Source organism: Anser cygnoides, chromosome 2, assembly GCF_040182565.1.
Source record: "Anser cygnoides isolate HZ-2024a breed goose chromosome 2, Taihu_goose_T2T_genome, whole genome shotgun sequence".
NCBI lineage: Eukaryota > Metazoa > Chordata > Aves > Anseriformes > Anatidae > Anser > Anser cygnoides.
In genome coordinates, this window is record NC_089874.1 from 131849515 (window position 1) to 131921603 (window position 72089).

Here is a 72089-nt window from a genome sequence, read left to right on the forward strand (position 1 = left end):
ACCCCCCCCCACAGTTTTACATAGGCATACAGGACAAATTTTTGAGCTTTCTGAAGGAGTAAGAGACTAAATATGATTACAGCTTTAGTATGTACTCAAACTTTTATTTTTATAGCCTGAAAAGGACAAATACAGGTAGCTCAAGTGCACTGTCCTCTAGAAAGTATGCCACATTTCAACAGAGAGTCAATGTCTTGATTCTGTGTGATTTGGAGCCAGAAATAAAGTTGGAAAGAAAGAACGTAGGAGCTGGTCACACTTAAGACCAGTCTAGGTCTTGAGCAGGCCAGAACTCATGTCCCTATACTAACCAGTGTTTCAGGTTGGATAGGGATGGGCAGATGATTTCTGTAGCATTGTTCTTAGCAAGTCATATGGATTTTATCTTGGAAACATGGACAACTCTTCTGCTTATTCTTACAGTCACAGGGAAGCCACACAGGCATTCTGCCTTGGAAAAAAAGTGAACAGGAGAAGCAATAAGAAAGCAGAGCATATTTTCAGTTTCTTCTGCAGGATCAGAAATGCCAAAGTTGAAGCTGATGCTCCTTTTATGGCTCCCTAAGTTTTATGGAAGTCCATTGTTATGGGGGTTAGTATAAGAAGGCAGCATGTATCATCTCTCTACTTTTATCTATTATTGAGACCAGTTACAGTGCAAAATCTGTGATCATAGTTACAATACATGTAAAGTGTATACCTTGCCAAATATATTTGAAATTACTTAAAAATGAAGGGTCTGTGGTTGTTTCTATGTATATATGTAAACTTACAATGGGGAAAAATGATGAATTAACCAGCATAGATAGTGACTGTGCCATGCCACCTGGCCACAGCAACAAAAAAATGCAAGGTCCTGGCAGGTTCAGTTTAATAGCATAGACATAGTGTAACTGTTATATCTGCTGAAATCTTAAATCTGCTCAGGTCAACAAAACTCAGCTGGATCAGTATTTTGCTGTTTTCTCAGTCTTTTGAAAATTAGATTTCTCCCTTAGGACTTTCACCAATATTTTCAATATCAAATTATATATTATTTTTGTGAATACTGATGCATGACTGGATCTTGCTCTGCAGTTAGTTCTGTGAGTCACAATGTTTGGAGAAGTGTTCTTTCATGCTGTGTTAAGAATAGTAGCTATGGAGAAAACAAAATGGGAAATAGACAGCTGTGAAGGCTTACATAATTCTGCAGAACCACCTTGAAAGCAATAATGGCTTTCACTGATGAAGACAGCCAATTAATTTATATCTGTTGTTGTTTGTTTGTTTTTCTTTCCTTTGGTAAGCACTTGATTCCATATGAAACCAAATTGGTATGAAAGACATACCAAGATCAGCAGAACAAGTGGTGGTCAACGGCTCTGTGTCTGGGCGGAGGCCAGCGACCAGTGGAGTCCCTCAGGGGTCTGTTCTGGGACAGGTACTGTTTAATAATTGATAATCTTTATCAATGACATAGGCAATGGGATTGAGTGCACCCTCAGCAAGTTTTCAGATGACACCAACTTGAGCGGTGCAGTCGATACAACAAAAGAAAGGGATGCCATCCAAGGGGACCTGGACAAGCTTGAAAAGTGGGCCCACATGAACCTAATGAGGCTCAACAAGTCTAAGCACAAGGTGCTGCACCTGGGTCAGGGCAATCCCATACATGAGTATAGACTGGATGGAGAACTCATTGAATGAAGGCCTGCAGAGAAGAACTTGGGGCTTCTGGTAGACAAAAAGCTTGACGTGAGCCAGCAATGCATGTGTGCAACCCAGAAGGTCAACTACATCCTGGGCTGCATCAATAGAGGCATGGCCAGCAGGCTGAGGGAGATGATTGTCCCCCTATACTCTGCCCTTGTAAGGCTCCATTTGGAGTGCTTCATCCAGGTCTGGGACCCCCAGCACTAGAATCATGTGGATCTCTTACAACAGGTCCAGTGGAGGGCTATGAAGTTGATCAGAAGGCTGGAACACCTCTCCTATAAAGAAAGGGTGAGAGAGCTGGGGATGTTCATCCTGAAGAAGAAAAGGCTCCAGGGTGAGCTTATTGCAGCTTTTTGCTCAGGTGGACAATGACAGAACAAGGGAGAATGGTTTAAACCAAGAGGGGAGATTTAGATTGGAAGTTAGGAGAAAGTTCTTCACCCAGAGGGTGGTGAGGCACTGGAACAGGTTGCCCAGAGAAGTTATGGATACCCCAGACCTGGGGGTGTTCAAGATCAGGTTGAACAATGTCCTGATTCAACCCTTTATTGGACTTAAAGGTGAAATTCATTCTCCTTACTGGAAAATAATTATTTTTACTTCCTACTGTCCACCTGCCTGGTTTCTGTTTCAGACTTTCCCACCCCATTTTCATTTTCACCTGAATGTATTCTTTCCTTTATCTCCTTACCCTCCTCCAGCTATCAGAACTGAATTTGGTGTCAACATAATTTAATGTTATGGAAACACAGTAGGCTGGATCCTGTATGCCACACAGAATAGGATTAAATTCTGTATTGGTGCAGCCTCACCTTGAGTACTGTGGGTGATTTTGGGTACCACAGTGGCCAAGGACATAAGAAGGACATAAAACTATTACAGTGTCCCCAAAGGAGGTTTATGAAGATGTTGAAGGGTCTAGAGGGCAAGACGTATAAGGAGCAGCTGAGCTTTGTTCAGCCCAGAGCAGAGCAGGCTGAGGGGAGGCCTCATGGCGGCCTGCAGCTCCCTCACGAGGGGAGCGGAGGGGCAGGCGCTGAGCTCTGCTCTCTGGGGACAGCGACAGGACCCGAGGGAACGGCATGGAGCTGGGACAGAGGAGTGAGGGTCAGGCTGGGTGTTGGGGAAATGTTCTTCACCGAGAGGGTGCTTGGGCACTGGAACAGGCTACCCAGGGCAGTGGTCACAGCACTGAGCTTGATGGAGTTCAAGAAGTGTTTGGATAATGCTCTCAGACACATGGTTTGGTTTTGGGGTGGTCCAGTACAGAGCAAGGAGCTGGACTCAGTGATCCTTGTGAGTCCCTTCCAACTCAGGATATTCTATGATTCTATGATTCTACACTGAATTGCATGTGTTTGCAAAGAGTAGTTTTCAGGGTCATCCTTTATTTCTGGGATAAACCAGAATTGAACCAGTAGATAATTAACTATTTCTGTCTTTTGAAGTACTCTGTTGCTTTATTTAATACATTACTAGTCTCCTAATTACAGGTTTAAGAAAGAAGTGAAGGAGGGAAGGACAGAGGGAGGGAGGGAGGGAGGGAGGGACGGAGGGAGGGAGGGAGGAAGGAAAGAGACAACTTTGTAAGCCAGGTACATTTTGTTTAACCTCAAAGGAAGATTTTTCGCTTCTGCAAGTTATTCACTTATGTACTTGCTATGGAATCAGCATAGTGGGTAAGTTGATAGCCTGTATAGCAATGTAAAGAATGGCAAGCTGATTACTTTATGGTTATTTCACAAAACTGATGAGACAGCAAATGATATTCAATCCTATTAAAAAGACTAAGAACAGACTTTTTCCCCCTTCTCTTCTTTTCTTTCTTTAAAAAAAAAAAAAAGAAATAAATCCTGCATTCCTTGCACTAGGATTGAATGATATGATTCTACAATTCAGGGAGTCTGGAAATTACAGAACATCTGCAATGAAATTGGTTTTCTGTGGAAAACTGATGAATCACTTACTGCCAATGACTGGAAGGAAAAGTACTTGTTTATGCCCTTATGTAATGAATTTTTATGAGGTGAAGTTTGCTGTTTATAAAAAAAAATATTTTCAGTTGCTGTAGATGTGAAATAACAGAATTCAGAATTTAGACCAACATATTACTAAAATGACAGTCACTAGCAGAATATCATCTGCTTATAAAATGCCAAAAGAGAGCTTTTACTTCTGTAAAAGAATTAATATTTCCATCCATCCTCTAAAAGAAAAAATAACAGGGACTGTAATAACACTGTTGTCTCTGTTAACATACCTTTAAGTAGAATAACTTCTTCTTCTTAAGTAAAAAATTCTTCTGCTTCAAGAATTAGATCTGAAATACAGAAGAAAATTTGCTTGTGAGCAATATCTTGCTCACATTTCAAATTTCAAAACCAGGCAAGGTTTTCTGTCTTAATCATGGTCAGTCAAGTACCTGCTCTTCTTTGCATGCCCCTTCTCTTGTACTGTCTATCAGCTTACTGGGTTTGCATGTAAGATGTGTGTTGACTGTCAGAGTCTCACTTTCTTCTTTCTGTGAGTAATGTCTTGACTATGGGAGAAAATTGCAATTCTGAAGAAACTGTTCTGAGGATGATAAAAGATAAAGTACCGATCAATTCTAAAAAATAAATAACAACAAAACCAAAAATCACTAGGTCTCTTTTAAGCAAGAATTAAACTGATACCTGGGGGATTAGAACTGATCATTGTGAAAAATGCAAAAAATTACTTTTTACTGTCAAATGTGTCAAGACTGTTGTATATCTACCATTAGTGGCTCTATTTTTGATAAATTAACAGACTTTTAATTATTATTTTATTTTATTTTATTTATTTTATTTTATTTTTCGATAGCTTGAAATAATTTCAGTAAAAGATGTCACTGCTTGAATGTGATTTCTTTTTTGATCCTGCCAAATATTTCCAGGAATAGCTGTAGTGATTAGAAATTTACAGATACATATTTTTAATGATGAAAACACTTTACATTTCTTTAGCAAAATCTGTATTTGCTGTACAAGTGAAAAACTTCAAGTGCTATTTTCTTTAGAATTCTTCACTTGTTTGACATCTATATTGGTTTTCAAGTATTGCTAATGTACCACACTTTCTTGGATCTATTTATATTTTTATGAAGATGAGTCTTAGTGGCACTGAGTAATGGCACAATAAGTAACCTTCATTCCTTTGTGCCTTACCTTTCAAATCATTACACAGTGCCTGCTGTTGCTGCTATCAGTGACAGGGATTGTGAAAAGGGTGCAATTGAAAAGGCATGCTGCAGGTCCATCTATGCCTTACGCTAGCAAACCTTGAGACAGCTGGCCTGAGCATGGTTTAACTGTTACTCTGTTTTCCACAGTGCATGTAATAGAAGCTTTGTCACTTGGCTAATTGCCCATCTCATCCTTGTGTTTGCAGCATTCTCTGACCATTCAAAGATTGCTTTTGTAGGAGACATATTACTCACTGCATGGGACCATTATGTATATGGAATGAACAGCAGTGACTGCAAAAGCTCGCGCATGGAAAAGGCCGTCTTTGATATCCTCATGTCATTTATCCTGAAGCCATTGTTCTATATAGCTCTGATTCCTGTGTCCAATACCCCTCACTGCCTCTAGTCTGTCCCTGTTCTGATCTTCTGGGATAATATTGAACAAATCAGAGATGGTTCATTAGCATCATGAATACTACCCTGAAGTGATGGTAATTATTGACTTTCTGAATCTATCTTTGAAAAATGCTTTGAACTAATTGACTTTATTATGTGGGACAATCCACAGGATCCAGTCTTTGGTATAAGCCTTTATCGAAGGAGCCTGGAGTTACGAATTACCAATAAATATTTTGTCCACATTACACAGGCTTTTGCTAATTACAGAGACTGTTTTGTAGATAAAACTGGCTGTGGTGGTCACTAATATAAGAAACTTACCTAATTGAGTACAGAGACTGGCAACTTTTCATCAAATCAAAAGCATTTTCATAAAAGCTTAATCAGCTTCTGTGTCTGTGTCATGAACACTGCTTCTAATGCCTTTTAAAAAAGGGTCATGGGTCTTTATTCAGATGAATGGGTCTCACATTGTATGTTCAGTCAGATGTTCAATTCCTGTTGTAAGATCGAGATCTCCAGGAACAGATTGGGTACTGACATCCAGAATGCCAACCATGTTGTTGCATCATGCACAACCATGGCTAAGAAACTTTCAAGACTTGGTATGATAGGAGAAGATTCCTTCACAGTAATTATGTAACAGGCAGTAGACCTCTTTTAATGCACAGTGTGTTCTAAAAATTTTGGCAAGTATGTAGTGCTAATACAAAGTCTAATGTCAAGAGTCAACACTGCAACAAACTCTACTGTCTTTGTCTATTGTAATGGATACCCTCCTTGTCTCCTAGCCCTCATTTGCCCTGTCTCTTGGCATAGCAACTAGAACCTTTTTGCACCCTATCTTTAGGCCCCCAACATGAGAGCTAACTACAGAGGACAGACTAGCAATCTTGTTAGGGAATCAGGCATATTTACCTGAAGACCTCTACTGAACCATTAAGCCATCACTTTTTTGTCCTTTTGGACAGTGTATTTGTGGGGAAGATCTCTGTCACACTTATTGCTGCAGAGGAATCCTTCCCAACTGCATAGACAATTTGGAGATGCTAGGTTGGGCTATTTCCTTTGCTGACTGTGTTCTGGAAAATTACTTGGGTAAGATCTCTAAACAAGTTGGCAAGTGTCTAAAAGCTACAAGATGTGACAGAACAATTTAGTTAGTTCAATCAAACTTCTCAGTTTTGCAGCCAAAGGTTAGACAAACAGCTGTAGTGAATACGGATAATGGCAGAAGAAAGGAGAAGAGTCAGTGTGTCTCCTGGACTACTCCAATGTGCTGGTTAGTTTCTGTTACAGCTCCTCCAATGCAGCATGATGCAGAGTGCAGACCAACAACCTTCTCCTTGAAATACCTCCCTGAGATATTCCGAAGTTTTCTAAGTAGACCTTGGGTCAGAGAAATATGCAAATAGGGATTTTGTACTTACTAAAAACTACCTCTAATATCTACCTAAAATTACTGCTGCAGAACAAGTTTGTCCACACCTCCTACACAGAATAGGTCTGTAATCTGAATGCAGTTGACAGACAGTTTAAGCAGAGGTACAAAAACCAAGGTGGGTTCCAGAGAATGAAACAGATCACTGCTTGGCCCTGGCAGATGCCCTCTATCACTCACTATACATGTTTGTGTACTCCTCTGGTCCTGGATTGGACTGGGATCCCCTCACAAGTATCTTTTGTTTCAATGCCATCCATTTGGTGACATTGCCAGGCTTATGCTGGATCCTGCCATGGAAATGGGCTCCCTTGGAATGAGGGAACTATGCTATTAGGACTGCAGTAAGAATTTTAAGTGAATGTTTTGGTGGTGACAACATGGAAAAACCTTTTGAAGGAAGATGGTTGTGATCTACTTAATCAATTCTACCTGGGAATGAACAAGATATTGTCATTGAAAAGACATTAAGCACCATTTTTAAACTGCTTCTTGGTATTTTGGTTGCAAGTGCTGTGCTCAGGCTACAATAATTTTATTACTAGAAGTAAGTGACCATGAGCTTTACTACCTAACATGCCAGCAAGTAAATGGCTTTGTCCTGTACATGTAGCCACGCCACAGTATTTTCTTCTTAGTACAAGCCAAGACGGCTTCCTAGCAAGCACACAGTGAAGTGGAAAATACAACTAGTCTACTCAAAATGAGAGTTGTTTAAAAAAAATCAATTAAAAAATTGATTTGCAACCCAAAATTGTAGAAACTATTTTTAAATGAACTGTAACTATAAACTATTTTCCCTCCTGGCATTTTGGTCTCATAAATGCTAAAGTATGAAATGGTGTAACAGTCAAACCATCAAATAGGGATGATAACTATCTCTCTTAAAAAAAAAAAAAGCCAACTTGGTTTTCATAAGAATGATGCATCGCAGACAGCAACAGCAGTTATATCCTCAAATAAGGACATTCCTCAGTTTGGACCATACATTTCTTCCATCGTTTTTACTATCTTTCCACCATTTTGTCCAGATCACCCTCCTCTACATCTCATATGTATGGAAAGATAAATAGATGTTTTCAGGTAATGCAGAAATGGGATTCTATCCCTGTCATCTCTTTTACAGAATATTGAAACTCCTGATTTTAAGTCTTACATAATACTACTTATTGGAGATCTCTTTTACAGCATATGGAGTACATACAGTAGTGATTTGTGGAAGCAGGGAATCAGCATTCTCCAACTCCTTTCTTCTAAATACCTCCAAAAACATACCTTATGACAACTGGTATTTCTCATTCAAATCAAAACACATGAAGAATTTTCTAACATGTTTATTAAAGTAATTAGTCTTCTTCAAAAATGACTTTATTTATTTCTGATATATTGAAAATGTTCATGTAGCACACAAGACCTACAACAGAGCACAAATAAAACTGTTAATACAGGCTTGTAACTCATATCCAAGACTCAGTAAGCTCGGTAAGAGGTCTGGTCCTTTAGCTTTCTTAAATTCTAGGCATTGATCCTTTTCACTGTTGCGTATATAACTGTTCAGAAGTACACTCTCATAGTAGATGAACACTAAAAGCCTTTAGTTTAGAGAAGATGATTGAAAAGATTAACACTCCAAAATAAAATTTACTCTTTCTGTTACAGGAAGCATCAGTAGATTTATCTTGGTCCTTTGTTGCAGTATTTTTTTCCTGAAAATACAATGCTTATGAGGACAAATTATCCACGCAATTAGTATATAAAATTAATTATCCTTTGATTAGTCTATGAATTATTATTTTTTCCTGTCATCTCTTCAGTTAAGACTTTTCTGCAGCTTACACATCACAAGACACAAAACAGAACTGCAGTATATAAAAAAAAAGGTTAATTTTACTATGCTATAAGGAAGTTGCTGAGTATTGACTTTGTCATCCTAAAACTCTACCCTGAAAGCAAATGATTTTTGAATATGCAACTTGAAATTTTGGTCTCAGCAACTGGAGTTTTGACTACAACAGACCAAAGGTTTCACCAAATGGTGACAGTTGGGGGCGGGGAGCAGGGCAGAAAGGAAGATGTCGGTTAAAGAACAAAAACAAAACAAAAAACAACAACAACAAACCACCAAGAACCAACAACAAAATGAACCATCCTCTTCCTAAACATTCTAATTCGGTGAGATGTGTGGTACTTGCTTACTCACATCGAAAATATAAGAACTAAAGCCACTCTGAAGTTTGGACACACACTGCCATTAATATGTATAGAATATTTGCATCTCCAAATGCAAACAAAAATACCCTACAGTGCATGACATGCACTAAATACCCTAAGTCTTTTTGAGACAGCCAACTGGCTGAACACTGGACTAATTACACATAGTTCAAAAACAGTTTAAATGGCACATTTGAAATTTACAAACGTACAATAGAAGGGAATGTGGTTGAGATAACATTCTCCTGTATCACAGCTCTCCATTTTATTCAGGTGGAAGGTTAGCTTTATTATGATTACTAATCAGTCTCTTATTTTTAAAGTAGATTTAAGTGTTCTCCTATCTTCAATAAGGATTATGAAAACAGTTGACTAAATAAATCTGTAGCTTCCACAGAATATATTAAGTTCCCATCAGTGAAATTAAAATTATTCCTCTGTAATATTCTGCACTTATGAGGTTCTGAAATGGATGCATTTGGACTAAAAGTAAGGTTCTGGATTTTGCAAGGACAGTTCTAGAGGGAGCCAAGGACTAAGTTTCTGGCAGGTATCTGTACACTAAAACCAAATCTAAAATAATCTTAAAATATGAAAAATGGAGGTAGCCTTACTAATCCCTGGAAAAGCAGCTAAGAATCTGAAAATATTTCGATAGACTTCGGGTCCTCAGGAACCAGCGCAGAAGAAGCACTTAAGAAGAATGTTGAAGATACCAAACTGGAAGTCAAATTTGTTGGCCTTGTAGGAAAAGAATTTCAGACAGTTTGCATTACCTTATCCACACCATAAGAGACAGACTACAAACGTTATCAGTGCTGCAGGCTACAAAGCTAACACGCTGATGATGAGGTACTACAGAAGTAGGCCAATGCTTTGGTATGATAATCCATCATCAGTTAATTATCAAAGGTTCCACTCCATAAGAAAAACAGGGCAGACAACAGCAGTATACCAGAGCCAGCAGTGGTATAGTTCTGTACAACAGAAGTACAAAATTTCTAGGAAAAGGTATAGTACTGATACTGTAACAGGGATGAAAAACAGACTATACATGGTACTAGGATTTGCACCTGTGTGAAGTTGCAAGAGATAAAACAAAGCTTGGGAAACTTGTACAGCTTAGTTAAGTAAGTCAAAGCGCAGAAGGGACAGAGGTAGAGCGAATAAGGAAGAAAACATTATTTGAATATTCAGGAAAAGGAAACATTACTGAATAGGAAAGAAGTCAACTCTTAACTAAGAACATAACACTTAAAGGAGTCCAATATAGAAAATCTGGGCACTTTTGACACAATACTGCACTGTGACTTCAGAAAGATTGAAGAGTCCACAGAAAACAAAGGTCTGCTATGATTATAACCTGTGAACACTGGATTTTGGATGTGTATATATCTTAATTAATAAGGACAGTTGGGGGGAGAGGTAGCCAGAATACTGATAATCCTTTCTGGAGACCACCTTCAAGTCAAGGCTACTATTACATTTCTTTGGGAAGATCTACTAAGTAACGCACAGGGATAACTGATACAGAATCACTTCAGCACTAGCTAGTGACTCAAGGATATTCTCCAACAGACTTACTAGCTTTGATACTTCTAATAAGGACATACTTGTACCTCATGGTTCAAATAGCAACTGCGAATAGCAAAAATTTGGCAGGCTGCTGATACACACTGACAAATTATATATTACAGCACATGGTATCTGGAAGCGGTTGCTCTGAAGTCTCTGTTGACTCGGAGAATAGTAGCAAAATTAATGAATTTTTGGGCTGCCCAAAGATACTTATGATCCTACTAACTATATTTAATTGCATCAGATGAAAGCATTATGTGTCACTCTAAAGATCAAAAAACAGAATTTAAGATCTTCAAACAAATAGACTGGTGGGTTGTTTTAATCAGACACTGAAGAATGTAATAAACCATTTTGTAAAAGGAGATCAAAGGTACACATCAGTTGTTTCTATACTATTTTTGGGACTGATTATTGATGATAGCCAATCAAGAACCCAGTCACCATAAAGTGATTTACTTGGTTTAACTGTGTAAGATTTTGCAAATTTGATTTAAGAGCCAGAGCAGGATAAAATGTGTTTTTGTGTTAACAAGACACTTATGGGTAAGACTTTCTGTTTAAAAAAAAAAAAAAAAGATTGCAATTTTGAAAAAAAATAATATACCCTATAAAACCAAGTCAGAAACTAAATGGATGAAGCATTAAAGAAGGGAATAAAAACATCACAAAGCCAACAGAGAAAAACAAATAGTAATAGCCCCAAACAGAAACAATTACCACAATTACCTATTTTTTAGTACATCTACACACACATATCTGGGTTTGATCTGTTTTCTCTGTGGTAATAAGCCGTTAGTGAGGTTTGGAACCCACCATCACCACTCCAAAGAGTGGCAAGTCCCAAAGACAGCATCTTGAGAGCAAACTGTACTCTCCAAAGTATCTGACTTAGAATAATGCATGTTACCTCAGGTAGCTTCTGCATCCCAGTGGGTGATAGATTGTGTCCCTCAGCTTCATAGGGAAGCACCGGGAGGTGATCATACATACATCACTGAAGATCACAGACACACTGGTGGGTGAGAAAATGAGTTTTGTCATCTGATGAAGATCTAGAAAGTGTACTTTGACCAGGAGATGGTTATATCTCCTGCAGGCACAAGTTAACTTTTTGTCTGTTGACCATACAGATCACTTAAAAGGTTATTCTTCTCTTACAAATAGACCATACGTCCGGTTATGGTGGCTGAATCTGATGAAAACTATTAATAATCTGCTGAGATAAGACTTCGTCTTACACCTTTCCTTCTTTCAGCGGAGCATCACACTGAGAATTCAGATTTTAAATATTCAAAAATAAAACTATTCTTTAGGTGTAACTAGGACGACTTTCACATAAAATCTACTAGTTATGTTGGCAATGGAAGAAGCTTTTAAAAGGCTGAAAAAATCTACAAAGTGGCTAAAAGCTTATTCATCATCTTCTCATCTATCCCTAAGGGAAGAGTATAGCATGAAGTTAGGAAGTGGTGGGCTGCCAGACCATGGATCTAAGAAGATACTTGACAACACAGGGATACCAAACTGGGAACAAGTAGTCTGAGAGAACAGAAGAGCTGGTGAAGTCTGTTCTTTTCCTTCCTTCAGATGGGCAAATTGACACTGTTACTCAGTAAAAAAAAAAAAAAACATAATACCAGTAAAGACAAATGTTACAAGAAACTACAGAATCTCCAAAACTGTCTTTCAAGATGTTTATAGTCATTTCTGATTTTTTTCCATTGATCTCTACTATAGTATTTCATGTACAGTATAAAACCAAATCAACTCCCCTATCAGGCACGGAATTCTGTCATTTCAATTTTATATTTCAGTGGCTGAAGGCTGTGTACCTCTGAGCCACACTTAGGACACGTAAAATACATATCAAATAAATAGTTACTTTTAATACAATAGTAACAAAAAACATGCAAACAGCCTATGGTATGCGGCATGGTAGGCCATTCCCCACACAATGAACACTCCTTGCAGTGAACTGCTAATGTGTTTTCATTATTAGAAAGACTTGCAATAGGCAAACACCAAGAAGAAATTTTGAGTTTCAGTTTCTGTACATTAATGAGTGGTAGCAGGTAGATCAGAAACTCAGCAAAACCATGCCATAAGAGCTCCCTGTTCATGTATTCAAATCCTACCTGACGAACACTTTGTGGCTTGCAAAAAACTGACCTAATTCCTAGAATGCGTTCTGTAAGTGTTGCATATGTTCCTTTCTGAAGAAAAATCAGAAAATTTACAAGTCCACACAGTTTAAGAAGTCCAGCTCCAAAATTAAGGTAATGCTTGATTTTACAGAAGGACTGTAATTGACGATTGCTAAATAAATCATAACATCTTTCTTCCAACCATCTTCCACCAACAGTGAAAATAAGATACCATAACTTCTGGTGTTTGCTCAGAGGCTGGTATTTTTCTGTCTGAGATAAATTATTCTTGTACTGAATATTCAGAATAGCCTGTCCCACAGTTGCATTCTTAGAATAGATAGTGAATCTCCATAGTAAAAACCAAAGAAATGCTTTTAATTCTGGTTCAATATGAGCCAGCACTCCTGGTTTAAATCCATGAAAACAGCTGGTAAACTGGGACCACACTAGTTGTTCCAAGGCTTTGTTTAGTTCAAGAGCATCAAGTTGACTTATTCTAAGCACAGGATTCACACTCTTTTCATTTCCAACGCTGGAGGCCATTTCTTCACAAAAAAACCAACAACTTTCTAGGAAAAAACACAAATAGATTTTAGTGTAATAGAGCATTTCCTATGTTTATTCTTACTAGAGATAACAAAGTTGTAATATACCAGCAATAAACAATAAATAACAAATGCTTCTTTAGATATGGTTATGTTATCAGGAATTACTACGAGTCCCTTCAGCAAGCTTTACACTAACAGTATAAAATTACCTCTCAAAAGAGTTTGTATTGGACTATTTTTCAAAAATAGTAACACTTTTACTTGGTTAGATAGAAATATGTAACCTGTTTCAGATATTCACAAAATTTCACATATTTCACATTTCATTGTGTAAATTAAAAAAATAATAATAATCCTGGGCACAACTGTTACACTCAACTGGATCTTAAAATGGAAGAATCTTAAAATTAAGACGGTTTATGGAAAAATGGGGAAAATGAGCAGAAAAAAAAATCCAGAAGAGAACAGTGGGGTGGATAGAAAATACTGTTCCAATTATACTTCAGTAGCTGCAGCTGAAAGTAAAAATCTTAGCAATACAAAAAAAATGTACAGATTACATACAGAAAAATATAGAAGAAAATTAAGGCAGGAATGATAAAGCCTGCTAAATAAAGGCAGTTTAGTTTAGGGAAGAATCATTATAGAAGATTAAAGAAATATTCAGCCATCAATTATCATACAGAACATCACTAAAGCCAGAATATATTTTCCAGAGTCTTAGGTGCAGAATTGTACTATTTATATTCCTTATATATTAAATTTCCTAGCAAGATCCTAGCAAGACTAATGCATACTAGAAACTTCAACAAACATATACTCTTCCTGTCTGAGCGTTACAGAGAAAAACAAAAATATTTCAAAAAATTGTTTAGCTTAAATGTCATCATATCTGGAATTCTCTAACTAAGAAAATAAATGGAATAAATTGTAAGAGCAAAATATGGATAACATCTCCACAATGCAAAAACTGTGTGTTAGCTGATTTTTGGATTATTTTTTTTTTTTAAATTATTATTCAGAAAACAGACAGACAAAGGGGTTTAGGGAAAGGGGTGTATTTCAGGTAGTGTGCAACATTTTTCAACTTCTGAATCAGACTCTGTAACAGATGAGGGACAGCCTTTTGGAGAAGGTACAGAAAAAATACTTCAAATTTATAGGAGGAAAACCTGCTGTAAAACAAAATCACTTTGAATAAAAGGTGCTATATAGGACCCTATATATGAATGGTTGCTAATGATTTTAAGAATACTAAAAAAGTCCTCCAAATCAATAATGCCATCCTGAAACACTGTGCACCAAAAGTTTTCAAGCCCGGTATAAAATATTATTTATTTGTACCATTTGTACTGTTTTCTGTACCTACATAAATATGACCTGTAATTGGTCATGTCTGTAAGGAAAATACTGTGCAAAGCTCATAGGAAATATGATTTTGTTCTTAATGTATGCTAAGCAACGCTAATTTCCAATTAACCATGACTGACTACAAGGATAGGGCATGGAATAACTCCACTTTGTTTCCTTTAACTCTTCCTTCCTCATTAAGAAATAAAATATGAGTAAAGGTAGCATAAAGCCACCCCCACTGGGCAAACTGAGGTTCCCACCATCGACCCCCCACCAGCCTGACAAGCCAGTAAACAAGGGTATACCAAGCCTGTCTCACTTGCACTTCCACCTTTTCTGTAGTGAGCATTGAGGCGCAGGAAGTTTGTCTGGAAAGCACTACCCAATAACTTACCTCCTCCACTTTGTGATCACAAGATCAATATGGCCCCTACTGTATCTCCCTATATCTCTTCATTAACAGCAGCTCCAATGAATATCCATGCTCCCAGCCCTCATTTCTCACCCCACTACAATTTTAGGAACCCCAGTCTCTGCCAGCCTGCTCTGGAACCTGTCATTCCAGCCTCATGATACTCATTCGTAGCCCCTAATCTAGTTCCTTCTTCATTTCTAGTAACATCTCAGTGACTCCTACTCATTTCACTCTCACCCACCCATTTCGGTTACCCTCTCGTACGCATTCTGTACAGCTTCCAATACATATTATCTCCCTTCAAAACCCTAATTTTATTTTAATGGCCATCTCACCAAACTTCTATACCCACAGAAAAAAGTCTTAGTGGATCATCTATCAACTCGATCATTTTTTCCAGCTGTCTTCCAGCACCATCCCAGGGGCTGAGATCCTGTTCTTGTAGATTTCGTGTAAATAAGGTAAGTAGGCTAACTCTTTGCAGATTTTTTTTTCCTCCAGTATGGCTAGATTATTTAAAGAAACCTCAGCAAGTGAGATATGGGTCAACAGGAACCTCTTGAAGTTGAAGGAAAACATGTCAAATACACAGGACCAAAACGGATCACAAAATACACGAGAACTCTTGGTCACTATAGGCTGTGGACTGACTGACTGGATGACTGTGTTGCAAAAAAGGACTTGGGAATTCTGGTAGGCAGCAAGGTGAACACAAATCACCAGTGTACCATTGAAGCAATAATGCCTACTGGACTGCATTAGAATGGCACAGACCAAAAGATATGTTCATCCCCCTCTACTTGGCATTACTGGGTCTACACCAGGCATCCAGTTTTGACTTTTTACTATCACCACAAGAGAAATTTCAACAAACTGAAAAGAGTCCAGACACTAATATCATCAGGGAGCCCCAACACGTGATATATGAGGAGAGCATGAAGGAACTCAGATTGTTTAACTTGAAGATATGGTGGCTAAATGCAATCTAATTGTAATCTCCCACTTCCTAAAGGTTACAGAGAAGATTAAGTCAAACCTTTCTGCGATATGCACAATGAAAGAAAAAGTGGCAACTGGTCATGCGTTGCAACATGCGAAATTCCAACCAGACATAAGGAAAAAAAATGTCTTCATGAGAGTGGTTAAACACTGGAACAAGTTTGTCTAGAGGGACTGTGAAATCTCCATCATTGGAGATTCTTAAAACTTTGTCAAACAATGTCCTACTTTACTTGTTCTAACATTGAATTTATCCCCTGTTTTCACAGAAGGCTGGACTAGATGTCATCAAGATCTTTCCCCTGACCTTGGACCTCAACCTTCCAATAAATTTGTGCATGGCTCATCGTATAACATAACTGATTTGTGACTAGAAATACACATATATTTTTCATGTCCCTGACCCTTTATAGAACTTTATTTGAAGGAAGTAATTTCAGTGAGCCTGTCAGTGTGGGATAGAATTTTGTTTACAGAAAATGGAAACCACTTTTAAACCAATGAGTCCAACCACTGTTTGTCAAATTTCCAAAATCATCCCAAATCATGAAAACTCCTTTCTTAAAATTGAAACCAATACTATATATACTGTTTAACTGTGGCATATTTAATTCAGTATTTCTTCCTGAATTGCCAACTAACATTTTGATTCAACTTCAAAGTAAATTTTATGTCAACTATATGAAAAAGGAAGGATAAGACAGAAATGTAACCAGCTAATACAAGATATATATATTCCTCTAAAATTCCTTTAAATTATGCTTATAATATTACTATGCATGAAAAGCGTTTTTTTTTTTTTCCCAACAGTTAGGTAAGAATTCTCAATGTAAGCAATAAAACTGAACATTATTGCCAGGTTTTTTGATCACTGCTAAGCATACCTAAAGTTTGCCATAGGTCATGGCTGTTAACCAGACCCTGCAAGTTATTTAAATATTATAGTCATATAGCTGTGATTTTAATGTGTAAGCACATTTTAGCGTGCTTACCATTACTTACATGCTGAAGCACTCTGCTATAAACTATACTTACTTCAGAACTGATTTAAGGTTTTACTGCATTTACAGAGTAGATTTTCCACCTGAGACACACATTACCTATTTACTTCCCAAAGAAATACATTTAAAGGGAAAATTTGAAACACATACTCACCTGTGAAAAATGTCTTCAAAAGCCCTAATGGTCTAGGTAACAGCAACTTATTTGTTCAAGAGAACAGGCCTAAATTCTGAACTTTCCCTATTTTGTAGGGAATTCCCATTATATATATATTTTTTTTTGTCTGTGATGGCTGTTTTTTCAAGTGATAGTAAGTAAAGATTTTTTTTTCCTCTTTACTTCCTCCATATGAAAACCTTTCAGAACTTTATTAGATTTTTTAGTTTGTACTGCTTTCATACATAGTGGTCTTACAGTAGGAATAAGTGAGAAATCTGCTCTCTGTCCTAAAACTGAAATGTCAATACATTTCACTTCTACTTTTTTATACTAAATTTACATTCTATGTTGTGCTGAGCTTAACAGACCATAAAGAGAATGTTGTCTTACCTCCAGTTAAATGCTGTTTGTCATGTCCTTATTTCTTTTTTTTCTTTTTTTAATTTGGTCTACTTTACATTATTTAAAATAAGAAGAACTTAAGAACTCAGAATTGTTGACACAATAATGAAAAAGACAAATATCAATGCTCAGTTAAGGATGCCATCACGCATAGGTTATATAATCTATGATCAGAATTGAACAGTCAAAAAAATCTGGTGAAAATAAACAATTGTGTATTGTTTATGATTTTGTGTATGATGTATGATTACATCATACCTGTGTATGATTAACTTGGTACATAAATACTCTTTAAGACAAAACTCTAAAGACCACTACATGAATGTTTTTCCTTGATTTTACAACTTCACAGATATTGCATACAAAAACTAAAAATTTGTCTGTCCGTCCCCAAAGAACTTTTCTGTCTTAAATAACCTACACTTTGTCTTTTTTTTTTTCTTCCACCTAAGCAAATCAACAATCCTACAGCACACTACACTACAACTACAAAAAATGTATATCACCAGGGAAATAGGAGTTTCTTCTGGTATATGTTAGTGCAGTTATTGAGCATTGTACAAATTATGAATGAATATATTTTATTTGGAAACATGTTATTGACAGAAATCTATCAATAGTAATGTGAGTATTGTCAACAGCCTGCCAATATTAATGTAATTATGATTAAGGGGATAACACAGATTTTAGCTATAATATGAAGTAACATCTCCTGCACTGCTGCTATCAATATAAGTATTATTATTGACCTGTTCTGGGACTATCAGTATAAGATGTATTACCATCAGGCATATTTGTCAATGCATTCTGCCTACAAAAATTCTACATTTAAATTTACAGGTCTGTAAACTTTGCCTGCAGAAATACACAAATCCAAGTAATGTCCAGAGTGCTATTTTTTCTATGGGGCTATTCCACTGTGGATGAGTAATCAAAGGGTTTCTACTGTCTCAGTGCTACTGCAATCTCATTCCCTGCTTTTCTAGCAGAAGCATTAGACTGACATATTATACACAGAAGTGTCAAAATATTTTTTAGTATGATTTGGCAAAACACTGTTTTGGAAGCCAAATAAAAAATATATTTTATTAAGTCAAAACCAAACATTACCTTGCTACACTAACATAAAACTGCATTTAGCATGCAAGAAGTAACACCCCTGTTCACCTCAATGAGTTCACGATTTAACTATTTTACATAGTCTCTTCTGCACAGATAAAACATAGTCTGACGATGGACAGACCACACGGGACCACCCAATCCTAACTCAGCATGAATGTAGGCTGAGAAATACCTAGAGAAAATTTTAACTACCAAGAAAGTAGATTCCAGAACTTCTCTAGGTAGTCTGTTACAGTGTTTTATCACAGTTAGTGTTTTAATTACACAAAAATCTGTTTCTCATACTCAATATAAATCATTCTTATTATAAATAAAGATGGTTTTCATTCCACCGGAGAAAAGAATAACAACATCAGAGAAGAATTTCTAGTTTGTCTGCATTATCTCAAGAGAAAAAAATGGTGAGGATGGTGAGAAGACCAACAGTATATAGAAGACTTGCCAAACTAGATGATATGCTATTTCCTACAACATGTTGTTATCCTCCAGAATAATTTTTTTTTTTTCAGTGTCACAGTTAGTGTTTAAACTGAGGTCTACAATATCTTCAGATCCTTTTCTGTCATTTTACTGAGTAATTATTTCCTGATTTGTATTTATGTATCTGAGTTTTTCCTTTTATATGTACTGCTTCATGCTTGCATTGCATGAAATGCACTGCATTTCATCTTGTTGATTTCAGAGATATTCTCATTCATCAAGAGCGTGTTGGATTCAGACCTTATGTTTAAAAAAAAAAACAAAAAAACAAAAAAAACAAGCAAAGAACAACAACAAAAAAAAACACCAAAACTTTCAACCCCTTTTCAACTTAACAACATCAGTAACTTCTGTAAGCGTGTTCTCTTCAACCATCCATCTCATTAATGCCTTTGCATTTTGACAGGATACTATAGATAATTACCCTATAAAGGCAATTTCTCAACTTGATGCTGATAATATCACCACCTAATGGCGACAATATTGATATTATCTTTCACCAGCTTGCTTATGTGAGGAAAAAGACTTTATTAAAATGAAGTAGTATTGTACCTAAAGTTTCTCCCTTACTAAGCTTGCCATCCTTTCTAAGAGATGAATATTGAGATTTTTTTACAAACATGTAAAGGTCAAAACATACTGTTTTACAATTTCTCTTCTGATTACTTTAAGGTACAAATTAGTTGCTAAAATATTTGTTCCTGAATCTTAAATTGGAACTGAAACTAACAGCTTTGATAGCTCTCTTAACAAAAGAATGAAGAGACATAAACGTGAACAGACACAGACAACCTTCAGCACTTTTCTGGCTATTTCAACTCTCTAGAATGTTAAACAAATAAATAAATAAAATCAGCAGTGCCTAATTCCACAGTCATTCTAAGATGAATTTTATTAGAATTAAGAATTTGTCACTTGAGCGCATCTATATTAAGGTTCCTTAGGCTATTCTTTTTGTGCTTTAGTTCCACTCTTTTTTCCTGTCTAAAATTAATTTTATGAAGTAGCAGGTCACAGTATATCTCTTACAAAGTAAAGAATCAGTCTCTGAAAGTCGGTTACTTGTCCTCCTTTCTTATTAAATAAGAGATCTAGGTAGTGGACCTATCTCTTTATGCTGCCTCTTACTTAGATTTTTGGACTATGAGATTTTTGGTTCTATTCTTGTGCTTTGTAAATTGACACTTATTTTATTCTTTAGAGTCACTGATTTTATCATCACTTTCTTATGCTAATCCTTTACATTCATCCCTAATAATGAGCATTATTTTTGCTCAAACAACTCTCTGATTTTATGCGTTTACTTGTAGGATTTTTATATTTACTTGTAGGATTTTCATAAGTGTTAAAAGTTTTTAAGATAAAATAGTATCTTTGCATGCAAATGAACTCTATCTTACTAAGTAGGCAAGATGGACTCTTTTCCTGTAATTCTGCTTTCCAGATTAGCTTTATAGAACAGAGAATAGTTACGTGAACCGTCTTTCTTTACTCCTCAAATTTTTGATAAAACATCTTAAATGAGGCATCAGGAGAAGGAAAAAAAAAAAAAGTGTCCTGACCTCTTCCATATTTATACTGTGTTGGACTATCACTGATAATCTGACAGATTTTTGGAAGATGAGTACAGAACTGAAATATTAGGGTGAACAAAAGCTTAAATATCCCAGATGGTCACAGAGGTCCTCTTTCTAACGTTGTGTTAAGTCTGCCGAAAAACTTCTGCGTTGAATGGGCCTGGGACTTAAGATTCTGTGAATTCCAGGACACTGGAGAATTGCTGATACATAACGTCTCTTTAACATTTATTTTATTAGTATTAACTATCTCAACGCTAATAAAAGATTGGATACAAACACAATATAACAGACTTTATAGCCTTGACAATCTTCTTCCAAAGTTCAAATATTCTACCTAGAAGGGCTCTTCAATTGTTGAAGCTTGTTTCCTAAGCTTTTCATAGTGAATCTAACATTTTTAGTCACTTCCAAACAGAAGACTTTTCTACTTTTAGTTTTCAAGTAACTCTTCCTTTTAAGTCAGAGCTGAACCTGAAACAGCTGCCCCCTTACAAATTTCCTCAGCCTTCTAAAATAGAAGTTTTGTCTTTTAATTCTAAAAGCCTGATAGAAGGTGTCTTACATCATCTTTAGAATGAGCTCCAGGGCTCAAACACCTGTTGAAAACAATATTATTTCTTCCTGTGCTTCAATAATTATTTTTAAAAGCTTCATGCATATTCAATTGAGTAGGTACAATAAAGTAAGTTTCACCATATTCTTGTTTTTTCTCATTTCTACCTTTACCAAGAAACATTCAACATTATAACATCCTAATAACAAGGATGTATAATTTTGATATAAAACACAGCACAGAACTCCGTTGTTCCCTGCCTGCTCTTTTTAAGTGAGCTTAATTACACAAAACAATTGCTCCACAGTAGACATCATGAGAATACCTTTTACAAGAGAATGACTGGAAAACAAACATAAAGCCTTCTTTGCTTCAGCTAGATTCATACAACTGCTTGGGTTGGAAGGGACCAAAGATCACCTAGTTCCAACCCCCCGCCATGGGCAGGGACACCTCCCACCAGACCAGGTTGCTCAAAGCCCCATCCAACCTGGCCCTGAACACTTCCAGGGATGGGGCATCCACAGCTTCTCTGGGCAACCTGTGCCAGTGCCTCACCGCCCTCTGAGTGAAGAATGTCCTCCTAATATCCAATCTAAATCTCCCCTCTTTTGGTTTAAAACTGTTACCCTTTATCCTATTGCTACACTTCCTGCTATCCTTCACCATTTTTCCTGTAAGCCCCCTTAAAGGGGGGGGCATCCAGAAGTACTGGAAGGCATCTCCCTGGAACCTTCTCTTCTCTAGGCTAAATAACCCCAATGCTCTCAGCCTGGGCTGAGAAAGCACTCCTATCCACCATCATAAATGATTAAGAAATAATGTAAAGAAAAATGAAAATAAGTATGCAATTAAGTACTGAAAAGTGAATTGTGACAATTTTCTATCCTTCACTAAGGAATATTATATTATGACATATTAGTAAGAAAAGTTGTAGGCCCACAAATTACTCCCTGAAACAACGCAGAAAGGACTAAAACACCAAGAGGTAAGATTCTGCAAAAGCTTAGCATTCACGTAGCTCAGTCAGGAGGACATCGTAGGTAGCGAGCATACTATGAATCATAGACTTTCTGAAGAAAACATCACCAACACACAGTTCCTGTTCACTTCAGGAGCTACAGTGTACCTAGTATTACACATTCAGTGTTGTCATACTCTGTGAGAGCACGCAACCAAGCAAATAAAGTGACAATATCATTAAGACTACAGTTACAGTGAAGACACTGGACTTTCACATTTAAACCTTTGGTCTACTCTTCTTTCTTTTATGTTCACAAGATTAGGATATAAACAGATAAGTGTGAAAAAAATATGCCACCCATCACAAGAATGCTGTGATTTTTTTTAGTGCAAAGTGCTTTTTGTTTTTGTTGATGCTTAGTGAAGACATATTCTGTTTAACTGTTCTTTTCACTTATTTCAATAGTAGATGTTTTAGATGCCAATTTGAAATCAATAAATGTTAAAGACAAGAAATCAAACTATAGGTATGCGTTTACTTACAAAATCTTCCTTCACATCTACTCTCATAATAAAATACAAAACCTAGACCCCAGCTGCTGAAAACCTCATGTTTTATCATTAATTCTCATCTCTTCCTTGCTTTTCAAGTGTAGAGAGAAATATTCTCAGATCAAAGACTAGTTGGAAGAACCAACTGCGTTGTCTCTTAATCACTTTAAAAATAACATCACTTCATCATTACTTAAAACGACCTTACAGAAGATTGATGTTGTATTACTGTCTGGATTTTGATATGCTTCAGCTAAACACCTATCGTTTTGTAAAGAACAAAGTGATTCTTCAACCATTTGAAATAACTACTAGCACTAAGTGAAATATCATTAATACACTGCACTCATAGAAGGTACCATTTATTTCTGATATTCCTGGGAAACAGGACTATTTTTAGAAGTTGAAAAAGCAAAGGAATACACTGAATGAATCCCACAGATGAAATCAAGATTTTTATTAAAGATGCTGAGTGAGCAACTAGTAACAAATTCCAGAATGCTACTGTACTGAGTCTGGCTGGGATGGAGTTAAGTTTCCCCACAGCAGCCCATACAGTGCTGTCTGTGCTTTGCACTTGTAGCTAGAACAGTGCTGGTATCACACTGATGTTCGGCTACTGCTGAGCAGTGCTGACACAGCTTCAAGCCTGTCTCTCCAACTCCCCTGCAAAAGCCAGTAGGCTGAAGGTAGGCAAGAGGTGGGGTGGGGACACGGCCAGGGCAGCAGACCTAGACTGACCAAAGGGATATCCCACACCGTAACATCATTGCTCAGCAACAACAGCTGGGGGAAGAAAGAGATAGATGGGGGAACACTCCTTGTGAAGGTCTTCTGGAACAACCAGCACGTATACCGAGGCCTTGCTTCCCAGGAAATGGACAAACTTCACTGGCTGATGGGAAGTTGAGAGTATTTTTTTCTCCTTCTGCTTCCATGCGTGGCCTTTTCTTCTTTTTCTTTTCTCCTTTCATTAAACTGCTTCTCTGTCATCCATCTCATATTCTCCCCTGCCCCTGTCCTGCTGAGGAGCGGGAGAGCATCTGTGTGTTGCTTAGCTGTCTACCAGTGTTAAACCACAACATTTACACTGAATGCCAGAAGACCAAACACAAGACAAAAATACATTCCAATCATAGGTTGCCTTTCCAAATTCAACTCAGCAAACCTAGATTTCATACAGTGCAATACGAGAGATTAACAACTGATGAATGCCTGGAGACAGCAAAAAAACATAACAATAGCTCATTGACTTATCTTCCATAAACAACCTGGCAAAGTCAAAATATTAGGGCTTCAAGTTACAAAATCAAAACCAGCTCACAAGAGCCAAAATTGATAAAACAGTAATGAAGAGCAGTATAAAAGTGCTGCACTGTTAGAAGTTGTTCATCCGTCATTTCTGTCAGTATTTGATGGAAACTGAAAATCCTGCATCAATGCAACACATTCTCTCGATGAATGCTAGCAACTGAGATTTTTATTGGCCAGAGTTAAAGATACACTGAGTGGTAAGAGCTCCCATTGACTTCAGAAAAATCTGTGATGAGGCAACACTCTTAAAAGACATATTATTAGATGAAATAAATAAATAAATAAATCTGAGTGTCTAATTACTGTATAACTTATATTTAAAATATTACCTTAATAAACCTTGTGATGTTAAATTGAAGGGAACAAAAGCTGATTATATATTTGCATTCCCTGCAGTATAATGGGCACAGATAGCATCACCCTTCCAAGTTTCTGGATATGGCTCTAATTTTATTATAATAAATAATAAGCATGTAGTAAGTTGCATGCAATCCTTATTCTTCTTTACCTCATATCCCATTTCCTCTTCTTCCCCCATTTTATTTTCTCCTTTTCCATAGTATGTCAAATTGCAAACATCTCTACAGGGATGCACCAATTCCACACATAAGTTCCCACTCCCTGCTGTACTAAATTAAAGCTAACTGCTGTTGCTTTTAATTAAATTGAATGTTTAAAAAAAAAAAAAGCTTGACAAAAGACATTGCATGGTAACTTCCTGAGGCTTTTCTAAAAAAAAACACATCTTGAACACGAAGACGGAGAGCCAGAATATATGTCTAATAAATGATATTGACATTTTTCCTTTGAAAACAGTAGCAGGTAACAAGAATTGTCTGAAGACATACCTTGTATTTACTGTAGTTAAATCAAAATGGTGTAGGGTTTGGTTGAAGCACTCTGACAGAGTTGAGACTATGAGAGTTAAGTAGAAGAGACAACATCTTTGACTAAACCAGTATCAGAAGGTATGAGCACAAGGGATCCCTTATGCTACAAATGTAGGTCTCAACCACTGACAATCACATAAGCAGATGACAGGAAGATCCTTGCGTTTGAATAGATTTTGGTTATGATGAGGATACCAGGTTCTGATATACGGATTGATAAGCAAAAGTCTACAATGCATTTCATGTGTAGAAGTGAAAAGGATGCAAAGCTTAGATGTGCCATCCTTTGTGCTAAGTAGGTAAAACAACACACTGTGGCAAAGGCATGCAGATCATTTTCAGAATTGTTGGAAGAACATGAATGAGTGGTTGTTCGCCCGCTGTGGGCAGTTATAGCCGTAACTACTCATTTGCTGGTTACTGTTACTTACCCAAGAAGTTGGCCTTATGTGTACTAACATGTAATATCTGTTTTTCACTGTTTTAAGGGCTCTGTATCTCACATAGCCTTATTTGTCAAGCACGGTACCAATGCTAATTTTATGCATCTGTTCTATGGCCTCCATGCCTTTCTTCCATACTACTACAAAAAAAAAAGTAATCTTGCTTAAATTCCCATTTCACAGCTCTGCTGTGTTTCTGTTCTGCTTCTGTCTGATCTGTATGAATGGATCACCAGACAGTTCTGGAAATGCCAGGATTAAGACTAAGATATATAGAAGGGACTCAGAAGCAATGCCTGTTCTACATACTCAAATACAATTAAATATAATTTACCACAGATGACAGAACCCTGAAATCTTGCATTAAACATACCTTAGCTTCATCATTTGCAAACACAGCCATTGCTCAGATTTTATTCCATCTTTTTTTTTTTTTTGACACACATATGCATACCAACTGCACAGTCATGAATATTCAGTGGTATGCAAGTGCTGATTCAAGTACTACACTGCAGGAACATAATGTCCTTTAACCTTTTATTAGAAATGCTTATTAGATGAAAAAGGTAAAATCTGTCCTAAACGCATAGCCAACTCATAATTAACCTTTGTCCACACCTGTACCAAAAGAAGTACTATACATAAAACCAAACAGACTGTACGTATTTACAGCACATTAAAGCCAAGGCCCTTCATCAATACGAAGTTAAGCCTGTTCACCATCAGTTTTAAGTTTTGGTCTTGCATTATATGGTGTAACAATAATAACTGGATCTAACTATAGTCAGCAACTCTCAACTACTGCAAAGATAAAGAATGGTACTTTATATCAGCATATCTCATTTTTTAGGCTCCAGTTCTGCAGAAATATAAGCTGATGTAATTTCTGAAAGCTAGTTACTCCCTCCCATCTTAACCCAACTTGGTATTTCTCCCCCCCTCCTTTTTCTTCCTTTTAAGCAGACTAGCACCAATGCTCATTTGACTCTCTGCTGAACTGTTCTACTATGTTGAAGAACATACAATCCTGTTTCAATTGTTTCAATTTATTTTTCTCCAGATTTGGTACACAAACCAGACAGCACAGTATCATGTAAGACCCATGCAATATCGGTATGCCCCACATCAGGCCAAGAAATAAACAAGCAGTCACAAGACGGTCTGCCTTTGACATACTCTTGCATCTGCCACCAATCAACTGGCAGATAGAAAACCAAGCCTTTTATTTAATGAGTTGAACTGCTCTTTTAGTCTTCAAGCCTGATACCCTGAATGTGCAAGGATAAGACTAAAATACCATAAATCTGAATAATGGGACTTTTTTGCTGTCTTTAGAAAATGAAAAGAACAAAAAGAATTACCTGTATAAGTCAGCTGTAGGTATCAGGCAGACTTGCAGGTGAGAGGCTACTCTGCTTAAATACAGAATACCATGTGATTTCCCCCAACTCTTACCTCTTTGGTATGATTGTAGTCTGAAATGTTTGGCATACAGTGACTAATAAGGATGCTTAGAAAATTAGATGTGCTCACTGTCCCCAAATCTTACACACTCTTCAACCCTGTACCTTGACTAGCATTTCAGATTGCACTAGCAGGGGTGCACACACATATTACAAGTAGCAGATTTGAAGAGGAATAGTAACTTCCTTACTATGCAACCTGAGCTGTACACCTGACAGCTTCTTAGTCCTTCTGCAATTCCAGCACGAATCCACATTCATGATTTAGTTACGCCCCACAGAGCCATAGCCCTATATTAATTTCCTTTCGAGAAAAATTTCCTTTCTTCATGCCAGCCCCCTCCTGTGATATCTCCTGCCTGCTCTTCTGCTTATAGAATTAATAACATTGGTTTTGAATAATACTGTTTTTGAACATATTTTTCAAGTTTTCTTAGAATTTGACCTTGATTTATTTTCTTTCTTTTCCAACTCCACTGCCAATATTAGCAGACACTAACTCAGTGGAGATAAGCAGGTACAGAGACAGCATTTTTAGTTGTATTTTTCCCAGGCAGATACTAATACAAATTCAATGAATACGAAGAGTGATTCAACTTGCATCTAAAGGCTAAAAAACTCCATAGGTCCTTTGCTGCAGGGAAAAGAGGAAGTGCTCAGACCCAGTCAGAGTCAACCCATGAATTAAGAGTTGTTCCACTACCATTATTCCTCTCTTTTCCTGTTATATATTTGTTCTCTTTTTCCTCCTTCTCAAATTTTATTTCTCTTACTCATTTATCTCCACCCTTTCCTTCCTCTGAAATATCCAGATTTAGTTTCTTTTTCTGAATTAATTTTAGACTTTCAAATTGTCTTGCTTTTTACCTTCAAACAAACAAGCCCTACCACTGTCTCTGAGAGAGCCACATGCAAAGAGATGTACTATCTTTTTGTTCTCCCTCTCCTGAACATTTTTGCAAAGTTTAGATATGCACTGACAATGCTTGTAGACATAGTTCAAACACATGGCTGCATGAGCCATTTAAGTAACCTGAAAAGTAGTAGGACAGAGTCTTCCATTTTCCCTGTCTGACTCATGAGTCTGCAGCCTTTTAGCAGAACACTTTTTTTTTTTTTCCTAATTCACTGTTTTTAACTTTACTACTCAAAGAGTATTGGGAGTGCTATGGACTAGCTGGTGTTTAGAGCATACTAGTTTTAGAGATATAGTACCAAATCTTTTCTCTTCCCCCTTCACTGGTCTATGTGAAAAAAGTATCTATTCTATTATGCTAAAAAAAAAAAAAAAGAAAAACAACAGCAACACACCAAAACAAAACCAAAACAGAATAAGCAGCTTGCTTGAAAATACCATACCCCCTGCACTCCAAAATACATAACAAGTTTTGGAGGCTGTCATCATGAAGTGCAGCAGCAATACAGTGGTTTTGTCATAGAAGAGTTACCGTCATTTATGTTGAAATATTAAATTCACTCTCTATTTGTTATAAGAAAATTTGTGAACTTGGACCTTGCGCCTGAAAAGTTTACATTTGGAAACCAGCCCTTGTTGTGAGGAAATACACATTAACATGTTCTAAGGAAAGAATGATTTTAATTGGCCAAATGAATATCATCTAACAGCACACATTACTTACAAGTGCAAAAATATCCTTTTCATTTTTTTGTTTCTTATGAGCTTAGCATATGCTACACATACACATAAGGCAAATACATTTGTAGAGAGCTAAGTATACCCATAATGTGAAGGAACAACATATACTTTACGGTACTTACAGGATAGAGTTGACTGTAATTTAAAGAAAAACAGACCTCTCTTGAGGTTTGCTTAATTTTTTTTTCTTCTGTCACTAGAAAGTTGTAAAAGGGGTTTCCCTCTCTGAGTTTCTTAAAGTACAATATGCTTGCGAAATTCAACTACTGGGTTGACAAATATTGTTTGTGTATTTACTGTAAACTAACAACAAGAAGAATTCCAGATTGCTATTTCCCCCTCCTCCCTTTTTAATTTTTTAGTTTTTAATAAATGTGATAACAGGGGCAATAGAAAGGGATTAGTGTGTTTATTGTTAAGCTCATGATATCCAACTCAGCAGGGTCATCTCAAGCAAGTTGCCCAGGACTGTTTCCAAGAATATTTGAAGATCTTCAAGGAGAGACACTCCACATCCTCTCTGTGCAACCTGTTCCTATGCTCCATCACCTACACAGTAAAGGACGTTCAGAGAATACCTGCTGTGCTCCATTTTGTGCCTACTGCCTCTTGTCCTGGCTCTGGACACCATTGAAAAGAACCTGCTCTCAGCTCTCTTAGCATCCTCCCTGCAGGTATTCATATACAACCACGAGTTTCATCCTGAGCCTACTCCTCTCCATGGTTACCAGTCCTAGCTCTTAGCCTTTCCTCATATGTGAGATGCTCCAATCCCTAAACTGCATGTGTAGCCCTTCACTAACCCTCCCCAGTAGCTTCATAACTGTCTTGTACTGGGGAGCCTAGAACTGGAGACAGTACTCCAAATCTGGCCTTAGCAGTGCTGAGGAGAAAAGACGCTCAACTTTAACCAACTCCCTCAGCCTGCTAGCAACACTTCCCCTAATGCAGCCCAGGATATCTTTAGTCTTTGTGACAAGAATTATTTCTTCCCAGATGCAGGTTTGCACTTCGTTGAACTGCATGAGGTTCCTGCCAGCCCATTTCTCCAGCATGTCAAGGTCCCTCTGGTGGTTGCCCAACCCTCCAGTGTATCCACCATGCCTCCCAGTTCTGTATCATCTGCAAAATTGCTGAACACTCTGTCCCACCACACAAATTGTTAATGAAGATGTTAAACAGGACATGATCCAGTATTGACCTCTTACTAGACTTTGCACCACTGATCACCACCCTCTGGGCCTGGCTGTTCAGTTTTTAACCCACCTCACTGTCTGCTCATCAACAGCTTCCCTATGTCTTCCCTGTGATGGGAAACAGCATCAAAAACCTTACTGAAGTCTAGGCAAATGATATCTGCTGCTACCTCCTCTTTTACAAGCCCATCATTTCATCATAGAAAGTTTTAAGGTTCATCATGCTCAACTTCTCCTTGGTGAAAACATGCTGACTACTCCTGATCACTTTCTTGACCTTTATTGCCTGAAAACAGTTTAAAGGATTAGTTGCTCCATAACCCTCTCAGAGGTCAAGGTGAAGCTGATCAACCTGTAGTTCTCTGTACTCTTCTTCTTGAAGACAGCCACCCACTAGATCAGGTTGCGCCAGGGACTCATCTAACCTGGCCTTAAGCACCTCCAGGGATGGGGCATCTACGGCTTCTCCGGGCAACCTGTTCCAGTACCTTACCATCTTCTGGGAGAAGAATTTCATCCTAATACTCAATCTAAAAATCTCCTCTCTTTCAGTTTAAAACCATTCCCCCTTGTCCTGTCATTGCCTGCCCAAGCAAAAAGTTGTTCTCCATCTTTTTTTATAAGCCCCCTTTAAATATTGAAAACAGAATAGGTTACCCTGGACCCTACTCTTCAGGCTGAACATCCCCATCTCTCCCAGACTTCCTTCATAGGAGAGATGCTCCAGCCTTATGATCAACTTCGTAGCTGCTCTCTGGACCCGCTCTAACAAATCCACATTCTTCTTGTGCTGGGGGCCCCAGACCTGGATGCAGTACTCCAAGTGTGGCCTCACAATGGCAGAGTAGAGGATGAAGTTTCTCTAGCCCTCAGACACCTCTCCCAATCACCATGATCTTTCAAATATTATTGGAAGTAGCTTCACAGTAACTTCAGTCAGATCTCTCAGCACTTATGGGCTTATCAGGCCTTACTAACTTAACATATGTACAGTTTGCTCAAGTATTGTGTGACTTGATCTTCTTCTACCAAGGGCACATCCTCCTTGCTTTAGGCTTTCCACTGGACTCAGGGATTCCTGAAAGCTGGCCTTGCTAGCAAATACTGAGGTGAAGGTCTTCATTACCTCAGCCTTTTCCATGTCACATGTCACCAGGGCTCCTGCCCCCTTCAGCAGCAGGCTCACGCTTCCCCTATTCTTCCTTTTGCCACTGAGGCAAAGAAGCCCAAATAGAAGCCCTTCTGTTACCTTTCACTTCTCTTGCCAGATTCAGCCCCAGGCAGGCTTTTTACAAATTAGTTTACACACTAATTTAATGAAGTTGCATTTATGCCTAAATATTTATCAGTGTTAGCCAATTTCTTCCTTTTTTTTTTTTTTTTTTTAAGATCTTCCTGATTTCTAATCCCAGTGAAAATGAATAAACAGAGATTGCAAATGCAATAGTGTTATGGGATTAAAAAAATAGTAGGCCATTATAACCAACATGGAAAAAAAGCACAGGTAATATGCTATTTATATCATAAGCTGATATTGCTGAATGATTTGTCTATGTTTAACTGACTAGGTTTTCCTTTAGACATTTGCTCATCTCCTCCCTCTTCTCCTTCCTCATATTCTCTCTGAACCTCAAAGCTTTAAAATGACTGATATTTTATAAAAGAATAGTAAAAGACATTCTTATTTTCTCCCATCTTGAATATGTGATAAAGTGTTTTATTTCTGAAATACCATGTGATGTACTATAACAAGATATATGCTAATACTGGATTCAGACATCACTCCCTCCCCCTTGATTACCTATATTTTTATTCATTTTATATTTTTTTGATATTGATTACTGTGTAGTCATATGATATTGATACTAAATAGCCATAAATTTGCTTCACTCCTTCCTTCCCAAATATTCTGAGTAGCAGCCTCGAGCAGTTTTCAGAACTGTCACTATAAAAGACTATAAGCTATAAAAGATTAAACACTATAGAAGATCAAATGTCTTTCTTGACTTGCACCACAGCATTTGATGTCAAAAGCACAAATGGAGGTCCTCAGATTAGTAACAGTGTCAAAAACTATCAGAGTATAGAAATTACCTTTCCTATTCTATAAGTTGTCCAAGGAAGTCTTTATACACTATCAATACCTGTTTGCAAGTTTTAATTGAGTTTTATTTAGTCCATCACAGGAACATTTGCTTCCTACATGTCCTGAATCACAGCAAGTATCAAAAGCTTTCTGTGAGTCACTGCCTTCACTAACAAAAGAAGCGATATCTGCAGTCTCAGGAAAAAAAAGGGGAAAAAAAAAAACTAAAAGGAGACAAACACACAGAGCTCTCAAGCAAACAAAAAAAATCCCTCCCAAACCTAAATAACACCCTCCTTGCCCAAAAGACATTCAATTTGGAATGAAAAAAGGTGCGACACTCAAAAGCAAAGTTATCTTATCAAACTAGTTGATGTTGTTCTATCTGGAGTTTTTAGAATCACTTACAGTTATTGAGCACTTTATCAAGCCAAATCATTTTACCTACACATATTTATCTTGAAGGAAGTGATTGTCCCTCTCTGCTCTGTGCTAGCATGGCCTCACCTTGAGCACAGTGTGGAGTTTTGGGTGCTACAGTATAAGAAGGACATACAACTATCAGTGTCCCCAAAGGAGGGCTATGAAGATGGTGAAGGGTCTAGGGGGCAACATGTACGAGGAGAAGCAGAGGTCCCTTGGTTTGCTCAGCCCAGAGCAGAGCAGGCTGAGGGGAGGCCTCATGGCAGCCTGCAGCTCCCTCACGAGGGGAGTGGAGGGGCAGGCGCTGAGCTCTGCTTTCTGGGGACAGCGACAGGACCCGAGGGAACGGCATGGAGCTGGGACAGGGGAGGGTCAGGCTGGATGTTAGGGAAAGGTTCTTCCCCAAGAGGCAGTCGGGCACTTGAACACGCTCCACAGGGAAGTGGTCACGGCACCAAGCCTGATGGAGTTCAAGCAGCGTTTGGACAACACTCTCAGACACATGGCCTAGTTTTTGAGAAGTCCCGTGCAGAGCCAGGAGTTGGATTTGATAATCCTTGTGGGTACCTTCCAATGTGGTATATTCTATGATTGCAATTTCTGTTACGGTTTATCAGTAAACAAAGCCAGCAATGAGTGTTTACATTTTTAAATAATTATCTGTAAATGCATTTTTCTCCTAAGATAATGAAATTAAGTTGAATCAGTTTTACTTTTTTAATAAGGGTTTGTGTCCTCAAATACATGTTTGGTGTATCTTGCTTTATCCTTACTAATCCACCATCAAGAAATGGGTCATACCATTCAAGATACCTGACAGCTTATTAATCAGAGAATGAATTTTTAATGCATCCGAAGGTCCATTACCTAAGAGGTTAAAGTTTTCTTAAACTAAGTTCAGAGGATGTTATTTTATGTGCTTGTACTGATGTCCTAGGAGTTCTAATGACAGCTTTTGAGAGACCTTAACAGGAGCGTATTTAGAAACATATAAGTTCACCTCTGTTAGAGTTCTGCAACATTTTCAACACAAGTAAATTTAACCATTCAATGTGGTGTCTAATTTTAATTATTTACCCAATTATATCAACATTAATTTCCATTAAAACTCCAGTGAAACTCTTAATTTTCTTCATCTGGGGTCTGGAAAGGATGATCTCAACAAATAAAAACACAAGTTTAAACCCATGCAGGACTAGAAGTTAAAGGGACTTAGCTGAAATAAATTTTAGCTTGAAGTTTTGCCTCTTCTTCTGTTTTATCCCCAGGTTAATGCAATTTTAGAATGTGCTGTACTCTCTCTATATATATATACAGACACTGAATCACTACTTTAAAAACTGTAAAAATAAAATAAAAGTATACACACAATTGTTACAAAAAAATACCACACCTCTTTCACCTTCCCACAATACAACCCAGATTGGTAGACAAGAGGATATGATTGGAAGGTCCTTGCAAAACCTTCACAGATGATGTTTCTAGGCAGTGAATTGGAAAGTGAAATAATGCCTATCAGTAGGTTAACAAAATGGAAAACATAATCATCATGGTAATTAAAGTGCAAATGCATAAGCCATTAAAAATATTAAGATTCTTTAAAATAAAAATAATAATGCTGCTTTCTTAATAATATAACGCTTGCATAGATAGACACAATCTTCTAAAAATTTTTAGCAATAAAAGAAATGCATGATTTACCCAAAAGGACACAAGTTATTTTCAAAACGTTATATTAATGTATAAGATGGTAAGATGTTGAAAGGATTTTAATTCTTTTCTTTACAGAAATTGAAATTAGTTTGAATTAGCCTATTTGTGGTGTAATATCTCATGTACAACATGTATCTATGCTGACATATATGGACCAAGTGCTGAAATATTATCTCCAAAGACAGAGTATGTGGATAATATGTTTTTAATTCTAAATAAGTATTCTAATAAGAGCACTAGCCACCACAGCAGATGTTCCAATCATCTATTTCCATAGTACTAAAGTGTAAGTGTTAAATCCCTTCAACACTCTTGACATTATGTACCCTACTGGCCTATTGCATTTCTACAAAAAAAAAAAAAAAAAGAGAAAGCTTTTTAAAGAGTTAATATATATATCCTGTATGTGTGAAGTTATCTCCCCAAGTCCAGATCAAGTAACTGCAATGGATGACTTCATGCCCTGTGAACAGACTTAAACAAAAGAATTCAGAGGTGTGAATTGTTACTCCTCATTAACAGTTTCTTTCTACTGTGTCATATCCCAGCAATGATACTTTAGTTTATCTAATGAAGGGTTTGGTAAGAAAACAGGTGATAATGACACCATGCAGAAAATGAAAAACTGCTACTGAGATCAAACAGATTCTTAAAGAGAAAAAATATTTGTACAAGAAAGCATCAATAAATATCTTTTCACACAGAATAAATAAAAATAGTCTCAAAGTGAATGCTTCATCAGCAACTGCTGCTGAACTGCATGTTAATAATGGCTCTAAACAAGTCAGACAAGAATTCACTAACTTGCAAAATATTTAGCCACTTGTTTGATTGTACTGGAATTGGGTTTTACTACAAAGTGGCCATACTTATCTTTGACCTCGATTAACATTTCCTTCCCACTGGCAGTTAAAAGATGATACCAGGAACTCTGGATTTAAAGACATATGCAGTCCTCTTATTCTCATTAGTGACTGTGTCATGAAATGGAATTCACCTCTCTCCTAAAATAACTTGGCCATCAGACTCAATCTACATTTGCTTTGTGACAAACCATTAGTTTGCAAAACCGTTGCAGGCTGCACAAAACTGAGTTAACAGAAAGTGGAAAAGTGCCATCCCCCCCACAGCAAGTATCTATGAGTTGAGGTATATCACAGAATCATTAAGATTGGAAAAGACCTCCAAGATCATCTGGTCCAACCGTCCCCCTACCACCTACGTCACCCACTAAACCCTGTCCCTGAGCATCATGTCCAACCTTTCCTTAAACACCCCCAGGGATGGTGACTCCACCACCTCCCTGGGCAACCCGTTCCAATGCCTGACTGCTCTTTCTGAGAAGAAATGTCTCCTAATTTCTGACCTGAACCTCCCCTGGTGCAACTTGAGGCCATTCCCTCCTGTCCTATTGCTAGTTATCTGTGATCGTGATCTAGACCATGATTACAGGAAAGACTTCTGGAGCTCTACAACTGTTTGACTCACTCAACTGACATCGGCCTAAGAATTCAATCGAATTCATCGCCCTGTCCTTTCTCCAGAGGACATGCTAAGGCTCCCTCCTTTCTTACCTTACGCTTTGGGCCTAGCTGGAAGCCTTGCAGCCTCCTTGCATGCTCAGGTAGGCAGGCACCGGGAGGAAGCACACCGGCGGATCTCACGACACTGCGCAGCCCGGGCAGGCCGTTAAAGGAGAACCACAAGTTCTTTTTCTCACAAGCAGGGCCCGGGACCGATGCCAGCAGGCTTCACCGCCCGCCCGCCCGCCCCCGGGACCTGCCAGCGCCGGCCCTGCCCGTGTCCGGGCCCAACCCACAGGGCTGCCACGGGGGCTCGGTCTCCAGCCTCCCCACGAAGGCCCGTGCGACCGGAGCCTCCCGTGAGGCCGGAGCCCCCCCGGCCCGGCCTCCTCCACCCCGCCGCCACCAGCCCGCGGTCACCGAGGCAGCGCCCGCAGCCCAGAGCGGCGGCGGCCGCAGCGATAGATACCCCAGGGGAGCGCCTAGAGCGGCTGCACAGGAAATGCCCGCGGATGCCGAGATGACGTGTTTGAAGGTCTCCCGAGGCGGTGTCCACGCCGGGGCATTGATTGACAGGCAGCACAGCAAATCAAGCGGCTCAGCGGGAGCTGGGGGAGCCAATGGGAGAAGGGAGGGGGCGGGGCGGGAAGGGCGGCTGCTGCTGGAGGGCCCGGGAGCAGCACGATGGGGGCGTTGGGGAACAGGAAGAAAGGAGCTGGGGTTGGGGCTGCTGGGTGGCGTGTGCAAATAAATCACTTCAGCACGTGTCCTAAAAGCAGGTCACGGGCTCTGGCCTGACTTGCTTTTCAGACAGGGGCTGACCTGAAAAAGGCGGACGGCGTGTAGAAATGAGCTTCTGATTTCATTTCTGTACAGAAAGCTTGAGCTTAGTGCACTTTCAGTTGAGGAAAACCCCATGGGAAAGCTGGGTGTTGCAGTTCTAGGCAGCAAATTTGAGTTAAAAACAAAGAACACTTCCTTGTGCAGGGTACAAAGAGCTGTATCAGTGCTTAAAAAACATCATGAAGTGAGACCTGGCGTGAAATGGGCATATCCCAGTAAAACAATAGAGGACCTGTAGCTCAAGGCCAATCACTGCTGCATCCTTTTGGGGCCGATTTTATTTACTGTCTCTCTCTGGGAGCCATACTTTCTAGGTGAGAGATTGTTCTCCAGCCTCTTGCCTGTGTTTTGACCTGCCACTGCAGATACAGCTGACCATCTCTGCTTGTCACACGAGCCCTCAGAACGCAAGTTTGCAGTGCTGTTGTTAATGCTTGAAACAGAGACCCTCTAATAGGATACTGAATGAATCTTGCACGCAGAATAAAAGTTTTGACACCGGTTCTGGATGACAAGTTTCAGAACAGTTCGCAAGTACAAAACCTGCAATGAAGCCATCTTTCCCCCCCCTCGAGTTCTTGAAAGAAACACTAAACAAATGGATAGTTCATGTCTGAATTTTATCCTTGTTTCTATACTCATCTGACAATTGCATTTCCTTGTGCTGTACCTTCTGCTCTGTTCATACAGAAATCATCTGGCCCCCATGCTGTTGAGAAATCTCTCTCTCCTCCAGGACTCTATGTGGATGAAGATAGCAAATTCATTTCCAATTAAATCAGTTTTATAGACTGAATGGCTGAAAACAGGTACCATTAGTTTCTTCTAAGCTGGAAAAGAATGTGCTTACTTAAACTATATTATAGTGGTGGGAAAAAAAAAAAAAAAGAATTTTCAGATATGCAGAATGAAAGCGGTAGCAAATTAAGATTACCTTTCTCTCTGAAAAACTTTCAGTGCTCCTTCCACCCTGCAAGTGGTGCTTGAATTGTAGTGGTTTGCGGGTGATTCAGTAATCAAAATCTTATTTGTAGTGTCTTTATAGCAGACTTCACAGATTAGGAATTTAGTCACTGCAATTAAATGTTCTTCCTGAAGCAGAAAACCACAACTAGGAGACTGAAACACAAGGAAAGTGTGGGGGATGGAAGAGAAATGAAAAGCTAGAGCATACCTTTGTCCAAGGTTTTCATTGTATCTAACCTTCTCTGCCACTTCTTTCCGTCTAATTCTTTCAGAAGATAGAAAAACATCCTCTCTCACTATAGAAAAGCACTCTCAAATTTCCATGCTACTTCTTGAAACATGGTGATGCTTTTAAAGCAGACATTTTCCATGGCCTTAACTGCTCACAGGTCTGTCCTAAAACCAAAGTAGCCACTGTGCATACCTAGTAAGTACTGTTCATAAACATTTTTATAATGTTTGACCTTAAGAGTGACCTGAAGATTAATGGATATGTTGTATCAGTTTTAATGGGCCTCTTCTCCCTTGGATGCACACATGTGACTCCCATTAGCCTTAATGGGAGTTATATGTGTGCCTAGAGGTTAGACAAGACCTCTAAAGGTGCTGTTATGCTCTGTTGTATTAACGATCTCATAATTGCTGAGGTGCTGCACCTTTGCGTTGAAAGCAAACTAATTAAATCAGTCTAGTATAAGTTGATATACTAACATACTTGGTATGTATGTGTGTTTTTTCCTAGGAGTCTCTCAGTACATAGACATGGAGGCCAAATCAAATGTGGAATTTAAATTTTAACTGTGACCTGACTTTGTTTTTAAATATCTTGTTAAAATCTAAACGGTTTTCTGAATTTGATTTCTAAGGATGACTATTTATGCTAATGCAGAGGAAGAAGATGAATGTAATGTTTTATTTTATCATTAACATGTACACTGAGAGGAACTGAATTGATTCTTATTTTTGATATTCCAAATCATGCACTTTGAAAAAGGCAGTTAGGTCTAGAGGATTAATATAAATCTTGATGTTGAATTTTAATTATAGCTCTGTTAGTCATTTCTTCTAAGTGCCTTTAGACAAAGCACTTCACCTTTCTTTGATTTCCCCATATGTAAAATACCTGCTTGCTTCATAGTGATGTAGACATAAATTAATGTCTGTTCTGTGCTTTGAAAACATAAGACTAGTCCATCCAACTGTGTTCTACTGGCATAATAATGACAGCTCAGGAGGTGAAAAAAAAAAAAAGTCTAACCAATACAGCCAGCAAAAGCCCTGGTGGAGATGTAGATCTGCTGACAGAACTAATTCTGTTCCATTGCTTTGTGATGCATAAGGCAGGGGAATTATACTGAAAATCTTTTTTTTTTTTTTGGGGGGGAGAGGTTGTATCGTAGGCAAATCATTTTATATTTTATACACATTTTTATTGATCAAAATCATGATTAGAATTTGACTGTTACTATTAAAGTTTGTGTGCTGTCTTCTGTCACTATTTACATAAGTTTGAAAATTAAGTATGATGGAGTTGTCTTTGAAGGTATAAATCTAGTGAAAGAATGAATCTTAATATTTACTTTCTGGAGGAAAAGATTGTGTGGTAACCTCCACAGTTTAAGTTTTTTTTTTTTTTTTTCTTGTGTTGTGAGAGGGAGTTAGGAGAATCTTATCAAGTAGAGATAGAGCGCTGACAGCATTAAACTAGGATGCTACTTAGTGTCTTTGCTAACTATGGTGCATTGTGCAAATTAACTAAAGCAAGAAGCCTTGGGCCCCCTACCAAGGTCAGTCTCCTAATAAGAGTGTGAGCCTATCTTTAGAAACTGGTCCTGCAGATGGACAAGAGCCAAGGAGCAACTGAGTCTGCGCAAAGACAAGAGGTCAACTAGCGGTGATGAGGAAGAGTCATCAGTCTTCATCCCCACGACCCCCGACAACCACCACCAGAATACACTGTGCAAGCGCAGATGGGAGGAGTTTATGGGAATGACTCCTTGGAACTAATTCTAATACGAAGCGGGGACAGGTTATGAATATGTATAGGTGTATTGTGAAACTTCATGCATATGTAACTCTTTACTGCATATAACCAAAGCAAGTTGCCGCACGACTTTGGTCAGGTGCGCACGACTGTCATCAGGTGCGCACGACTTTGACAGGACTATCCCCCGTGCTGCCCAGCACTGAATAAACATACCTACTTAACAATCTTACTGTTTGTGGAGTCTGTTTTCCTCAAGTCAGTGTCAGGTGAAGGTACTTTATATAAGCTCAATGTTGTGAATCAGTTCTGCTGTTTATGAAGTAACATAAAGATCTTGCATCTATTCTGATTGATTAATTTTATTTTGCCTTTACATGGCTCATAGTCTTTATTAGAAAGCAACAAATTTCAACTGGTATTGATGGTATTGTCTTTTGTCTCAATATCTTGAAATACATGGAAAAATCTTGTGAATGGTTTTCTAAGTATACTTTCAGATTTTGACTCCAATGTATAAAATGTATGATATAGTTTTATCAAAGTTTATTTCATCATGTGAATTTCAAAGATTAATTTCAATATATATCTATATCAAATAACCTGAGTTTATTTCTCCATTACTCTTTTCTTTTAACGAAGAAATAGTTATTCCTCTCAGTGTTATATTAAGTGTACATAGAATGTTGTTAAAGTTGAAAATGAAAGTTGAACCTAGCTCACTTCATTTTTAGTACATATGCTTATCCAGAAAAAAAGAAGGAACACGTCTGTTTTATAACCCTTGCAAACAACGTACCTACCTCCCCCCAAGATTTTAGGTGTGCTTCTGTATACTTGAGGTTCTTTCTCTTAAGTTTTTCTTTGATGGCATGCTGAGATAGGGATTGTGTCCTATGTATTTTTATTGTCAAGCACTAGACCTCTCATGAAGGAAGCTTCTATTGGGGAAATATATATATATCTATTTTGGATACTATTTATAGACCAGTTTTCTAAAGAGAATAATCAACATCTTCAAAAACGAATTAGCTGTTTTTTCTCTTTCTCTAGTATAACAATGCTTATATTATTTTTGCCAGTATAATGGTTGTCATGAAGTGAGTGTTTTATTATATTCCCTGTAATTTAAGTGTGATTGAACACCAGAGCAGGTTGCCCAGGCAGGTTTTAGGGTGTCCATCCCTAGAGATACTCAGGACTTGACTGGACACATACCTGAGCAACCTCCTCGAGTTTACCTTGCTTTGAGCAGGCTTTGGACAAGAGGTCCCTTCCAACCTCAACCATTCTGTGATTCTGTAATTTGCATATTTTGTGAAGACTTTTTCATTGTATATATCAATTCAAATATTTAAAATGGTAGTTGAGGCTGAGTAGCCCTATTTTATCCCTGTCTTTAATTTAAAAGCATGTAAGCAGAAGTAGTTAGCATAACATGATTGGTCATGTGGAATGTTATAAGGCTAAACAATAGAATATATACAATGCACTGTACTGAATAAATTAGTTTTCTCAGAATGGAAAGACTGTACAAGGAATTGATATGCAAGCTTTTCATGCAAGCTGCTTTATATTTTAGCCTCAGTTGACATACTACTAAATAAATATTGCAATAAATGCTATTTGCATTAATTACCTATGTTTAATTTTCATGCATGAACTCCCAATTGCCTTAAAAATGATTTTATATTAAGTATAATGATTTTATATTGCAGTTTTAACAAGAAGGAATGAAGTAGACGTTTTTAAAGTTTTTTTTTTTTTTGAGATATAATAGTTAAATTTTAACTAAGTCAGAAATATGAGGTAGTTTAATAGGAAGGTAAAATGTTGAAGTTGAGAACGAAAGCAGGATACTGGGATTTGTTTGAGTTATAGTCTGATTTTGAATCGACTACAGTTGTGTATATAACTTCTAATTCTGGTTCACTAAGATTATGATGTTACTGTATCCAGTCGCTTACCCCAGTTCTGTAGAAAGCTAGCTGAGTTGGTAAACTAAAGTCTGAGTCTTCATTTTAGCCTTTTTGTTTCATAGTCCTATGCCTTTGTTAACAGTTTCGAGCTTTAGGGGTCTGAAAACTGGCATAGGTACTCTTGACTTTTGACTGTAGGTGTTACTAAAACAGTGCGAGTGGAAAATGGATCTGTGATACCATTTCAGTAACAATTCATTTGAACTTGCCCCAAGAGCTCTTGAGGATTTTTAGAATCCTGTCAATCATTAGGAAGTATTCCATAAAGTTGTTGTGTATGCCAACTGCTTTAAAAGGCACCAAAGGAAAAAGGTGTGCTGTGCTGCATGTGCCTAAATAATTGTGAGGGTAATAATAAATTACCCTAGACTAATGATTCCTGTACAAACTTAATAAATAATTATAATTTTTTTTAAAAAAAAAAGACACGAAAGTCTAATAATGCTTTTGGTAACCTGTACATTTATTACGTCTACTTGCACACTTCAAAGATGGAACAAAATGTATGGTTTCATTTGTTAGTGGTTGTTGGAGAGATTGATTTGATATGCTTTCTCTACTTGTGTTGATCCAAGGTACAAAAATCAGTACATTAGTACAAAAATTGCAGACATTATGCATGGGAATAGGCTAAAGAGGGCAAGAACCTTTCTTGATTTATTCTTTTCTATTCTTCTTTTATAATCAAATTGGAATTATTTCTGTCCCTTTTATTTTTGTTTGGTTTTTCAGTGGGATGACAGAGTCCAACTTTGTATTCTTTTGTAAGTGAATAGTTTGTTCCATTCAGTTCATTGTGCAACTAATGTCACAGAAAAATCCTATAGGAATTCAGTGCTGTTTAACTCAATTTTCATAAGCCACTGTTGCTCATAACTGGCTTAAATGGGCTAGTGTTATTCTGAATGGACATATGTAATGGATAAACAGGAGTATTTGCTGTTTTTTCTAGGGTGTTAATAAAAAACTAGGGTACTATGGTAATAATGTTTTCATCAAATGGATAGAATTTTCACATTATGGATTATTTCAAGTTAGAGGAGATTATCAGTAAGCATGTTCTTTGCGATGTAATGGAAGAAAAAAACAACACATGAATATTCATGTAATTATACATGCAAAATCAACTAAGTTATGCAGATACCTAAAAGGAGGAGGAGAATTGGATTTTAGACGAAACCTCTGTCGTGTTCTGATATCAACAGCAACTTAGATCACGTTGGTATCACATCAGAGTAATGTTTTACAGCCTCTGCCAATTTAAAAATCAAATGGATGTTAGATTTGTATAGAACAACACATTTGACTGACAGAAAAGGCTGTTATAGATGGATGTGATGTTCTATCCTTGTATAACAAGGGTTTTGACTGACAGTCTAACAATAGTACACTTTCTATCCCATATATTCTAAATGATTATTATTACAGTACAAAACATTTTTGCACTTGCTGTATATAGATAACGTACACTTTTTGTGTAATAACATTCAAGAAGAGAGGGTTTCTTTTATGTCTTAGAAATGATGACAATTAATGAAGGTTCTGTCTGACACTTATAACCAATGTCAAGGATTGCTATTGTGGTGCATGGTAATGTAAAAACTATTGGGTACTTAGCTCCCAGTGAAGGATCAGCATAACTCTTGACACGTGCTATATGGTGGATGAAATAAATCTCCTTGGAGAGCAATAGAAATATTTCTTAAAATGAAGAGCACCCTTTCTGTCTTATAATCCTTCTTTTCAGCTTTGTAGTTCTTTGCATATCTGTAAAATGCAGTTTTAATCTGAAAAGTTACTGTTTGAAATGGTACCTATTAATGCAACAAATTTGCTTTCTGTGCTTTGCAGTCAACATTGCTCTGATATGAGGCTGAAGATGATTCTTCAGAGCAGTGGCTAGAGATAAGGAAGGTATGCTTTGTCTCGTTTGTAGGTATGTGTCTCATTTTCTTTTGGGGAAGCACCTTCTTTTTGTAGTATCTTTCTCATTTTAAGATTGACACTTTAGGTTCTTGGCATTTTTTGTCATTTAGATCTTTGCAGAATTATGTACACTAACTTGATTCTCAGACCATGGGTGTCTCTTACTTTGTATAGATTTTAATGAAAGCAGGTATACTACAGTGTTTACATTATATTTGATGATTATACAAAGGTCAACATTAAAATCCAAACTTCTTTGTAAACTTCACTTTAACATTGCATGCAGCTAATGAAGAAAGCATACTATTCTATAACCCTCACAATGAAATATGCCAAAAAAGATTTAAATGAATAAAAAATGGGGCCATGCATGTTTATCAAGACAAGTCTTGCTTTTATCTGTCTGATTATCTAGACAGGGAAAACTTGGTAAATACAAAGATTGCTTTTGCTGTATTGATTTTATAAATTGGCTTACTGTGAAGGATATTTTTCTTAAATGACTTTGAATTTGGTAAGGGAATTAAATAGTTTGATTTAATAATTTTAATAAAAATTGTAGTTTTATCAATATGAATTGCTAAGTTTTTAACTGAAGCCAACTAAAACAAAAACAAAACAAAAAACAAAACAAAACAGTTTTCATCATGTGGAGTTATATTGATTTTCACATAGTTCATTGTGATCTGCTACTTAGTTTGAGAGAGTACTAATGACAGTCATCTATATTTGCGCTGACTTCTACAGGTTGTTAAAGCATGTGCTTTGCTGACCACTGAAAACTGAGAATTATAGACTCAGATTGTGTTCAAGTTTCTGAGCAGGATACATCCTGCTCCTACGTTATATAGGTACAGAATTGTCCTTTACTTCCTCTCAGCTGACCACATCTGTCTGTGTCCCTCTTGTTTAACATCTTTACCTGGCATCTTTTTTCTTCTTGCTATCATTGCTTTACTGTCTATTCTGACTTTGCTCATTGTCCTTCATGAGTAAATATCTGTCTGAAGCTGTCTCATCTTAGTTCCTCCCTAGTTTCTTGTGGTGTTTTTTTCTGACCTTTTACAACACTGTTTTACTAGCAGTTGTCTATCTAATCTACCTAATTGTCTTTGGTCTTTCTTCCTTCTGTTATGCTTCCGTCATATGTGAACTCTCAGTGCTCAATTAGTGAAGGAACAAAATGCACAGAAGATGTTCCCTTGCTGTCTTTTCTTGTCTTTGGCTTTGTTACAGCCTGGAACAGAGACAACAAAGGGATGGATTAGCTCCTTCATCTCCAAGTTGTAGAACACTTAGTAGGGATAGTTTTTTTTTTTTTTAAAAGAGACTTTTTCTTTTGGAATGAAGTTTCTGCTGAACATACACAAAATATAATTTGCAGAGATTCACAACTTGCTCAAAGGTGAGAAATGGTGCAAGGTTTGGGAAAACACAATATTGAGATAGTTCATCACATATGCCTTATTTCAAACTCTTGCATTAAATAATGAGTGTGATTTTCCTTTTAAAACATTTCCTGACTTTTAATAAAGACAAAACATTTCCTATGTACTTTGTTTTTTAAGTACCAGCTTAGTTACATTTTTTCACTTGGGGAGCTGAAATGTTAGATTTTTTTTAACTGGGCAAAGTCTGACATCTTTGAAGCATTTGCTGTACAAAGAACACCACTTATAAATGACTGTAAGGGAAATACACAGACACTTGTAAAGTTGTATACTGTCTTTATGTGGCAAGGTTTTAATAGTGAGGGGGACAGCCTCTGTGACAAGAGTCCAGAATGTGAGACAGCCCTGCAGCCCCCAAGGTAAGTGCAGCAGGAGGTCAGGAGGTGCTCCAGGCACGCAGCAGAAGTTGCCCTACAGCCTGTGAAGAGGCCTCTGGTGGAGCAGGCTGTCCCCCTGCAGTCCATGGGTCCCACATGGAGCAGATCTCCATGCTGCAGCCCGTGGAGGAGCCCCCGGTGGAGTGGGTGGATATGGCCTGGAGGAGGCTGCGGCCCATGGAGAGCCCCCGCAGGAGCAGGCCCCGGGGCTGGAGCTGCAGCCCATGGAGAGGAGCCCACGCAGGAGCAGGGGGTCTGGGGGGGAGCTGCTGCCTGTGGATAGCTGTCTGTTCCTGTGGTATAGACCTGTATTGGAGCAGTTCTTGAAGAGCTGCTGCATGGGAGGGATCCCACGCTGGAGCAGGGGAAGAGAGTGACTGTGAAGGAATGGCAGAGACTCTGGCGGTTTTACTCAGGTGGCAGCCAAGCTCCACCATAATCACTCTCTCACTCCCCCTCCTCAAAGATAAAGGGGGAGAAAATACAATGCAAAGGGCTCAAGGGTTGAGATAAGGACAGGGAGATCGCTTAACAATTATCATCATAGGCAAAACAGACTCAGAGTAGGGAGACTAGTAAGGTTTATTGCCTTTTACTAACAAGCTAGAGAAGTCAGAAACAGGAAAGAAACCAAAAACACCTTCCCCCTATCCAACCTCTTGCTCCACCTCCTCCTGAGTGGTGCAGGGTAATGGGGGAATGGGCTCTGCGGTCAGTCCCTAACACTTCATCTCTGCCGTTCCTTCATGGTCACTCTCTGCCCCTGCTCCATGTGGGGTTCCTCCCACCGGGATGCCGTCCTTCCTGAACTGATCCTGCGTGGGCTTCTCACAGGCAGCAGCTCTTGAAGAGAGTTCTTGAAGAACTGCTCCAAATGTGGGTCCGTACCACGGGGTCCATCCATCAGGAGCAAACTGCTCCAACATGGTTCCCCCACAGGCAGCAGCTCCTGCCAGGTCAGCCTGTTCCTGTGTGGTCCCATCTTCATGGGCTACAGGTCCGGCCTGGAATCTGCTCCACTGGGGGTTCTCAACAGGCCGCAGCCTCCTTCAGTGCAGGTCCACCTGCTCAACTGTGGTCTCCTCCATGGAGATCACCACTGTGGTACCTCATGGGCTGCAGAGGGACATGTTGATCTGTTAGAGTGGGTCCAGAGGAGGGCTACAAAGATGATCAAGGGGTTGGAGTGCCTCTCCTACGAAGAAAGGCTGAGCGAGCTGGGGCTGTTCAACCTACAGAAGAGAAGGCTCTGGGGTGACCTCATTGCAACCTTTCAGTACTTGGAGGGGACTTAAAAAAGATGGGGAGCAACACTTTGCTCAATCAGATAATGACAGGACAAGGGGGAATGGTTTTAAACTAAAAGAGGGGAGAATTAGATGAGGTGTTAGGAGGAAATTCTTCAGTATGAGGGTGGTGAGGCACTGGAGCAGGTTGCCCAGAGAAGCTTTGGACGCCCCATCCCTAGAAGTGTTCAACGCCAGGTTGGATGGGACCCTGGGCAAAGTGATCTAGTGGGTGGCGTCCCTGCAGCGGGGTTGGAACTAGATGATCTTTGAGGTCTCTTCCAACCCAAGCCATTCTATGATTCTATGGCAGGCAGGGGGGATGAGGGGGATGCATCACTGTCTATGTCAGTCAGCAGCTGGAGGGCATGGAGCTCTGCCTGGGGATGAAAGAGGAGCTGAGAGCTTATGGGTCAGGATTAAAGTGAGGGCAGGGATAGGTGACATTATAGTGGGGGTCTGCTACAGACCACCTGATCAGGAAGACCAAGCAGATGAGGTCCTCTATAAACAGCCTGCTCCACCATGGCCATCTCCACAAGCCACAGAGGAACTTCATCTCCAGCGCCTGGAGCGCCTTCTCCCCCTCTTTCTGAACTGACCATGATGTCTGCAAGGCTGTTTCTCACTCCTCACTCTCCCAGCTGCTGTTGTGTTGTGCAGCAGGTTTTTTTTTCTTTTTTTTTTCTTTTTTTTTTTTTTTTTCCCCTTTCTAAAATCTGTTCTCACAGGTGCGCAAACAACATCAGTTATTGGCTCAGCTCTGGACAGCGGCGGGTCCTTTTGGAGCCTGCTGAAACTGGCTCTTATCTAACATGGGGCAGGTTCAGGATTCTTCTCACAGAAGGCACCCCTGCTGCCCACCACTACCAAAACCTTGCCACATAAACCCACTACAGAAACAAAGCGTTATGGACTGACTGCAGCCCCCATTCCTCTGCGCTGCTCAGGGGTAGGAGGTAGAAGAGGGTGGATGGAAGGGCAGGTGTTTTTAGTTTGCTTTCAGTTTTCTCACTGCTCTAGTCTAGTAGTAATAGGCAATAAATTACATTAATTTCCCTATGCTGAATCTATTTTGCCTGTGGTGAGTGGTCTCCTTGTCCTTATCTCAGCCCTTGAATCATTTTTCATCATCTTTTCTCTCTGCCTGCCTTTGAGGAGGGGCAGTGAGAGAGTGGTTGTGGTGGAGTTTAGCTGCCCATCAGGGTGAAACCACCACAAGTTATATTATTTTCTTTCCTTTTTTTTTTTTTTAAATTTTATTTTATTTTAAATTAATCTCCTTAGCAAAGAGGTTTCCTCTCAGAATAGAGACACGATTCTAGTCTCATAGATAATATTTAATTTGAAAGATAGTGTAATGAAAATATGTTAATAGCTTTTTCAGTAAGTTAATAGCTTTCAAGTTCTTACTAATTAGTTTGTTAAAATATTCTATTGGTAAAATACTTCTTTTTTTTCCGCAGTAAAACTTAAAAATGTAGGTCTTATAGGGACCATCTTGTGAATAGTAAGGACAGAATAAGAAGTAATATCAAAATTGTTTAAAAAGAAATAATTAGCAAGTGAGTGATGAAGGAAGCTGCCATAATTTGCATCAAAGATCACTTTCTGTCATTTTACAGCAAAATCTGATATAGTGTACAAGTGGATCTTGCATAGAAAGTAAGCATTCTTTGGAACAAGGATGAGAAGGCAAAATTTTTGTGATGGCATACTTGGTCCCAGGTGTCTCAGACACCTGACTATCTGCAGCAGCAGCTGCTGCAGGAGGGATGAGTAGTATCCCATTCTCAGCCCATCCTTGGTGGCTACAGTGCCATGGAATTAAAGCATATGTCTTCATAACTGATTTTTGTATCTTAGGTCCCCTACATTCTGACACTGTAAAATCTGGGTTTACTTCTCTCTTTCTCCGGCATTGTTTAGTAGTACCCTCAGATATCCTTAGGGCTATCTAAAGCAACGCCACTTATGTCCTTATACATTCAGTCCTCTGATATCCCTTGAATCTCCATGCAGTTTTTTTCATTTCTTTCTTATGTCCCTTTAAAAACTTGTAGTACCCTCAGATTCCTTTTGCTTCTATTGGCTGAGCAAAAGGCATCATGTGCTGTGGCTTATTACAAACAATACTTGTGTTTATTACAAAGAATACAAGTGCTGAATGGCCTGCTGCCTGTCTCCCTGTTCTACCATCAGTCAAGAAATTGATAGAGATTGTTTCCACTTTTTTTTTTCTTCACCCTCCTCAGTACCACACAAGTTTTAATGTCTTTGGCAATTCATTTGCTTTAAGTTTTCATGGAAGTAGGTCACTGGATTAAAATTTAAGCTAGTATGGTATGTGAAACAATCCAGAGTTGCAGAATTTTGCTTGAGATAACTGATTATGAACCAGAGTGAATCTCTGATCGTGATGAGAAAAAGAAAATGATGAGCAATTAGACAAACACTTCCATAAACATATCTTCACCTGCTTCCCAGTACAAGTACATTTTGCTGTGAGTTGTACTCAGTCCATGTGAACACCTCTGGTATGGCAATGGGCAGCAAAGGAGGGTGGGGTGGTCTGTGTGATGGTTTCTATCTGCTACTTTGTGTTAATGGTTCCTGTATTCCTGCAAGCCACAGTCCCAAAGGGGTGTCCATGCCCTGTCTAGTGGCTAGAGAACATTAGGAACCTTGGGGGTGTCCCTGCCCTACTGTGAGTGGCCCTTAGTCACAGTCCCTCAGTTGTGTCCCTACTGCTTTTGGCTTAGAGTGTCCCACCACCACCAAGTGCGTCTCCAGCCCCTCACAGCTGCCTCTGTCTTAGATATGACTAAGCAGAGATGCTGTGCAGTTTTCTGATACTGCTTGTTTGTTTGTTTTCCCATCAATTTTATCTGCTTTGGGACAAGCTGGAGCCAATTTTAGACCGGCACAAAGCAGTTCATGACTTCCTGCCATACAGGTCACTGTTACAGCCCGTGATACTTAAAGCCTGTAACATATGCACATTACTGCTAGATAAAACTGATTGAATGATAGATACATGACATAGATGTGTACCACTTGTTTCCTTACAGATATATTGGGGGGAAAAAAGAAGAAAAGGAACGGCATTAACTTTTTCTCTGCTGTTTTTTCCTAAAAGGTAAGATACTTACATTATCACTCATGGGATGAATAAGATGCTTACTGTGAAGGGAGAGATTTTTCTGTGAATTTCAGTCTTATATAGGCATTTAACAGGAATGTTCCTCAAAGACTGGTGTTAAATAGCAAAGACCAGAGGAGAAATTGCATTTGAAATCCCATCTTTTCTACATTTTTAAATTGGTGGTTCCATCTTACAGTTGTTTTAATTCATAATTAAGCAGCTAACTATACTCATTAGCTAAAAATAAGTAAATATTGTTGAGACTTGCATTTGGTTCACAGGAATATGAAAATTTGGTGAAGATGTGAATTTTCTCTTTAGAATTCCAGCTTTCTGTTCATTCAGACTTTTCTCAAATGGCTTACTTTATTTTGACTAATGTTAACACTTCAGAAAATGCCATCCTTCTCTCTGAACAGACTATCTCATTTTACTTATGTTACAATTGGTTAGGCCACGTTTCTTAAATCCTAATAGCATTATTCTTGTTCTGGAAAATAATTTCCTGGTTCCATACTTTGGTGAAAATATTCCTTTTTGTTGGTCTTAACATCATAGTATGTCTGCATTTTCCCAGCGAGGTAGTCCTCAGGGAGTCCTATGTGTAATTATTGCTTTCATATGAAATCTGTTTTGGTCAAGTATGATACTATTTTAGGTCTCTCATAAGGACATATATGGAATTCAATTTTGTATAGAACCTCAATTTCTAAAACATTCATATAATAATTATTCATTACTTTAAAGTGTGTTGGTGCTTTGTAAAGGAGACAAAGTCCAGTTCACATGGGGAAAAGGACGGAGCTGTAGAAAAGTGAAAGTATTATATTTTAACTGAGAGTTAGAATAATTAATAAAAATAATTTCACTTCTTCCAGTCTTTGTGACAGTCATGAGTTTATACAAGGAATTGAATGAAGCAAAGAAGTTTGTTTAGCAAACAGGGTTAGAATTGTACAAGGAGTTAAAATTTGTCTTGGTCAGCTTCCAAAAGCTATATCCTAAAGGAAACCATGTTGTTAGTATGTTATAGAACCTTTAACCTTTAGTTCAGTCTAAAGTTCTAATAAAAGTAAGAAAGCTTGTCTTTTTCCTCAGCAGTTTCTTGGGGCTACTTTTACAAACATTTTGACTCCCCATAGTTGTTTTTATTTCAGTACATATTAAGTGACATGGGCACACTTATGACAATTAGGGAGAAAAATAAAAGAAAGAATGATGAAATAATGTAGAAGGATGAGGAACAATTTTTTTTTTAACCCAAGTTTTTTTTTTACCTTTTAACTCGTAAAAATTTTGAACAAGGTGATCCTTTTTTTTTTTTTTTTTTTTTTTTTTTTTTTAATGGTATGGGCTTAATTTGTCTTTTTTTTCAGCTCATGTGCAAATATGAATTTCAGTTCTGTATAAATCATCTAAGTGACCGCAATAGAGTTTTGCTTCAAACAGCTGAAGATTTTGAAAGAGAGTTCAGTAACAAAGCTCCTCTGGATGCTGTCATTTTGAACATTTTGAAAGCAGACTAAATAGCTAATATAAGATCATCACTGCTGACTTGCTGTAAACAGAATTTTCTTTGCAGCAGTTGTTTTTTTTTTTTTTTTTCCTTCTCCAGCTTTGTGGTTGCTTGTTATTCTCTCTTTTTATTCCTGTGTATATTTTTCCCATATCTTCCTCCATATGATTTGAGTTTACTGATTCACCAAAATATTTGCTAAAATAGATTATATCTTCTCCCTCACAACACCATGATTGAGAAAAACAAAAAAGCTAATTTAACTAAAGAAGCTTAAGAAAAGCTTTAATTAGAACTTGCAAAAACCTAAAGGAGGTAGCTGATAGTAGGCTCGTGCACCTAGTAGAAAACTAAGCACGTCAATGGACATTAGGTGAAATTGGGCAGATTTAGGTGAGATTTAATTTTTATAGTGAGGGTACTCACTATACCTGTTGAACAAATGCTGTAGGAATATGATCGAATATGATAGAGTCTGAAGTCTTTTAAACTGGAATTGGAGGTCATTTAACGCTATGGTATGACAGGTCAGCAAAAAAAAGGACTAACCAGCTAAAAATGATGCTAGTGCTAGTTTCAATGACTCTGTATCTCATATTTTAACTTGTACGCAGTTGGTAGATCTATAGGCTACCAGAATTACAGAATCACAGAATCGAAGGGGTTGGAAGGGACCTCAAAAGATCATCGGGTCCAACCCCCCTGCCAAAGCAGGCTCCTTAGAGCAGGCTGCCCAGGTAGGCATCCAGACATGGACTACTACTACTAGTATTGTTAGCCATACTTATTTTATCTTTTTGTGGGGAAAAGGTTTGATAAACGTGAAGTGACCACTCCAGCATCTCTTCAGTGCCTTTACTATGTTGTTTTCTAACGAGAAAGCAAAGTAACTGGGTTACAAATTGGAAGAAAACACTCGCTTCATCCTTCTTTTACAGACCAAATATGTCTGATTTTATCAGGGCATTCACATGGTATAATTAAACCTTTGCATTGTTTCCTGTACATAGGGATACAAAAATGACCACATGCGAAAACCAAACAAATTAATCTGTCAGCTCACAGTGCAACAACAGATGTGAAGGTCAGGAGTATGATATAAGGGAAGAGAGGCTGGCACCAAGTACTGGTGCTGTTGAACAGGACCTTAATCCTATGCCATTCTTTTGTTCTCAGAAAGAGAGAAATGCTCCTGTTCTTCAGAATAGGTGCGCGATTCTCAAGAAATGGAAGTCGGTGACAGTAGAGATTAGAGGTAACCATCCAAACCTTTGAACAGGAAGCAGCTGTCAGCTGCAGGAAGCAGCAAGTTTTCAGACAGCCACTTCGTTTTGGAGGCAGCCATGTTGATAGCCTTGTCTTGCAGCTTCTCTGCCATGTATAAAGCAAAATGTGCATATGGGATACTGGATGTTTTTAGAAAGGTCTTTAAAAAAAATAAAATCTTTACTTGTATTTGTATGAAGGTAGTAATGCTTACATCTGCATTTAACTGTAACTTGACTCAAGATGAAGAGTTAGAAAAAGGATTCTAAAATGCAACTCAAATACTGTGAATGGACTTATTGTTCTTTATCTGAAACAAATTTGATAATGCATATGAGTTACTAGATACGCTAAGTTCCATATAATTTAATAGTATTTTCTTCAGCTCTATCTCTGTGTCATGTAAAGTCTAACTGAGCTAACAAGTAGCCTGTCACTTTTGGGCACTGCTGATGTTTCTACTAACCTGGGACCAATTTCTAGAGTCATAGAAGATAACTTTCCCAGCTGATGGGGACAGCTAACACTATTCTAAAGCTAATGCCGTTGTCTATATGGATTGCTCTCAGTAAGTTTAAAAGTTAGATCTGTGAGGTGAATCTCATTTTGATATCGAATGGTACTTTTTTGCTTATTCTTAATTTACTGTTTACTTAATGATATCCAATGCTTGCTTTCAGTACTCTTTAATACCCTTCTCTACACAGTGACAAGATGCACTTCTGCTTTTAACTGTTTAAGCTGTTTGCGACTAATATGGCTTTTGCCATTACAGTTTTGTGTAGTGTGGTAGTTTTTTGCTGGTGCATTTGGGAAGACAATGCACTACATCCACAAAAACTTTGCTAGACATCACAATTAAAACAAGGACATTTTAAACATTAATGATACCTAAAACCATTAAAATAAAATAGGTCCTTCATATAAAGAACAAATAGCTTGAATAAACACGGTTGAATTTTAATTTAAACCTGAGATATATTTTGAATTTGCCTGCTAATTTGTACATATATAAGTAATATACATGAATCTGTCATCTTATATAAATACATTATTTCTGCTGTTTATACTTGGTTACCTAGAATGAAACAGGCAATTATAATGATGTATCAATGAGGTACTGTCAAATATTGTTTTTTTTTTTTTTTTTCTGTGAAGCAAAATCAAGAATGGAAAATTCAGTGTTATACAGCATGATATTTTTATTCTTTAGTGTTAAAAATTTACATAACTAGCATATCTATTATAATTTCTGTCTTCAAAATTGGATGTTCTTCCTAATATGTGAGTAATAAGTTGGAAGTATGTATGCCATATGATAACTTCTGTGTGCTGTGCCAGGAAAGGACCTAAGCTTGCCTATGCTAACAGGTTAATTCTCCCTGTGTGAATGTAAAAGGAAGCAAAGTAGAAATCCATGTAAAAAACATGTTAACATTGCTATAAAATGTAACAATCCCCCCCCCACCCCCCCCCAAAAAAAAAATAATAATGTTTTAGTGGAATTACCCTGCTCTACAGAGACAATAAAATTATGACTTGATTTTATAGTACTTAATCCAGTATTTTGAATTATATAAAGTATACATATATATGTAATATAATGCAAAACATTTATCTTTAGGAAATTGAAATCAAACCCTTCAAAATCCATAGATTTGAACTGTTATTAAATGAAATGTGTTCAATATAAGTAAATTTCTTACTTTTAGATGTTCTTAATATATGCTCCTTTTGATAAACAACAATATAGTACAATCATGAGAATAACAGAGCCATTAAGCATGAACATTTAAAGTACCACATTTGTTTAAGCTCCAGTTAAACAAAAAGCCAAACCCAAGAATCTCACAGGTGTTCAGCAAGGTGTGGTTGTGATCTGACAACTCTACTCATTTTCTCAAAGCTGAAAAGCTTTTGTGTGCCTAATAGAAATGTTTGAATGTTTGAAAGTCATGCATAGTTGCAGCAGGATTTACCAAATGCTGACTTAACAAATGCAAGTAGTACTAAGAAGCAGAAGCACTGAGGTGAGCTGCATACCATTTTGAAGCTGTTCATATTCTAATGGTACCCTGTTATGAATGGTGCACATTAGCAGTCTGAGAACCTGTGGTGTAAGAAACATTACATGGGCCTCAGAATCATTTCTCTTCCCTGTTCATCTTGCTATGAACTTTTTCATTCCTAAGTAGGATTTGCTCTGCTAGTCTTAAATGATGAGTAAAGAAAGAGTGGGAGCTTTGGAATCAAACCATTTGGCACTGGAGCTATGTGAGGATTGCTTAATGTGTGGATTGAGGACATGAGACAATTACAGAGTAATAGACATTACAGATGGAAAAAGACCTGTTAGGTCATCCAGTCTGTCTCCTTACCAATTCAGGACTATTCCCTATAGAACATTTTCCAACATTTTGTCTAGTTTGGTTTTAAATATCCCAAATGATGGAGATTCCACTACTTCCCTTGGGATGCTTTTGTACTGCTTTGCAGACCTCATTGCCAAGTAGTTTTTCATGATACTCAGCTGCAGATTTTTTTCTGTACTTATTTATTACTGCTTGTATTTTATTTTTCTTTTCTAAGCAATTCTTTAATAATTCAAAATATTAGCCGTATAAATATTATGTGTTATTATTAGTATCAAAGTGGCTGTATGTGTTGCCTATTAATCCTCTGCAGGGAGATTGTTTGGTTTTAATTTTGAAATGTTTTCCTTTACAAGCAATATCGCCAGCTCTCTAATCATTTTCATTGGCCTTCTCAGTACACTTAACCTGTTACGGTGCACATGAACTCCTCTTCATAGTGAACCTTCTACCATTTCCTTATGGACAAATAAAATGTTAGGAAATACTTTGGGTGTGTTGATACGGATCACTGTGATTAGTGTTTCCATACTAATTCTAAGATGCATGGTGATAGTGCAACAATGGAAAGAAGGAACGGTCACAGTTTAACTATTGAATGTTCACGTGTGTACATTATTGATATTCCTTTGTTACGATATGTTAGCAATGTGGAAGTAAGTCCTGAATGCTTAAATGACTTTTTGCTAAACAGCTCTGTGTATAAACTTTGGAAACTAATCACTTTGAAAAATTTTGTTCATGATAAGTGCCTAGCAGAGCTCCAAAATCGTGACAGTAGGCAGCACTTGTTGTGTATGTGCAATATCAGCCGAGAATATTATTTTTTATGTTGTCCATTTTGGACTTCTTCAGGGAGATTTCCACTCTTTCCAGGATAGCTCATGCATTTGCTATCGCAGTGTTTCTGTGATGCATATCTGATAAAGGCCACCAGCTCACTCAACCTAAATGGAGGGGGAAAAAAAAAAAAAGTAAGACAACACTGTAAAAACAAGTAAAACCTTTCCTGAACAGTGAATATCCTGGAATGTTCCTATTAAGATACCAAGCATATCCTTGAAAATGGCAGCTGTTACTATACTTTTGTCACCTTTTCAAGATGAGTATCATATCTGTTGCAACAAAATGTACACGTGTGTTCTATTTTTTTCTATGCCCCGAAACTGCAGAAACTGAGACCAGGTACACTGCAAGTTCCTGCAGAAAGGGTCTTCTCTATCCCTTCCCTCAGCTGAATGCATCTATGGTTTCCAAATCTGAAGAGGCAGTATTTGGGATTCTCGCATGAACCAAGGAGACATTTTCTTCGATGTTATCTTGTCTCTTCCAGGCCATAGTTCCATTCTAACACACATACTGCTTGAAAAATAGATGTTACAGAACAGAAAGCAAGCTTGAAGGTTCTTGCTAAGTTTAGAGGGCTTAGTTTTCTGTTTGATGTTGATAAGAACAGTACTTCTGTTGTTAACAAAAGACATATGTTTGCTTGGAAATTCTTGCTGTTCTGGATGTGCCACTGGCGAGGGAGATTATTATTAAAGTGATTACTGGTGATATCCTAGTTTTCAGTAATTTGGTCAATATTAAGTATATAATTTCTTTTCCAAATTCATAGTGCAATTCAATATTCCAGATACATTTAGCTGTAACTGGATTTTCTCTTGTATGCTGACACAGAACACGGTGTACTGACCCAGGAAAGAATTTTGTATGTCTATGTCCTCCTCCTGTTACCCTATAATTTTTAATTCACTGGAATTGACAGTAATTGGCCATTACTCTTCTATCACAGTGTATGCACCACGCGCATTTGAATGCAAATTGCAGCTGCTTCAGTGATGCTTTCTTATCTACTTTGTCTCCCAAAAATCATGGTTCTGGTTTGTCTTGTTGAATGTATGACCTCCTGCAAGAACATCCAGTTGTTCGTAACTATGCAAAGAGTTCTGGACCAGCTGTTCTTGTTGTTCTTTTAGATTTCTGGTACAGACATTACTGACATGATTTTACCTAGCCGTCTGATCTCAAACCCCTCCACTAGCTGGAAGTCATACAGTAATCTGAGGCAGACTCACTTCCTGATCCATCATATGTGCCAGAAATACACTGATACATCCATATACATCCAAAAGAAAGAAATGAAAAAAATAAAATAAAAGATCTGTGTCTTCTGGGTCTTGTTTGAGAAAGGTTGAAAAACCTTAAAATTACAAAGTGAAAAGTGCAGAAAGTGGTGTACCAGGAAAAAGTGAACTGACTTGCCACCAATGGTTCATGTGAACAAGTATGACACATTCCTTTTTTTTCCTACAAGATTTAAAAAGGACTTATAAGATGCAACGTTCATAGCCGTTAATCCCACTTTAAACAGTTGCAGTTTTTCTTTGTAGTTTTACCTTTTCCCGTTCTTACTGGTTGTTTTCTTGCATCCACTGCACATCCTTTTACATGACCTGCAAACTGCCTGCTTCAAGTGCAGTTTTCATGCTGCAAAAGCCTGTCTACAAAGTTCTTATATAAAAAGGGCACAATTATTAATCTTCATTATGTTTACAGTCCTTAATTACACTCAAGTGCAGTTCTGTCTCAAAGTTCCATGTCAGAGTGAACCTGATTTGTGGTCCTGTATGAACTACAATTCTTCATGATGGTCTTCTGTTTTATTTAAGAACTGAGTAAAATCTATTCCTTTCCAATTTAACACTGTCAACTAAATATGAAATGCTGATGTCCAGTTCAAAATATGTATCACATGCTTGGTCTCTTCAGCTGCAGGAGGAAGGCCTATTATAAATTGCAGGACGATTTTCTGTAATAATAAAGAAAACAATTTAAGAGTGTAGTTGCAAGGAATGCTTTAAGCAAACTATGAAGTCCTTTTGTCAGTAACCCAGAGAAGCTTGCTTATCTGGCTAAAAGTCCAGGGGAAAAATAATTCAGGATTAATCATGTAGGCACTTGATGGCTGCTGCAGCTCGAGGATTTTCTGGAACACATTCTGGAATATGAGGATTGCCTTTCTTTTAAGGCTGCATGTCTTAGGTCAGTTTAATCTAACCCATATGTGTGTTCCAGCTGTGTCTCTTACAAACGTTATCATTTTTGATTTTGAGAAAAATATCCAACTAGCTACTGCTTGCAATAGATGCTTCTGGATCCAAGTTATTATATTCACTTAGCCAAACATTTTGTTGTTGCAAGTCCTGTCTTAGATATGGGAGGAAGCTGCTAAGTATAACCTATGTGTAATTGCATGGCAAATAAGATATTATCATGTATACTTCTACTGCATCTCAAATATATTCATATTTGAGAAAGCATATGCTTTTGCTTTCCATAATATCATCTGAAAACTTGGAGAAGAGTGATATGAATGTCCTTGACTGTGCACATCAGCAACTACAGTGCCTTTAGAAACTGTGGTTGTTGGGGGTCTTAGAGGGACTCCTGCACTTGACTGAATGAAGTAATGCTCTTTTATGAAAGACACAGTCTTCACTGTTATCTTGTACTCAAAGCTTGTAGGTTTACTGGGTCTGGCTGGGATGAAGTTAACTTTCCCTGCAGCTGCCCATACAGTGCTGTGCTCTGCACGTGTAGCTAGAACAGCACTGGTATCAACAACACCAGTGTTGTGTCTACTGCTGAGCAGTGCTGGCACAGCATCAGGACTCCCTCCAACCCCCCAAGAGCCATCAATCAGGTGGGTAAGAGGTGGGGAGGGGATGTCACCAGGGCAGCTGACCTAAACCAACTAAAAGGATATTCCATGCCTTATGGTGTCACACTCAGCAATAAAAGATGGGAAAGGGGTGGGGGGTGGTGGTGGGCTCTCGTTATGAAAACATCTGTCCTCCCGAACACTGCTTCAGGGACATGGCTGAACATCGCTCATTGATGGGAAGTAGAGAGTAATTTCTTTCCTCTTGCTCTATGCTTCCACATAGCCTTTGCTTGTTTTTTTTTTTTTTTGTTTGTCTTTTTTAATTATCCTTATCTCAATGTTTGAGTTTTTTTTTTTCTTTCTTTTTTTTTTTTTCCCCAGCATTCTTTCTTCTTCAGCTCCTCTTCTGAGGAGGGGGAGTGAGAGTGGTTGTGGTGGAGTTCACCTGCCTAGCAAGGTAAAACCACCACAGTAGGTAGACCTACTTATGGTTACTCATATCAAAATACTGTCCCACAAACTTGTGCCCTTCCTCTTTCCCCCCACTCACCATGGGTCTGGAGATGAAAGGCTGCTGTGTGCAGCAGAATAGCCTTTTTCCTTCTCATCTGGCCAGCTCTAGCAAGATGGCCTGTATCAGAAGCTGTTTGTCTTGGTCTTCTGTGGAAATGGTGAAAGGAGATCCCACAGGTGATTAGTCCTCCTAAGGTGATCTTCCTTGTCATTTGTCTTTCAAGTTTAGGGATACCTCTAATGCTGTCACCAGCAATGCATTGTCTTTTGCTCTGTAATGTGCTTCTAGAAGAAAAAACTTGTTCTCTGGATTTTGTTTTTTGGAAAAAAAGAATAAAAGATGCTGTCTGCTGAGCTACCAACACCAACACGATGTTTCCTGGTTCATCTTGCAGCTTCACAGGTGTCTTGCCCGTAGTTTTTTTCCCTGTGTTGTGTTCCCTGCAAGCTGATGCAGCATAGCCCGTCAGCAAGGATACTCCACCTGAACTGTAACCCCAGGTAGAATTCAAATCCTCCTTTTTGGAGCCTTTGTAAGCATTTCCTGTTGGCTAATAGAATCATAAGATCACTTAGGTTGGAAAAGACCTTCAAGATCATCATGCCTGACTATACACCTGACCTATTGAGTCCCATGTCAGAGGTGTTGGAACTAGGCGATTTTTAAGGTCTCTTCCAACCCAAACCATTCTATGACTCCTTTTCTCCAGACTAAATAACCCCAGTTCCTTTGGCCATTCCTTTTAATACTTTTTTTTCTAGTTCCTTCACAAGCTACGTTTCTCTTCTCTGCACACACTTGAGCATATCCATATCCTTTTTGTAGTGAGGGGCCCAAAATGGAACAGAGTATTTGAGGTGTGGTCTCACTAGTGCTGCATACAAGATGACTATCACTTCTGTAGTCTTGCTGGCCACATTATTTCTGATGCAGAAATACATCCAATACATCCCACGCCCTTTGGATATTATTGTATATCTTTGTACCTTTTTTGAGTTGAAGATCTAAGAGGGAGTAACTGCATAAATTATATATTTCTATTCCATCTCACTTTCTTTTTCCTTTTCAATTTAATGGCAAAGTGACAGAGTTTGACATGAATAGTATATAAAATAGCCTGGGATCCACATATCAGTTGCTTGCACCTTGCACACCTGGAATTTGAATTGTACTTGAGCCTGGTCCCCCTATTCCATCCTCATAACCTGTGTCTGGTAAAAATCTCTTTCTCAGGTATGTGGTGGTATCATAACTGCTAAATATTTCTCTTTTAAGAGTAAGAAATGGGCTAAAAATAGAGCCATTTCTTATACATTCATCCCATAGAAAGATCATCTTTTGCATCCAACTTTATCCAAATATATTTTAACCTGAGAGAATTTTCCCACACATCTTTTGTTATATCTATTTTGTGCACATCATTCATAGCTGATTTTTGTAAATCTTGGTATCTTTTTCCAGAGGTGGGATTTGGTGGGTCTAATTTTCAGAGACAGCTAGAATTTTCAGTAATGATGACTTGGAATACATAAGCATGTGTGGCTTAGAAAATGATTAATATCCAGTGTTTTGACAGATTTTGCTTACAGTTACTGAAGTTGTTGATAGCTGGTGGTTCCTGTAAAGGTTAAAATGGTTATTTTCCTTTTTTTTTTTTTTTTTCCTAAGGAATCTGTAGAGTAAGTCTCTAAAAGATTCAATTTCTGCTAAGTTTTGGTGTTTGTTTTTATAAAGTATATATTCTTTGTGAGTATAACTTACTATTGAGAGGTGAAAAGCAGAAATAATAATTTGACCTTTCACTGTTGAAAGCATAAATATTTATCACTTCCTTCAATTATGTTTACTGGATTTGGGAGGGATTAAATGAATAGTAATATTGAACACTAATAGTATACGGCCTTTTGACTTATAGTGAACTGTAATTGTTCATAGTTAAAACTCTTCCAAATTGTAGGGATTTCCATTGTAAACACAACTAGGCTAAGGTGCACCAGCACTTGGAAGCCTACCATCTGGGAAAGATGGTATGCTTTCAAGAGAGCTCAGAGTGGCAGGAAGCACTACGTTTCATAGAGTTGAGAAATGATAGTGGTAATGAGCTTCTCTCTTTGGCAGTATTGAAATATTCCCCCACCCCTACCCCCCAAAAATCATCAGCAAGAAATATCTCTTCTAAGCAACAGCAAACAATCAACATGACTTATCGAGTGATTTGTGGTCATGGGTCAGGTATCTACTCCACAGTTAGTGCATGAATATAAAACCACTTGGACAGAAGCGCTCAAAAAAGTCAAGAACAAAGAAAGGCGAGTGCTCCACCTGTGGAATTTGTTCAACCTGCCCATGCAGTCTGATTGCTCTGTAGTTTACCTTGGTTATTCTGTGAGCCACAATGGGAGAGGCTACTTGGAGGGCCGATGAAAAGGGCTGCTGCTACCACTGGTGTTATTCATTTGCCTTGCATCAGTTGCTGAAATTTGATATGTTGTCAAGAAAAATGTCAGCCAAAAACTAGCTGTGGGCTGAATGAATTACTTTGAGGAAGGCAGTCTGCTCTTTACCTATTTCTTTGTTGTTTACTCCTCAGTTATGGGAAAGGATTAGATATTTACTGTGCACACAGTACAGTTGAACTTTATAAATCAAATGCTGTCAGGACTCAGTGAATTTACTGTGCATTTGCAGATTGACTGCTGTGTGCATATTTGTGTAGAAATGCAGGCAGTGGGACACAAACCTGGGGGAAGGTAGGATGTCAACCGAATTCAGACTTGCCACTTAAATCTTGTTCTAGGAGAATATTACTCTTCAGTATACTCAACTACAACATCAAACAGATTTTTTATTCTGCCCATGACTGACTGCTCTTGGAGGCTTCTTCTCCTCAGTCCCACTGATTTACTCCACTGCAAGTACTTGGCTGTCTCTAGCAGCCTGTCTATAATTTAATAGGAATCCTGAGCTTCTCCTCTTAAAGTTTGCAAAGAGCATCAAGCTTCTCTACCATTATACTTAACAGCACATCTTGACTTAGAAACTTTCACTTACAGTTGGTATATTGTAGTTACCAGCAGTGTTAGAACATACATGTTTTACTGACTGGAGCTGCCTCCAATTTTAGTGAGCTCCTCAAAGAAAAGTAAAAGCAAACAAACAAACAACAACAAAAACACACACACACCAAAACAAACAAACATACAAACAAACAAACCCTCAGCAACCATGAAAAATTACTTTTCATAGGTAAATTCCCAACCTTATGCATGCGTTATGTCTACCTTTTTTCTCATGTGATCTACTTTCCAGATGGGCCATTTTGCATGTGTAGGTAGGTGTGCAACTGCTTAGTTCAAAGTAGTCAGAGCATGTGACTCAGCAGTTGACACATGGCTACTGCCTGTTTAATCCTTGACTGTGTCTGATTATGTATGAGTTTACTGTGAGTTGTATTTGCACTGGATTTTTTTAAAATGGTTTCTTAAAAATTAAAAAAAAAGCCTTATATTCAGGGCAGTATAATCAGGGTTTTGTGTTCAATTAGAAATATGTTAATCTGGCTTGGAGGATAGCATAGAGCCCTCCAGTGCTGTGTTCTTACTTTTGTCCTTTGTATCCGTTCTCGTTCCAACCCAAATATTATTTGGATTCCAGAGGAGGATTCCAGAGGAGGGCGACGAAGATGGTGAAGGGCCTAGAGGGGAAGATATATGAGGAGCGGCTGAGGTCACTGGGCCTGTTCAGCCTGGAGAAGAGGAGGCTGAGGGGGGACCTCATCGCAGTCTACAACTTCCTCGCGAGGGGGAGTGGAGAGGCAGATGACCTATTCTCTGTTATCACCAGTGACAGGACCCATGGGAATGGTGTTAAGCTGAGGCAGGGGAAGTTTAGGCTGGACATCAGGAAGAGGTTCTTCACCAAGAGGGTGGTCGCACACTGGAACAGGCTCCCCAGTGAAGTAGTCACTGCACCAAGCCTGTCTGAATTTAAGAAGAGATTGGACTGTGCACTTAGTCACATGGTCTAAACTTTTGGGCAGACCTGTGTGGTGCCAGGAGTTGGACTCAATGATCCTTATGGGTCCCTTCCAACTCGGGATATTCTATGCTTCTATGATTAATAATTTTTTAGCAAGAAAATTGTTAATTTGAGGGAATCCTCCTTCATGAGATGAAACCAGTTTTACTCTCATAGCAGATGTCCTTCATGAGATGTAACCAGTTTTACTCTCATAGCAGATGTGCATTCACAATTTGTGGAAGTCATAAGGAACAACTTTTCTAAAAGAGGGTACCTGAGGAATGGACAAAGTAATGTAACTAAACATGTAGACAGGTGCTTACATACAAAACATAGAGATCTATTACCCTGCAGCTGTTCATTACATCCTCCTCCACTGAGATAGGATAAATGAATTTGTAAGTGGTCCAAGTTCATTTCAGTACAGAATGCAGGAGGTTCATATAAAGTAGAATCAATTATATTAAATAGCTAGTGTTTTTTCCATGTGTTTTTCTTTCTTATCTGAGTGCCCCAAAATTCAGCTCCATTTATTTAGCTGAATTTTGCTGATTATCAAAGCAGTATCTTTTCTTGCAATTTGAAACTTTATTCCTACTGTATTTTATTTAGATTACTTCAATCTTAGGTTAGGAAACTAACCCAACAAACTATACCAGGAAGAGGAAAAATGAAATCTTGCTGCTCCAAAAAGTTAGTGAAACAAGGGCAATATGTACCAAATAATGTGTGTTCTAGATTTCACCTGCAAGGATCCTTCCTCTATATCTTTTCCTTTTCCTAGATTGTGATATGACAGACATATGTGAGATGGTTTAGAATTCTGGATACGTTTTAGAGGTTACAGATGGGAAAATATGAAATGGAGAGAACAGACAGGAATATAACATGACTAAAGATTTTGTAAAGGAAGACAATAGGTTATGCTGCAAAATAAATTATCAGAGTATAAAGACATTGTTAGTAATTGGTTTTTAATAATTGTATGAATGATTTTTGTATTAAAAAGTAAGTGGTTCCTAAAATTTTATTTTGTGATAACATCTGCTGGGGAAAATGCCAGGAAAGGAGAAAAAAAAAAAAACCCTTCTCTAAGTTAAATGTTTTATCGTCACCTAACAAACTACATACACTGTCCAGGAACTTAGGAGGATTTATACTCTGCAGAAAATAAGGAAACTTCAGAAAAACCTTAAAAATGGACATTAATGTCAAACAACACAGCTATTCTTAAGATAGCATTTTAGTGAATTATATTATTGATGTATTGTATTTAAATAAAGGAAGTATGGTAATGCATAAGTCCAGGAAACCCCTTTTGGGATGTATATATGCAACCTTGATTGTGGCATTTCTTTGCTTACAGTCTGATACATTTTTCTTTTAATATACAAAATTTATGGAATTTTTATAAAATTGTACATTATTCATTACTGCAATTGCTCTGCATTTTGGTTTTGCATACAAATCATGTCCAGAGTTATGCTATCAATAGTGTAGTTTCAGTGCTGTCTTCTAGGTGAATTTTTTGTTTGTTTGTTTGTTTGCCTTTTTTTTTTTTTTACTGCTTGTGAAAATCAAGCAGAAAAAATCATTGATATGTGTCTGTACCAAATACTTGTGCTCATGTCAAGAACAAATAAATAAGATAAAATAACCCAAAACCCTACTAAGAGAAATTATAGTGTTTGATAAAGTCCTTGGGAATTGCAGTAGGTACAAATAAACCCTCCAGTCTTGGAAATGATCAATGGCAGGTAGGCAATCTCATTTTGGTTATATTTCTTCTATTGTTCTGGTGTGGACGATTACCATGTCAAAGGACTTAACCAACTGCTTTAAAATGTCATTAATTTTCTTAAATGAAATGTATCACAGGAAATAGCTCCAGTGCTTAATTTCAGAAGCTTGGATAATATACTGTGGACCTATCTTGGGACAAGCAGTCCTCTAACATTTTGTTTGCCCTTGAGATTTAGAAGGAATCATATCTATAGTATTCATAATAAGTAGCAATTTAACCAAGTTCAAATTAGATGGGAACAAATGGATTAACAAGCACCTCATTAAAATTTTAATTTCCATTTCATTTATCACTTTTAATAGAATCAACTCTGTTTGAGGGTGGGGGAGGATTCATTTCCAAGTATAACGTTAATTTCACTTGTTTTTATCAATAGCTTGATTTTTTTTTCTATAAAATGTACTTTGTATGGTTTCAAAGTATCTGACATGCACATGAAACTAATAAATGTTTAAAGAATAAGGAAAATTCAGATTTATTTACTAGATAAAATACTGAACTTTCCAGTACTGTTGTCTTTGTGTGCTGTTGTGTGCTTACTTGTAATGATTTTAAGAAGAATAAATGAATTTAAAACAAGTACATATTAGTGAGTTATTTTTAATGAAATTATTTAAATATCACTGAAAATATTTTAGAAGTAAATTCTGACTTTAAACTTTACATTTAGATTCCAAATTCAAAGCAATATTTTAAAGTACTTTGAATTCCCTGATTAGCATATGTCAAAAAAGTATGCAGATTTTTCATAATTTAATATTTTCTCTAAAATAAAGCTATTAAAAGCTCCAACTTGAATATATCTATTATTGAAAAAAAGATTTTACAGAAAAACGCACTTCACAAAAGTGTGTTTAATAACATTTTTATTTTCAAGGAAAATAATAAAATAATTTATAGGAACATAAGAATTCTATCTTATGATTTGTTTTCCTTTGAAGTTCCTATTTTCAGTAGTGATATGTTCCAGGTGTTATGTGCCATTTTTTTAGTTAAACTTTTTCTACATGCATGTTTTTCCCCAAAATGTTTTATTCATGTTCTTTTCCATTTTGCACTGAAATGTATTGTATGCATCATTGTCAGAAACACTCATTGTCTAAGAAATTTTTCTATGCACTATATATATATAGTAAATTTTTATCAATACCATCTATTTTACAATATGAATATAATTTTTGTCTAAAATAATTTGGGGAGATAAAAATCACTATTTTTCCCACTATGTATGGGAAAGCAAGTAATTTTCATTGTAATGGCAGACTGTGTACATGAGAGAAAAGAATAGGAATAGTATGTCAGGCACTTGCAAGATTCGTCAAGCACATGTTTTGAGCAAGTGAGAAGAAAAATTATGAACACAAAAATGTATCTAAGAAAGAATCCAGAACAAATAAGTACATTGCTTATTTAAGATGGTACAATGGTATGTTGGTATATTAGGCTTCTTGGGTTTCAGTGCAGGTCAAGGCTAAACTCAGCAATTGTCAGTCCTTTTTGTTTGTTTTTTCTTTTAAAATAAATATATTAAAATGTAGCTTTCCTGTAATACCGTATCTAAACTTGGTAATTTAGATATCTGTTTTTTGCTACATCAATTATAGCTATTATTACAGATATCTTGATTCTTTGCAATTAATCCAATCTACATTATCTGTATGGTGCAAAAAATCTTAAACTGAAATAGATTCCAGAGCATTAGTTAGGATTTTAAAAATGAAAAATAAAACAAAACACCCACCAGGAATTAAAAATAAGTCACTTTAAAAGTAGTCATCTACCATAGCAAAGCACAAATATGATTTTTCTGATTGTTTCTGATTGTTTTTCAATTGGAGTGGTTCTGAGAACACAGAAAAAAAACAAATCTTAATTGGTTAAGAAAGACATAACTAAGGAAAATGTTCTGATTTCATATCTGAAAGATGAAGATTAAAGGTAGAGAAGTGATGTGTAAATGTATACATATAAGCACATGGTAGTGTTTTTACATTGCTGCAGAGAGTGGCTGACTACTTTTTTTTTTTTTTTCTGGGATAAATGTATTAGCAGGTTAATGAGAACAAAAGGCTTGTCTGGCTATAAGCGATGTATCAGATCAGATTAAGTATGATTTGAGGTCTCTGTTGTTCCATTGCTTCAGCAACGTAAGTTTCTCTTCTGCTAGTTTACCTTGTATATTTGAACTGCAGTTTAGCAAGAGAGTAAGTAGAATCATTTCTAGTTTCTCAAGTTGCCTTTTTGTTCTTGAAAATTTTGTTTGTCTCACTATTAAGTTTATGTTCTGTGTAATTATATCTTTGGTATAAAGATATTTAATTTCATATACCTTGATGTCAACCTAGGTCCACAAATTCATTTATATTATACAGATGCAGAGCTAATATATAATAGGTGCCATTTAGTAAATCATACCTTGCTGTACTATTTTATTAAGTAATGTTTTGACAGGTTCTAATCAAACTTTTCTCTCTAACTTGTTGGAGACAAAAGAATATGTCAAGGCACTAAGGGGTACTTTGAGTTATTAAGGTAAATTAATTCTAGTAATTGCTATGAAGATAGAAGATTGAAGTACAGACTAAGGTTAATAAAGATAATTTAGACATTTTATTTGTATATATATACTTTATGTTTCTGTCAGGATTTACATTTTCTAGAATGCCTGTTTAGTATAAATTTCAACTAGTGGACTGAATGTAAGTGAAGACAAGACATATAGCTGGGAAAGTACAAATAACTTTTTGATTAATTTCCAGAAGCTACAGTTTGCTCTGTAAAATGGAGTCACAGCGTACTGAAAAGATGTCTTGAAAAACCACCAGCACCAACAAAAACAGCAAAACAGAACAGCGTACTGAAAAGATGGCTTGAAAAACCACCAGCACCAACAAAACCAGCAAAACAGAACAACAATAAAAGTCTTTCTGTTAATCTCATTTGGCTATGTATTTTCAAAGGTGCAGTGTTGTCCTGTCACCAAAAAAAAAACACACGGGAAAAACAACAGCAACAAAAAACCCTCAATCTTTTAAGGAAATGCATGTGTTAACAAAAAGGCAGATGCAGTGGCTAAGTATTTCTGTTCTACGAAGTACTAACACACAAGATGATGAAATATTGTCATCAAAGGCAAGTCTCCAACATTGACAGATATTTTTTAACATCCTTGTGACTGAAAGACTCAGAGCACTTTTTGCATCTTTTTAGCGTCTTAATCAAAATGTCTATGGTACACAGCTGAATGCTTACAAAAGTCTAACTAGTCTCTGGAGGCTTAAGATGGCTTGCACATTTGTGATGGTATTTGTCAGATTATGCATTAGGCCATTTCAAGCATTGTTCAAGTCAGTAGAAAAAAACATAGTGGAAAAGGGTTTTTAGTAAAAATTCTAGTGAAAATATTTCTTCCCTCTGAAGTGAATGAACAGAAATAATATTTACACAGAAATGCTCTTCTGATGCCTATTGCAAATTTTTAGATCTTGAAAATGATCATGTAGATCAATTTCTAACTGAGGAATTATAATAGGATTATATAGTAGTTCAGGGTAGAAGGGACTTCAAGAGGCCAACCCCCTGCCCAAAGCAGGGCAAGTTGTAAGTCAGGCTTAGTCCAGTCTGGACTCCAAAACCTCCTAGGAGGGAGTCTGCATAGTTTCTCTGGGCAACCTGTGCCAGTTCTTGAGTGGGCCTTTGGGTGAAAAGAAATTTCCTTAGTCTCAACTGCACTGGGCTTCCATGGCAAGGTTTTGGTGGTGGGGGAACTGCAGGGGTGGCCTCTGTGAGCAGAGCCCAGAAGTTGCCCCATGTCAGATAAGAGCAAGTTCCAGCCAGCTCCAAAAGAGACCCACTGCAGGCAAGAGTCGAGCCAATGAACACCTCTGTGAGAGCAGATTTCTGAAAGGAAAAAAAAAAAAAAACAAAACAGCTGCTCAACAGCAGTTGGGATAGAAGAGTGAGAAACAGCCCTGCAGATACCAAGGTCAGTACAGAAGGAGGGCAGGAGGTGGCCCAGGTACCAAAGCAGAAGTTCCCCTGCGACCTGTGGAGAAGACTATGGTGGAGCAGGCTGTCCCCCTGCAGCCCATGGGTCCCACATGGAGCAGATCCATGCTGCAGCCCGTGGAGGAGCCCCCGGTGGAGCAGGTGGATGTGGCCTGGAGGAGGCTGTGGCCCATGGAGAGCACCCGCAGGAGCAGGCCCCGGGCTGGAGCTGCACCCCGTGGAGACCCCCTGCGGGAGCAGGCTCTGGGCCAGCTCTGTAGCCTGTGAGAGGATACCACGCAGGAGCAGGGGATTTGCAGGGAGCTGCCACCTCTGGGGGACCCACGTTGAAGCAGTTTGCTCCTGAAGGATGGACCTTGTTGTATGGCCCTGTATTGGAGCAGTTTTCGAAAAGCTGCAGCCTGTGGGGAAGCCCACACAGGATCAGTCCAGGAAGGATGGCGTCCTGTGGGAGGGACCCCATGTGGAGTGGGGGAAGAGTGGCCATGAAAGAGCAGCAGATGACGAGGTGTTATGGACTGACTGCAACCCCCATTCCCCTGCACTGCTTGGGGGGGGGGGGGGGGGGGGGGCAGAGGGGGCACATGGAAGAGGGTGGATGGGGGAAGGTGGTTTTAGTTTGCTTTTAATTTCTCACTGCTCTTTTTCTGTTAGTAAAGGCAATAAATGACATTAATCTGTTTTGCGTGTGACAGTAATTAGTGAGCAATCTCCTTGTTCTTATCTCAACCCTTGAGCCCTTTTTCATCAAATTTTTTCCACCTCTTCCTTTGAGAGGGAAAGTGTGGGAGTGGTCTGTTGAAGTTTAGCTTCCCATCAATGTGAAAAAAAAAACAACAACCTTTTTTGTTTCAACTTAAACGTACGTTTTGTGTCACAGGGCATGTGCTTCAGCATCTTGTTGCCCCTCAACTGAGCTTAGTCCAGTTTATCAGTGGCTTTCCTGTAGTGGGATAGGTGGAAAAATAGGATGCAGTATTCTAGATAACAGCCAGCAAATACTGGGATCAAGTGCTGAAGGGGATTAATCACTTCTCCGATCTATTGGCTGTGCTCCATGTAGCCTAGAATGATGTTGGCTGCCTTTGCTGCTAGGACGCACTGCTTACTTATGTTCTGCTTGCTGGTTCCCAAGGCAGGTCTTTTCCAGAATAGCTGCTCGCCAGGCAGTCCAACACCAGACAGTAATGGTGTAAGGAGTCCTTCTTTCCCAGGACTTGGCCTTTTTCCTTGAATACCCTTAAGATTTGTGTTTGTCCATTCCTTCATCCTGTTCAAGTCCCTTTGAACAGCAGCCATACCTTTAGGCATATCCACAAATCCCCCCAGTTTGGTGTCATCTGCAGATTAGAATGAACTCTGTCATCTTGTTTGGGTCATTGAGATATTAAAGAGAAGAGGTCCCAGTACATACCTCTGTGTTGTTCCAATTGTTACTTACTGGCCTACAGTAGTTTGGCACACTGACCCCTTTCCTCTCAGCCTGACTATCCAACTGGCTTTTAAATTCATCTAGTTGTCTGTGCATCCAGACTAACATCTTACATTGGATACAAGAATTTTGCAGGAGACAGTGTTAACAGCCTGCTGTTCAGTACTGGATGCCAGACACAGTTTAAATGTCCTAGAATGAAGAACAGTGTTGATGCCATTCAGAACTTTTCTATTGTTTCTATCTAGAAGATAGCTTAGGGGAAAAAATAAATAAATAAATAAAATAGTTTAGTTTATAGGTTAGGGTTGACATTACTAGAGAAGGTATTAAAAAGTTGAGTCTGTCACTGTCTTTCTGTCTTTCAGATGGCATAGGCAAAGGACCTGGTCCTTAAGATCATCTGGTTGTGAAAGCTGGTTGAGAGTTAGGATCTGTACCTCAACTTTGATTAGATAAACTTCTAGCTAGCTACTGAACTTGTTCAGAGAAGATGGCTAACATAAAAGCATCTCATGCCATGATGCACTGAGATGATTCAAAACAGTTTCTTTTTGAGGCATTCCTTATTCATACATCTTATATCATATTTGTTAAACCTAAAATAAATTTTTTTGTTTTTATTTGGAGTGGCTTTCAACATGTTACCTCTGTGTTGTCATGGCTAAACAGAGAAGTAGTCTTTGTTTTGGTTGAAACCATTGACGTGGTGAAAAACAGGTAATGTCTCCCTAGACTTTCCAACATTGTTGGTTCTTCCTACAGCATTTAAGCCCATGAGAATGGCTTCTGCGATAAAGCAAAACAGTAGTCCCATGTCCCTGCAGTTTTCAAGCCTTGATGCATTGACAGAATTCTGGTTTTAAATCCAACCCCAAGAGTTTGTGGGTTTCTTTTCTCTGGGCTTCTTTTCTGCCTGTGGTCTTTCTCAACCTTCTTAGCACCATTTGTTTTTTACTACCTTACAACTCTTGGCAGCCAGGGTGGTGGTGAAGTGCTGATAAAGGCAGAGGAGAGGCAGAGGAGAGGACCTTTGATATTAGATGTGATTTTTTTTTTTTTAATTATATGGAAAAAAAGATAAAGTAAGAGTGGGCTTACAAAGGGGCTTTAGCAATTTCTGATTGGATAATTGGAGTGTCAGTTTAGCATTTAGTTGTTTGGGGCTGCTGTAGTGCTGTAAAAGCAGTTATGTAAATATTGTTCAAAGGATACCAGCGGACATAAATAAAATAACTAAATAATAATAAATAAGTAAATAAAGGTAATTCTTTTTATATTAAAGTACTTAAAACATGGGGAAACTTAAGTTCAATTTCTTTCTTTTTCTGACAGGATTCACAGTGTGTTTCCCAGCTGACCTACACTTTATACACTGTACCAGGACAAGCTTCTGTAGGTTGGCATCACTCTCGCTTTTGAAGCTGTGCCAGTAATCAGAATAGAATCAAAGATCTGCTGAGTGTAGTTACACAAGAATTACAATAGACTGAGAAAATAAAATCCTAAATTCTCAGCCCTTGAAATTACATTAAAAGCACTACTTATATTACAAGAAACTTAATTTACATTTTTGTTGCATTTTCATATGTGTAATACTAGAAATTTTAACAAAAAAATCAATACATACTTTGTCATTGAATAAAATATGAGTTACTGAGTAATGAGACCGTTGATCAACTTACAGGATACAAGTATGACGAAGTGTGTAGATTTAATCAGTCAGATAGTTAGTGAAATGTATGGGAAATATATTTGAAAATAAACTTTTTTTTTTAAACCATCTAGTCTATAACTCATAATTTTTTGATTATTTGAATTCCTGTAAAAGCAGTTGGTCTGTTATGTTAGAGAGTTAAAAAAAATCTTTATTTACCATTACAAATATTTAAACTTCATAGAAATGCTCATTCACATTGCACTATTGAGTGAAATTCCATATTATATTACTAATTTGCTCTCTTTCATTTTATTTCCTATAAAAAGCAGTCTCCTACTGTCTAGTCTAGCAG

The 72089-nt window shown here is 37.9% G+C and overlaps 1 protein-coding gene across 2 annotated transcripts; it reads right to left on the minus strand.

Annotated features, from left to right (window-relative positions):
* Positions 1-8065: 8065 nt before the first annotated feature.
* On the minus strand, positions 8066-36107 carry PEX2 (peroxisomal biogenesis factor 2). Of its 2 annotated transcripts, none has more exons than XM_048055035.2 (2): positions 35991-36107; positions 8066-13254 (listed from the first exon to the last, which is right to left on the minus strand). In XM_048055035.2, the coding sequence occupies exon 2, from the start codon at positions 13226-13228 to the stop codon at positions 12314-12316; it is 915 nt and encodes a 304-aa protein (XP_047910992.1). In that variant the 5' UTR covers positions 13229-13254; positions 35991-36107; the 3' UTR covers positions 8066-12313. The 2 variants fall into 2 exon arrangements, with proteins under 2 accessions (XP_047910992.1, XP_013027890.1); XM_013172436.3 differs by having other exon boundaries at positions 35573-35998.
* Between the last annotated feature and the right edge of the window lie 35982 nt (positions 36108-72089).

Coding starts and splice junctions, on each gene's coding strand:
- PEX2 (XM_048055035.2), bottom strand. CDS start 13,228: ATGGCCTCCAGCGTTGGAAATGAAAAGAGTGTGAATCCTGTGCTTAGA.